The sequence below is a fragment of the Halichoeres trimaculatus genome, unplaced genomic scaffold, assembly GCF_033239565.1.
Source record: "Halichoeres trimaculatus isolate MK-OKI-2021-1 unplaced genomic scaffold, fHalTri1.1 fHalTri1_scaffold_22, whole genome shotgun sequence".
Taxonomy (NCBI): Eukaryota; Metazoa; Chordata; class Actinopteri; order Labriformes; family Labridae; genus Halichoeres; species Halichoeres trimaculatus.
In genome coordinates this window covers 24,037,269-24,106,060 of record NW_027437200.1, presented here as the reverse complement: position 1 = coordinate 24,106,060, position 68,792 = coordinate 24,037,269, and the positions used below count along the sequence as shown (strand labels likewise).

The window sequence follows — 68,792 nt, the reverse complement described above, 5'->3', positions numbered from 1 at the left end:
CTCCTAGGTTCATCTCATTTCTGTGTTTCCCCATGTTTGTTTTCTTATATGTCTGGAAAGGGATGTAACTGAAATTAAATTTCCCTTCGGGGATCGATAAAGTATTCTGATTCTGAGTCTGATTCTGATTCTGAGTCTGATTCTGACTGGGTTTAAAGTTACTTGTCCTGCTGAAGCCCCCTTCAGAGTGTTTGGGACATCTGGAAAAATGCTTGTCCGGGGAAGAAAAGGTGAGTGGTACCATGAGTCCTGTGCCATGCCAGTAGTGAAGCATCCTGACACCGTTCATGCGTGGGGTATCTTCTCATCCAAAATTCAAAATTTGGCCTAAAACTCTGCCACCATTAAGGAATGGTATTAAACATCCTCCAAGAGCAACTTCTCCAGTTGATCCAGGAGCAGTTTGGAAATGAACAATGCTTTATCCAGCATGATGGAGCGCTGTGTCACTGCCCAAAAGTCATAACCAAGTGGCATGCTGTGGTCAGTTCTCAGAGAGAAGGTGGACTAAGAGCAACCAAGAAGAATTAGACAAGAATGGGTCGCCATCATTTAAGGTGTTGCCCAGAAACTGATACCCAGCATGCCGAGACAAATTGAAACTGGTTGGACTCTTCAATATAAAGTTTACACATTTATGACATGCTTATAGTTCTTCATTTTGCCATACAAGCATCTGACAAAAGGTTTGAAAAATGTATGGCAGCAAACTTTGTGAAATCCAAAATTCACGCCTTTCTCAAAACGTTTGGCCACGCCTTTAAATTAGGGCTGTCATTTTAACGCATTAATTAGATTAATTGATTACACCACATATTAACGCGTTATAAAAAAATAACGCAGATTAATCTGGATCCCAAACCCGCGAGGCGTTCAAAGAAGCACTTATTTTCAAATGTCTGGCATTTACAAACTGTTTGTCCTACATGAAAAAAGTGGTGTTCTCATCAGATTTTCAAATTTCCTACGGTCCCTGAATGTATCACACATGAAAAAACCGGAGGGAGGGAAGCGAGACTGCCTTCCACATCGAGTTTATTTGCACGTCCTTTTTGAAAATCTGCAGAAAATCAACCGTTTGCTCAATTCTGTAAAAAAACAGATAATTCTTCACTCTTTACTGCATCAAACAAGCCCTGAATGATCGATATTTGTCCTGCATTTAAATCTAAATAATTCTTTGAAAATTTCCTTCCCTCTTCCTGGTGTCATGTTTCAGCTTGGGGCTGCTCTGCACCAATCAGCAACAGTTTGTGTGTTCAGAGCATGTTAAACTGAGAATACTTCACTTTTCTTTGATCCAAGACTTGAAAAAAGTGTTTTGTACATAGTTCCTCACAGTTTTTAGCCTTTAGCCCTGGTTCTCCTGACCTCATAGAAGTATAGAAGTTCATATTGCAGAGAAAATTGAGTCCACATCGAGTAAAAATGTGAACAGAAGCAAAAAAAAAAAGTCCTAAAAATCAAATCAGCTTATCTTAGGAGCAGGACTGTGTAGATTTTGTAAAGATAGAAACATAAAACTTTTTTCATGTGTTCCTTATGCCTCAGGGTTCCTAAAAATGCTTTGTATATATTCCCACCTTATTTTTTAATGCTTTTTTAATGTCTTTTAATGTAATTTTAATGTCCTGGAATTCAAATTCTTTATTTTGGGACCTTAAGCAGATATGACATTAAAATGCGATTAATTAGATTAATTAATTACAAATCCTGTAATTAATTACAAATCCTGTAATTAATTAGATTAATTTTTTTGATCGCCTGACAGCACTAGTTTAAATATGAATGGTTGAATTGCTTTGCAAAACAACACAAGACAAGGTCACCATAATTTCTGACAGATGTAAAAGTACGATCCACATCCTGGCATTATTCAGGATGCTCAGATCCAGAATATGAAATAAAAAGTGGGCCATCATCATTTTCAACACTGTCAGGAAACAAATTATCGTACAAACCTGCAGCTAACACCAAATTGTAGCAGACAGTCTGCTGAAAGGAAGTATAACATTAAAGTCGGTCTGCGCTCTCTGAGTGATTTCTAGTTCTTGATATTTTTGGTTGTGTGTGTGTCGTGGCTGACGCATGCTGCAGCAACAAACAACACTGAAAAGTTAACTGTCATAATGAGTGCGCATACAAGCCATGTCAGAGGAAATGTAACGCAACAGCTCTTTGCATTTGTCCGTCAGGTCACGACTGAAGGATACAAAAACAAAAACAGTTTGATCAAAGAATCAGAAACGACACATGAGCTAAATGTCTGGATGGATCCATGAAGTTCATAGTTCACACATGTTTATTTGTTCCCATGTCCAGCAGCTGTCTAAATGTGCAGTGGATGTTTCTGATACCTTAAACATCAAAAACTAATCTCCTCTTTGTTGAGCAGACTCTTTTTGGATGCTGGATCTGTGTCCGTATTTGGTAAAGCTGTGCTCAGTTCCGTGTTTTGCTGAGAGATGATGAGATAAAAAGCTGAGTATAAGCTGCTCTGCTGTTGATCAATACCCGAAAGAGGAAGGTCGAAGCACCAGAGAGGAAGAAGAAGAAGAAGAAGGTAATTCAGCAGAAAATCTGAGTCCAGCTGTTTCCTCATCTTCACTCTCTGCAGTTCATGCTCGTCTCATCAGCTCCACCATGAAGATCCTGGCCGTGTCTGCTCTCCTCTGCGCCCTGATGGCTCTGACCACATCTTCTAGTCAGTATCTCACATACAGAAAGTGTTTAACTCGTATCAGTTTGGTGCAATAAGAGTAACCCCTCGATTTGATCTTCAGTGCAACCTGTTGCTGATGACGACATACTGGACTCCTTTGAGTTCCCTTGGGTTCCGATCGGTCGCCGCTATTTTTACTACGTAACTCGACCTCTGACGTGGCCTGAAGCTGAGGTACCAGATGATCTGTGAATGCTCCAGGGTTGGGTTACATCTGTTTGTGGGGAGAAACAAGTCTTCATGTTCCACCTTTGTGATTTTTTTCTTCTGTCCATTTTCACGCCAGAGCAACTGCAGGTCTCTGGGTGGACACCTGGCGTCGGTGGAATCACTTGAAGAGTACGATTTAATGAGAAGTCTGATACGAGGCTCCAAATCGGATCCACTCGTATGGCTGGGAGGCTGTGATAGATTCAAGGTATGTGTGTGATAACCACGGAAAAATGGTTCTGACCGGGCTTGGTTAGGTTATGGCATAAAAGAGACTCGGTTAGGTTTAGGGCATTAGAGAAAGGTGGTTAGGTTCAGGCTTGATATAAGACTTGTTAACGCTAAGGTGTTAAAAAATGATTCGGTTAGGTCTAGGAATTAGAGAACGTGTGGTCAGGTTTTTTGGGGTAAAAAAAAACAGACTTGGTCAAAAAAAAAGTCTGGGTTAGGAAAAGACTTGATTAGTTTTAGGACGCGGTTGCACTGACAAACCGTACCGTGCTGATTGCGCCATAAGACGTTTAAAAAAGGCTGGTTAGGTTTAGGAATAAAAAACTTAACAGGGTTAGGTGCAAGAAAAAGACTCAGTTTTGTTTATGTATAAAAAAAAGGCTCAGTTTAATTTATGACTAAAATAGGCCTGGTTAGCTTTAGGCTCAAAAAAGTCTTGGTTAGCGTAAACAAGCAAAACAATTCTTGGCTTGTTTTAATCTTTAAAAAAAGACTGGATAAGGTTTTTCAGTAAAAAAAAAAAAAAAAAAAAAGACTTGGCTATGTTCAGGCATAAAATAATACTGGTTTAATTTAGGCATAGAAATGTATAAGTATATATATATAGGTAAGGTTACGTTTAGTTTAGGGGTATCTAGTTGAAATTACTCCTTGGTTCAGTCAGTTTTGGACCACACATTTTTAATTTTCTAGCTTTTATTTAAAGGGTTGAGATTAATCCAGCAGTCTTTTAAGTAATCTACTGTTTCCCAGGAAGGAGAGTGGGAATGGATCGATGGATCCCCTTTCAATTTCACCTACTGGTGCCCAGCGGAGCCAAACAACAAGAGGAACGAGGACTGTCTGCAAATGAACTTTGGCAGTAAGTGAGACACCACTTTCTTTTCTTAAAGCTGTATGAACCATGAAAAGGAGGTTTTGAGCTGAATATCCTTCTCCCTTGTGTTCCTGATATTTTCAGATTGTAAGTGCTGGAATGATAAGGGCTGTGGACACCGTCTGACCTCTTACTGCATCAAGGCAAGTTAAATCCTGCTCCAAACCCAGACCCTGGGGCATGAAGAGGCTGCGCTGGATCTCTGTCTTCTCTGTCCTGTCGCTTTATAAAGATAAACGTGTAAAAAACAGACGCTGGTCTGTCTCTGAGGTCTGGAGTCCATGATGAAATCTGACTGGATGTCGAATGGAAGTAACATGTTCAAACTTTATTGTTTTACTGCTCTTTTTAATCTTCTGCAAAATTAAACACATTGAAAACATCTGTGACGTCATGTGTTTATTAAAACATCCTGAGATTTTCTTTGATGTCTACAAATCAGACAGATATCAGATCTCGTGTAGTGATAAACTTAAACCTCCCAGAGTTTCTGATATTTTATCAATTTACCTTCAGTTGCATTTATGTTCTAACAGTCTGGGGAGGCCAATCATGTTGTAAGGGAAGCTAGAGGCACCCTACCATCTCTTTAAAAGGACTGTTAGCCCCACCATGTGGAGAAATGTTTGTATTACAAGTTGGTAAGACATTTATTTTTCTGTTGAATGAAGCCTTTTCTGAGGCTGGTTGTGTCAGTGTAGCAACCAGAAGAAATAAAGCTTTAATTTTTGAAAAGCTACAAAACACAGAAATCCATGAAACGTATCAGATAAAGATTTATTGAAATACAAATTTGCAAATTTACACAAGGTTCCCACAATAGTTCATAAAAGACAAAACAAAAAAACAAAACAAAAAAACATATGTACACCAGGTTTCTTCTCTCTCTTTCTTGCAGCATTTTTAAACTTTGTTCATTTTACTTTGAAGGCTATGGCACCCCCCTCTATGTAGACACCTGTGTTCATCAATGCAGTGCACTTACTTGAATGGTAGTAGATGTAACAAAAAAAGCAATTTCCCCTAACAGGTCAATAAAGTCAACCATGGTTTCAGGGTGTGAAACACGCTCTCTTGGGGGGTGCCAAAGAGGTACGGGGGAGGCTCAAGCATTAAAAAGGAGCGTCAATGGCCCAGTGGTTTAGGTCCATGAGGTTCATCCTTGTGCGAGTGGCCCGGGTTTGGATCCAGCCTGTGGCCTCCTTCCCACATGTCAACCCCAGCCAAAAAAAAAAAGTCTGAATTCAGCAGTAAGCACTTTTTTACTGTCATGTCTGGAGTTAATGTTGTCACTGAATTCATGTGACTCTTATCCATTTTTACTAAAATGTGGGGGATCTTTCTCTGAATGTTCAAAAAGAATACTCAAATGTTCTGTGGTTAAAACCCAGAGAGAAGGATTCTTTTATTATCGTTCCTTTTATTAAAACAGGGGAGGCCCCGCTGACTTCGTGTTCTCTGAAGGGAGGCTCAGTGTTTTACACAACCCCTGGCATAAATGACTCTGATTCTGATTTGGGTAACTCTATAAAAGATTTGGGGTGGTTGAAATCTTTACTGTCTACCTTAAAGCTGCTTCCCTTCACATTCTTTGTCAGCTTGTAGGTGACAATGATACCTGTGTGCAAACAGAAGAAGAAGAAGAAATTAGTATAAAACATAACAGTGAAGGGGAAACAGTACAGAGGTTTGTCAACTTGCTAACTCTGTTTTGTTCCTGTGTTTGTCCGGAGATCCTTTATGTATCCATGGTTGCATTGCTTACATATTAGATCAGCTGTTAGCAGCATGTAGCATGTCGATGCTAACCAGTGCCAGGCCTGATGTTTCCCTGTGGGCTGAGGGGGTGAGGATGGCGTGCTGGTACTGCATTGTGAGCTTACCCCTAATCCACACATAAAGCGCGAATGTAGTGCACTTCACCGTACTTAGAAACCACTCTAGTCAATCATTGCATTCACACAGCAATCCCTCCATTATTTATTAAAACTATGTCACTGGCACAGGGTCAGAAGTCATCAGCAGGTCAGATCCAAAAGAAATCCTAAGTTGGGATGAAGGTGAAAACTTCATAAATCTCTACGACACAACACATTCTTTCTATAAGGACACCAACAGAAAGGAGAAGGCATGAACTAAAGCTGCTGAAGTTTGAGGAGGGCCAGGAGAGTTGACATGCTAATTAATCACCATGAAAGTACGTTGTCATGGGTGGGATTCCTGCAGGAACACGTGGTTCTCCTGAGAAACTTTGATTCATTATTCCATAGCTCCATGATCCTGTCTTTAGTGGTCCATCTGTGGTTTCTGATGGTCCAGCCTCTGGTTCTTCTTCTGCCTCTGTCTCAGTGATGGAGGTCTTTCTTTCTTTCTGCAGTCTGACCTGTCAGAGCTGCAGCTCAGAGTCTCCTCTTCACAGTAACTGAAACTGAGACTGGGACTCTATCACCTCTCAGAAACTGGTCTTCTGGTTCTGGTTTGGCTCTGTCAGATCTCTTCCTGTCAGAGTCTCCAGTCCCAGTGTGTGAGTAGCCACGTTTACATGGACCGAAATATTCTGCTTGCATTCAGTTTATTTGCTCAAACAGAAAGAATTTCACCTTAGTAAACACCTCATTCAGAAAGAAAAGCGCCAATCTGAATGGACATTTAATCGGTTTCACGGGGGGGGAATATTCCTTTCCCCAAACCGATTGAGGTATCATGTATCCACTCAGACGGAAAGTTGTCAGGGGACATTCTCTCAGAGCATGCTCAGATGTGACGTAAGACGCAACTAGAGACGTTCCTCAACTTTAAAAATGGCGGCGAGCAGTCAGCACTGGAGGAAAGTTTGTTTTTGATCCAAACTTTGAAAGAAATGAACATAATTTCAAGACTGGACGGATGAAAAACTCGCAATATGGAGTATTGTATATTTTTTAGAGTATACTTTTTCCGTTGCTAGGCGCTACCCAAGTAGCTGCCTGTTGCAGCAGCTCTCTCGTCTTTGTCCGTTTCTTGTAATTTTTTTGTCTCTTTTTCGTCATCTTTGTATTTGGAGTGGATCATCACTTTGTATGGTTCATTGTCGGTCACGGACACCAAACTTTTTGTGGCTTCGGCGGTATTTTTTACTACTTTTCTCCTGTGTTTGTCTGGAGATCCTACATGTAACCATGGCTGCATTGTTTACATGTGAAATTAGCTGTTAGCAGCCTGTAGCATGTCAATGCTAACTAGTGTAGGGCTTGATGATTTCCCTCGAGCTGAGGAGGAGGAGGTGAGGACGACGTGCTGGTTCTCGGATGTGAGCTGGGAGGTGACGACGTGGACCTGTCCTTCCATCCATCGTTGTTGGGAACGTGGGATCTAGCCCAGGGGGATGGATGAGCTAGCTGTGCTAATCCAGCGGCATCGTGCTGTTCACGGACGTGGCTGACGGAGCTGACATCGGACGCCGCGACACATCGGAGGAGCTTCACCTGCTGTGAGCAGACAGGATCCAGGAGACAGAGACTGAACAGACTGCTGGGGAGGCTCAGTCCTGGACCCTGTGGAGGTGGAGACTGGCTGGGCTGGAGAGTGGTGGACGAGTGGTGGACGAGATGTCGTCATCTATTTTCTTATGGACCTTTTTGCACTTTCTATACACTTTCTTACTTTTGTTTTCTTAAATGCTGCGGTGACTCCTGAATTTCCCCTCGGGGATAAATAAAGTATTTTCTATTCTATTCTATTGCAACACCGTGATAAACAAACTGTCGTCCTCCAGCTTTGATAAATCTTGTGATGTTTACGTTTTTCTGCGCATGCCCCATCGACTATTCTGTTTGATTACAGCAGCGCATGTAGACCAGAGATTGGAATATTCCTTTCCATACATACTATTGTTTTCAGAAAAGTCATTTAGAAAGATTCCATTCATAAAGGCAAAAAACTCCTCTTGTAACCGTGGCTACTGTCTCTGGATGCTGGAGGAAACTCTCCTTCCTGAGCTCACCTTGACTTTCTCTGACCTCATTTCTCTGGCCTTCACAGACCTCTTTCTGGAAACATCCTGATGCTCTGTCTCTGCCTGCATGAATCACCGTCTCCTGCTCATTTTTAGAGCGTTTCACGAATTTCTGCAGAAAGACCGATGCTCACCATGTAGGTCTGCTTCCACGTTACGTTACAGTTTTGGATAAATTTACCTTTTTTCTTCATCTCTGGAAGTTCATCACTTACTTTTGTACCATTTCAAGTTATTCATTGGACTTAAATTCAAAAATAAAATAAAAAGGTGAAAGTTGAGGTGTTTTGAAGCTTTTAAACCAGAAGTGTATTATTCTTAGGAATCACTTCTACAAATCACTGCTTCCACTAAAAGCTCCAAATGGGACTTGTTTTAAAATAGGAGGGAAAATAAACTACTCACTGATGATTACCACGATGAAGCTGACAAAAGGGCACCAAATGCAGTAGTGACAATTCTGAGAAGAGCAATTTGCTGTAATGACACAACACAACAGAAAAAGTGTTTAATTATGTTTTTAAATAAAGAGGAAAATTAAGCAGCACTTTTACTAACCTGGAAGGTAGAATGTAGTCTCTCTGGTCTTGTTGATCTTCTCCTGACAGACTCTACAGGTGAAGCTGTGGCTGTTTCTTTGAGTCACAGTCAGTCTGCTGCTGACACTGAAGAGACCATCAGGATGCCTGAATGTGTCTTTATTTTCAGCAGGGAGAGGATTTCCCTCACCGTCCAGCCACATCAGCTCAGGCTCTGGATACCAGCCTTCACATCTGCACTGCAGAGCCACATCCCCTGAATTGTTTTGAGAAATTCCAATGAAGGGTTCAGACACAGCACCTGACGAGAAGAGAAGACAGAAGAAAAACAGGTTGGTTATATCAAACAAATCACAACAGGTCACTGACACCAGAAACTCCCCAGGTTATGGCTACAGCGATTACTCGACAATCGAGAACGACAACAATAAAAAATCCTCAACGTGAAATTTCAATGGTGGACAGGTTATATTGGTTTTATTTTGTTGTCATGTGGTGAATTCAAAAACTAGGGGCTTGTACTCCTAGGCAGGATTAACCAATCCAAGATCTCTCTCCACTGCAGAGGAGACTACAGGGCCATTTTCATGACAACGTGAAAAAAATCTGTGTTTTCACAGAAACGCAGAGGGACTGAAAGCGCTGTAGTGAGCCCTGTAGGTGGTGCTATAACTGTCTTGTCCAGAAGCATCTTTTGGTAGATCTCCTCTGAAGCAGAGTTGATCATCTGGTGTGTTGGTGAATGCTCAGAGCAGAAGTGGAGCAACAGATCCTCATTTTGTTAAAGACAGTCACAGATTCAGCAGATTGAGCAAAACAAGCTCAACACGGGAGATCACCACCATCCCCTAAATGGTGATGGCCTCTAATGGCCCCTACTTTACCCTGGAGGAGCAGACTGAAGTCAAACACATCAGCAAAAGCCGGGAAGGAATACCCCGGAAAGAGATGAACCTGCGTCATAGGACGGCAAACCCAGGGTTATCCCTAAAGTTACCTCGATAAGAGAAAATCAGGCTTCGTAAACAGGCAAACCAGAGACAGATAGAGTGTGATTTGGCCTTCAGAGTCTTTTAGGGTCTCTGGATTAGCTGATAATGGACCATACGGGAGTAAAAAATTATTCAGTTTCTTTGTTGACTATCAGTCTGACTTACCAACAGAGAGCTGGACTGATGCTTCCGTTTGCATTGATTCAAGGATGCACCAGTATTCTCCTTCATCAGAGATTTTCACACTCCTGATCTCAAGACTGACTTTCCCATCCACCAGGTCTTTTTCAGAAAGTCGTGTGCGGCCACTGTAAGATGGATTCTGATTATCTTTCCTCAGTTTTCCATTTTTATGGAAATAGACATACTTGGGGTCCAAACCAGGTTTGGTCCAAACCACTGTCTCAGAGCTGGCACTCATGGAAGGGTGAAGCTGACACGTTAGAATGACATCATCTCCAGCCAGCGACTTGATTGGTTGTTCTGGACAAATCAGCTTTGTCTGAGCTGCAAAGAAAACAAAACAACAGATAGTGTTTACAATTAATAAAACAATAAATACACATAATGTGAAATTCTTACAACAATTAGGTTCAAATGAGATGGACAAGCTAACTGTATGAGCCAACAGTCAGACAGATCGTGGGGTATAAAGAAAGTTGTGGGTTTCAGGAAAGTAGCTTCATCAGGATATTCTACATGGTCCATACTATCTTGCGGCAACTTCTATTGATATTCCAATACCCTCACTCCATTGTAAACAAATTCTTGCAGGCCTTGATGAATACAATCTCTTTGAAAGTTCCAGTCCTGTCTGCCCTGCCCGAGGTCACCAATGATCTTTTGTTAGCCGCAGATCGATCATGATGATTAACGTCCTGTTAGGAAGACTTGACCACTGGGTGGAGCTATCCACCGTATAGTTTTAACATTAGTGCTCGTGTGTGGGGATCAATCATTCTTTTTCATTTTCAAAAATTAAATATGGTGTGCCACAGGAGTCTTTTCACAGTGCTCTATAAAAACAGCTTATCATAAAGCTTATGGTTGTGTATAAAAACAACTGTAGTGACTGAGTTTCTCTTCTTTCTGCAAGAGATTGTCAGTTTGTGTTTAAATTTTTAAGGAATTGAGCCACGGTTTTTGGAAATGTGTTTCAGAGAAAAAAATGTGAGGAAATTTGAAGAGGAATTACCTCCAAAAGATGGCAGAAGAAGAAATATCCAGGGGAGAGAAGTGATGAGAAGAGCTGCTACAGAGGAACACTTCATCCCGAGGCTGTCACTTGAAGGGGCATCCTTGACTTCTGAAACAAGCTGAAAAAATTATAAAAGTGGTGGCTTGTAAAAAAGTAGAGAAGTGCCATCAAGCAAATGTTACAGCTCATGATCATGTGATCGCGGCATGTAAACTCACTTGTACTAGGGAGAGCTAAGCTAGCAACAATGTTTTCAGTGTGTTTATCTACTTACAAAGGTCACAGGCTCACTATAAGGTGCCTTTGAGACTTCCCACTTCCCCCGAAGAAAAGCTGAGATTTTCCATTTAACTTTACGTGTATTGTAGTAGGTACATGTTTCATGTGTGTGTGCGCGCGCATGTGTGTGTGTATCCCTCTCTCTCTGTCATAACATTTACGGGTCTAGACCTGTAAATGTTTTTGTAAAGTGTCTTGAGATAACATTTGTTATGATTTGGCGCTATACAAATGAAGATTGATTGATTGATTTTATGACTTAACTGCAAGCAGGCAAAGTACACACAAACAGCAAAATATGTCAATTCAAAGCAAAATAAATAATTTGTAATTACATAGTGATCATGAAATACTTATTTTCAGAAAGCCATTTAGTCCCTTTCATAACACTACATTTTGGTTAGAGAGAAAAGTATTTAGATAGTGATGAAATTAGGTCAAATTATTTGTCTCTCTATAAAATCAGCGAGAATTAAACTTTCTTTTCTAAATAAAATCTAATAACAAAGATATCTGATCAAACTTTTAAGTAATACTATTTGCCCCTCATATGTTTATAAAGAGTTTGCTAACTTCTGAAAATAAATTGTTCATTTTCTTAGTACATGGGAAAAAAACAGGGTTGACACATTGTGAAAGGTCACTGGCATGGCAATGGCATTTCGCAATAAATTAGAAAGAATTTTAAAAAATGTCAAAGGTCCTATTTTGCATGTAGGAGGAAATTACCAGGTAAACAGACTGGTTTTGATCCACTCTACCTGCACACAACAAAACTGTGTTTTACTAATGTTGTTGTTGGACTATTCATTAGAGATACATGAGAATCCATTTTGATCAACACGACACAAGCAGCTGAAAAAGTAGGAAACAGCAGAGAATTGAATATAATCATTTTCATGGATGTCACAAACCATCTGCAAACTTGTTTAAAAAAGGGAAACTGCATTTTTGATGAGCAAAAGTGACACAATGATGTGAAGACTGAACAAGTGGTTTAGAGAGTTGTAATAGCTGTCGTAGTATGTGTAACGTTATCAGGATGTGGTCTTAACTATACAAATGTCCTTCCTGTTATGGAAGGTTTGCTAACAATGACAGGGTTGACATTTTTGGCTAATTTCAGCGTTTAATGAGCACATGGTGGACCTTCACTTCCCAACACGATTCAGTCAGCAAGTGGACTGTGTACTGTTTAACACATATTTTTGAAATTTGTGAAAGGGTTTTATATTAAGTGATATTTCACTGTGACAGAGTGGACATGCTAAGCTTGTCAACTTCTAACTACACATTTAATATGATAAAAAATTATGAAACATAAGTGCAAATAGTTACTCTGCAACTAGCTACTGTTTCAGCCTCCATTGAAGAAAGACAAAATGCTGGTTTTGATGTCAATGAAAACATCAGCCGGTTTCTTAAAAAGGCCGTTATCCCCAAAATGATCGGGTGGACAGCAATTTTAGGGACACATGCAAAATGTTCAATACTTTTATGAATAATAGAATGTACATGATCAAAATGAATTGTTTTATAAAATAACCTCTTGTGAAATTAAAACCATGTAAAAAAAAAATGTTAGATTTAGTATCATTAAACCACTTATTATACACACTGAAGTTAGCATGCCAAAATCATGTTCATCCAAAGAAAAAAAATGGTATAAAATGAAGGAGGCACATTTTAAGAGACACATTATTGTAATAAGACCTCAGAGTTTGATTATTCTGCTACATTTTCATGAGGAATGAGTGATTCTGTGTATGTATGTACATGTATCACACGTGAAAAAAAATGGAGGGAGGGAAGCGAGAGTGATTGTGACTGCCTTCCACATCGCGTTTATTCACACGTCCTTTTTGAAAATCTGCAGAAAATCAACCGTTTGCTCAATTCTGTTAAAAACAGATAATTCTACACTCTTTACTGCATCAAACAAGCCCTGAATGATCGATATTTGTCCTGTATTTAAATCTAAAGAATTCTTTGAAAATTTCCTTCCATCTTCCTGGTGTCATGTTTCAGCTTGGGGCTGCTCTGCACCAATCAGCAACAGTTTGTGTGTTCAGAGCATGTAAAACTGAGAATACTTCACTTTTCTTTGATCCAAGACTTGAAAAAAGTGTTTTGTACATAGTTCCTCACAGTTTTTAGCCTTTAGCCCTGGTTCTCCTGACCTCATAGAAGTATAGAAGTTCATATTGCAGAGAAAATTGAGTCCACATCGAGTAAAAATGTGACAGAAGCAAAAAAACGTCCTAAAAATCAAATCAGCTTATCTTAGGAGCAGGACTGTGTAGATTTTGTAAAGATAGAACCATAAAACTTTTTTCATGTGTTCCTTATGCCTCAGGGTACCTAAACATGTGTCGTATATATTCCCACCTTATTTTTAAATTGTTTTAATGTCTTTTAATGTCTTTTAATGCCCTGGAATCCAAATTCTTTATTTTGGGACCTTAAGCAGATATGAGATTAAAATGTGATTAATTAGATTAATTAATTACAAATCCTGTAATTAATTAGATTAATTTTTTTCATCGCCTGACAGCACTACTCTAAACACTGCGTCTCCACAGACTTATAAAACCGTAACTGTTTCCATCCTCATGTGCAGAATCGATGTTTGTTTTAAACACTCTGCCTGAAATCTAAACTAAAAATTTCCGTCAACAAGAATTCTGTGGCAAATACTTATTCAACCTATTTTTATCGGTTGTGCCTAACAAGCTTGACTGACTGATTGACTGAGTATTTTCTTGGAGGGGGGACTGAGACACATGGTGGGACGTCGCTTCAAAATGAACACACACGCGTATCGATCAAAACAGCTGTTTCTTTACGCAGAAGTGAAACATACTAACCCATAAAATACCGATATTTGACATTTAGTCATGATAAGTTAGTAAGCTTTTCCAACTCCTCCCGTCTGATAACAAAACGAACCTTTCAGTTTCACTTCTGTATAAACCAACGGCCCACAATCTGACTTTTGTCCGGGGTTTGAAGGCTTAAAGGATGAAAATTCAAACGTTATCAAAGCATTTAATGACTAAGATGACCGGCTGGAACACGGAAACAAAAAAAAGTTTGAAGTTAACAAAGTGAATATACGCTTGGATTACTCAACATTAATCAGTCACGTTTTTACTTAAAAAGTCTACTCTCACCTGTTTTATGAAGCGTGAACCCCCTTTTTAAAAAGCCAAAATAAAAAGTTAAAAAACCGTCGTCCACTGAAAGTACATGACTTGCTCTCTTCTGTTTAAAACTCTTCCTGTGCAGACGGTTTAGCTCCGCCCACTCGGGAGTCGGTTAGTTTCACTTTCTGTGTTTCAAAATAAAGTGCGCTTTGTTTAAAAAAAATCCCTGATGTATGAACCAACAAAAATGGGAAGTTTTTTTAAACTAATAATTTTATTTTATTGACGAATTTGAACATATAAGTAGAAGAACTTTCCAGAGGATAACAACTATTACAATTTACACAACAAGTTAAAACAAACCAATCACACTAAGTGGAGTGGTAAACAAAATAAATAAGTGAAATTACAAACAGATTTTAAAAAAATAAATATCATTAGATTTCATGCATACCACAATCTGGAGCAAGGACAAAATCATTCAACAAGGGCAAAAAATCAAAACAAACAGAAATTTGACAAATCAGCATAAATCTTCCTCGCAATCCTGCTAGAGTTCAGCATGTCTGAACCAGTCAGAAGAGGGTTTGCTTTTTTTCCACTTTCAACGATGACCATGGTATTTACACAAGAGTAAAATTACATCACCATGTCAGAGATCACAGGGTTAAGATTGTCCGTAAAAAGAGAACACTATAAGCATCAAAGGGTGGAATATTATTCATTTTAAGCAGCAACCAACTTTTAATATTGGCCCAAAATCTTTAAGACACAAGACAAGATACAAACAGATGACCTAGGGTCTTTTCAGAGTGGCTGCAAAAACACAAGGGTCCACATCAAAATTAACCTTTTTTTGAGAAACGCTGCAGTTGGAAAAATGTGATAAATTATTTTAAAATGGGTTTCTTTCACTTTAGAAGTAAGGTCTTATGCAGGTGGAACATGTCACGTACACGGGGAAAAAATATCCCAGCATTTCAAGCGCAGAAAAAGGTTAAAGTTGTGCACATAATTAGGCTGTTGTCCCATTTTAAAGTCCCTGTACTGTGAGGAGTTTGAAAGTGATCTTGAAGAAGTCTCCTCTAGATAGTTGTCTGATCCTGATCTAAATTAGATTATCAACAACAATATGGATATTTCTAAATGCTACTTCTTAGCTTCCTGATCGGGTCGAGCAGGGCCAGACTGATTTACGGCACGTCTAAGTCTCCATGACAACACCACGCCGGCTGATGAAGTTTATCAGAGAGAAATAAGATCCAAGTTTTTCTCTGCTGAAAATGATTTCTGTGATTAATCTTGTAGTGATGGTGGACACTGGAGCCTAACTGTCAGACAGAAAAAGGGCAGAAGAGCAGAAGAAAGAGAAACAGGAGAGAGATAGAGCACGAGCTAAAGGCTAACACAGGAGCTAAAGGCTAAAACACGAGCTAAGTCTTAAATGGAAGCTAGAGGTTAGAACACAGGATCAAGTCTTAAACACAGGCTAAAGACAAAAACATGAACTAAATGCTAAAATTAGAACGTGCAGGCTAAAAACAGGCTAAATTCTTAAACAAAAGCTATAGGTTAAAACACAGGTTTAAAGGAGAAAACATGACTTCAAGGCTAAAATATGTGCTAAAAGCTAAAACTTGGGTTATAGGCTAAAACACAAGCTAAAGGCTGAACAACAGGCTAAATGCACCAGCTAATTACTAAAACCCCTGGTTAATGTGTTTGTGCTAACGTTGCCTCCAACCCACAGTCAGCAGTTATTCTGCAGTGGTCTGTTCAAACTTGAGAGTCTATCAATAAAATGAAGAGCCAGGTTACGTTAGCTCTGCTTGGTGAGGTTGGAGTTGGTAGATGAGCTCTGGTAGGACAGAACCAGGATTCACTAACGTTACATGTTACAGACACGTCTCAGAGCACCGGGCTGTGAGTTGGGGGATTTTGCAACCCGGTACAAAAGCAGAGAAGCCCATAACAGAATCTAGGTGAGAATACTGAGCAATTTACAAACCTTTAAATCTTACAATATTATAAAGATCCTCTGTTCAGACACTGTTTGTTCCTCCAGCTGTTGTTAAAACACCAAACTGAGTGAACTTTCCCAGTGTCCTTAAACGCCTCACTGAGTGACGCTCTGAGCAGCAGTACAGGAACTCCAGAGTTTATGAATGAAGCTCTCAGCAGTCTGCTCAGTCTGTGTCTGCACACACACACGACATTTTCATGTTGTTTTATAAGAACAGGGACTAAATGATGTGTGAGCGAGTCTTCCTGGGAGCTGCTCTGCTGACTTGTTGGACAGGTACGTGTTTGAGTTCCTGTTGTTTATGTTTTACTCTGCTCTGTGAGAAATGGATGAGGTTTTTCCTGAAATCACTGTGAATTACTCTCTGTGGGGGAGTAGATGTTCCCATGTTGTGGTAAACATGTGCTAACCTGTACAGGTAGTTAATCTCATCGTGTGTGGGCTGATTTGATTTGATTGGATGAATGTAGACGTTGTTTGAGCTCTCATTTTTACACTTATCTTTCTATGTATACCAAAGCCAGACAAGGTCCAAGTTGGCCCAGATTCATTTACCACAACTTAAACCATAAGTACGCCTCTTGTTGTTGAGTAAGAGGTCAGTGGTTTATAGTACATGTGCTTTACTTCCTTATTTTACGAGTTGTATTTTGACCTAAGAAGAGTTGAGTCATTACTGACACGCTGTGACTCACATCAGTTTCACACTTTCACAGTCATGTCTGAGCAGGTCAGAGTGAGGAAGAGGATGATTGTTTAAACTGAGACAGCTGTTTGTTATTACCAGGGTCAGGATAGGTTAATGAGAATATTAACATCTATCAGTGTGACACAAGAAGCATCAAAGAATGTCCACTAGTGACTTCTAAACCCTGACTCGTGTCTTTTTAATTATATATTTTAGGTACATCCTTGGTGCAAGGTCTACCAGAACCGGTCCAGGCCTTCGTTGGCGGGAATATCATCCTACCCTGCAGTTTCAGAGTCCCCGCCCACGATGATCTTCCCTCAGTGGAGTGGTCCAAGGAGGGCCTGGAGCCAAACGTTGTCTTTCTTTACCGGCACGGCTGCGAGACTTACGAGATGAAAAATCCTGACTTTGAGTTCAGGACAAGCCTCATATCGACAGAACTGAAAAACAGAAACTTCTCTTTGAGGATCTCCAACGTGCGGCTGTCGGATGCAGGGACGTACAGATGCTTGATGCTGTCTGGGAAAGACCCATGGGTCTACACGGAGGTTGAGCTGTCTGTGGGTAGGTTTATCACTATCAGAAAACCTTTTGCCTTGTTCTGTCCCAGACCTGGAGTTCCCTCTCAGTGCTGCAAAAGCTACGCTAAGATGTTCTTGTTTCAAGCCTGATCATAACAGACCCTCTCTGTCTGCATAGATCCAGCACTGAGACGGATCAGATCTTTATTCAGGCCTTCGTCAAATTCAGCAAATCCAGTCCTGTTCAATCAAGTCTGAGTTTGATTCCATTTAGGACTCTTTCAAGACTTCATTGAGAACTGAACCCAGTCAGAGCTAGTTCAACCAAAGTCCAAAGCAGTCTGGTTTGTATCCGTACAGGTTGGATCAGTAAAGCCTGATCAGGAAGTGATGATCCGTTCCACCAATCAACAGACTGCTGTGTTTAGCTCCACCTTCTGGGGTTGAATGAGTACATCTGGCACCCCAACAGAAGGAGACCAAAAAGTGGGACGGTACGGGGCGGTTATTTGGGGACCTGTCCTGGTTTTAGTCAAAAGAAACGCCACAGAAAGGGGGCTCAAGTCTAAAACCAGTCTGGTCTAGTTTATTCAAGACCAAGTTGAATCAGGGAGGATCAATCCAGTTCTATTACCAATCTTAATCTAGTCCCTAAAGCTTGAGCCTGAACAGACCCAAACCATTCAAGCTTGGGTCTAATTGAGTCCGGCTCAGCCAAGCCATCTGAGCCATGTTTTTTTTTTTTTTTCAAATTTAGTCCAGCCTCTTTTACTCAGAACCAAATCATGTACGGTTCAGCTCATCAAGGTCTCAGGTGCATCTGGTTAGATCCACAGAGTCTCGAGTAATGTCCACACGTCACCGGGTATCTGGGAAACTCATATTTCTATACCTGAAGCCCTGTTGTCCACACCAAACCACAGCTTTTCATCACCAAAAACTAAAAACAAAGTGAAGATTTAGAAAACTCTGGTTTCACGAGAAACAGAGTTTGTGGTTCCGTAATGAAAGAGGTTCATTCTGATTGGATGGTACAGGTTTCATGTGTGAAAAAACACTGCCCCCTGTGGGTTTGGTACGCTTCAAGACGCACTTATCGGCAGATCCCCCCAGTGCGCGTGGACAAAAGTATTTTTAAAAACGGATGAGGGGGGATAATTGTTATTTGTGTTGTGAAATACTCGCCTACATGTGGAGAAGGCCTTGGGTTATTTGTTATTGTCATGTTCAAACGTTTCCCGTGCGCTACGTAATTACATTTCAGCATTTTTGCTCTGGATCCAAAAAACAAAGGAGTCAGTCCAAACAGCAGTGATACTGATACTTTAGCTGGCACAGAAAGTGAAATGGTTGTTATCAGTCTTTACAGTCACACTGGATGTAACAACTCACACCTTGTTCCGTTCTCTTCCCACCAGGAGCTGTTTCAGAGCCTAAACTCTCGTTCACGTCAGCTGACGGTGGAGGCGTGACTCTTCAGTGTGAGGCAACCTGCGGGCTGCCTGAACCTGAGATCACGTTTCTGGATAATGAAGGCAATTATCTCCCCGCTGATGAGCCGAGGAGGGCTCAGGAAGACAGTGGATGCTTCACCGTGTCAAGGAGACTGACACTTCAGGAAGCTACCACAAGGTTCAGGTTCATTTAGTGTCTTTGGGGCCTAGCGTGGTCTTGATGGTCCACATTTAGCTCTAAAACATCACTTTTTCTGCAGATTTAGAGAAATACTTGTCAAATATATTTGTCATACATAATATATAAATGTTGAATGTTATTAATAATTGTTATAAATGAATGTCCTGATTCTGAATATTTAGCTACATTTCTAAACATTTAGTTTTCATTCTAAATATTTAGCTTAGACTCAATATTTATCAAATATGTAGAAATCTTTTGCAAAGATTTCTACATATTTAGCTAACATGCAAATTCACACTCCTGCCCACAAGAAATACCAAAATGAAATTTTGAAGAAACGATCCAGCCAAGCGGATTTTGAGAAAGTCGGCTAAATCAGTCATTAGAAAACAAACATACCAAATACTGAGATGGGGGTGTTGAAGATCCTGTGGCCGACATCGAAGAAGTAGAGCTTGACTTTCTCAAACATTTATTTTTGTACTACCCGGCGGGCAGGAATGTGGATTTGCATAGTAGCAAAATATTTAGAAATCTTTGCTGAAGATTTCAAAACATTTGATAAATATTTAGTCTTAGCTAAATATTTTGAATGAAACTAAATGTGTAGAAACGTAGCTAAATATTTAGAACCAGGACATTTATTTATAAAATGTATAAATAACATTCAACATTTTTATATAACAATTTGACAAATATATTTCACAAATATTTCTCTGAATCTGCAGAAAAAGTGACATTTTAGAGCCAAATTTGGAGAATTGTTGTTGTTATTTGTAGTGTATGATGGGGCCCAACATCCCTGGTGCACCCCTGGTCTATGTATCTAAAAACTATCAAAAACTATGTCTCTGAATTAAAGATGGCAGTTTCTATGATGGGTAGTATATGTTTCATCACAGGGTCACCTGCAGAGTTCATCAGCCAGAGATCAACCAAACCAGAACCACAGAGACTCTGATACCAGGTATGCCGAAGCTTTAAGACCCCACGACCTTGCACTGTTAAGTGTTCGAGTATCAAACGTAAAACTGAAATTTTTCATAGTATTAAAGTAGTTTAGCATTAAGCAAAACAAACTGCTTGTGTTTGTGTCTTGTTATTTCAGCTGACTGCTTTAGCTCCAGTTTGCCGACCACGGGCTTGGCTGTTGGAGGAACCATCTCTGTCCTGTTGAACCTGTGTGGATTAGCTGTCCTAGTATGGAACAAGTTTCGCAAGTCTGGTGAGTGACTAAGACGTTTCTGTTTCTAAAAGTGTGTTTGAAAAACAGTCTGACAGAAAACTGTTAACTAGTTAAACATGTTGTAGTTACCTGTAATCGCCTCAAGATGGCAGAACATCCCACTCTGTGGCTCAGCTTTGACTTGATTCAATGAAAAACTCCTCTTCTTTCAGAGTCATAACAGTTTGGGCATCATTTTCTTTCTTTGACTTCTTGTTCATCAAATAAAACCTCACATGTCTCATTGCTGGCACCCTAAAGTCTGAGGAATGACGTGATTATTTACGCCTCTTACCTTCTTATGTTCACAGATGTCTACAAAGTGCCGGTGAGCAGGAAGTCGTCAAATGTAGGTCCATATGAGAATCAGTTGCTCCTCAGTGTCAGTGTCGACGAGGATCCCAACGGATCTTTGGAGAAGCCTCCAGGAGAGGAAGCCGACCTCGAGTCCAAGCCTCGGGACACCTTCCAGCAACCAGAAACCAACCCAAACACCCAGCAGGTCTCATTTCCTGGCAAACCAACCGGGAGGTCTACCCTAAAGCCTGGTCCTCGTGTCCCCAGAAGCCGCCTCTACAGTGACCCTGAAGTTATGAACCCTTCAGGGGTGTCCAGTTCCTCGCCAAAGAAAAGGGTCAGCTTCGACAGTCAGTTTACGAGTTCTTCGGTCACTCAGCACGGTCCAAACACTCTCAATCTGAAGCGCAGACATTCCTCGGTGCTTCCTTATCCCACCAGTAACCGTTTCCACCCCTCACCAGAGCTGCTAGAAGAGACTCTGACGTTTCTTTGATGAGAGGAGAGCACCGAGCTGAGCTCTGAGATGTAAAAGAGACAGAAATGAGTCCCAAAAACGACATCAACAAGCCTTTGGACACATATCACAGGGTGTTCAATCTGCAGCGGAGGTAACTTGAGCATCGTTTGAGTATTCTAACAGGTGGAGGAGTTCCCTAACGAGGTCTCACTCAGCTCACCTGTCCTCAGAGCACCAGCTGCTGCTCATCAGCCTGGGGAGTCTTTAAAGGAGGCTTTTTCCCTCAGTCAGGTGTGTGACACCAAAGAGCCAACACCTTCAGGTGGTTTCTCTTGGAATGAGTGTTTTGGGAGTGTGTGGGCATATATGTGTCGAGGGAAAGAGTGTTTATTTAAGAGATTTGACAGGGTTGATCTCCAAGATTTTTCTTGAAGTGACTCCACTTTTGTTGAAGGCCTTTTACTTACAGTTTGTCTACTCTTTTACTTTCAGTGGGTGGCTTTGGAGAGTGAAACCTCCACTCCACCTTTTAGACCCCTGAGGCCTTGTTTTTGTTTTGTATTAAGGTGCAGATTTTCTGTTGTTAGTTCCCTGTCCGTGACCCCGATCCTTCACGTCACGAGACTTGTTGAAACGTAACAGCAACCTGAACCACAGTCTGTTTATTTTTCTACCTGAAGCTCACTCTGTATTTCTTAAAGCAGTAAATCTTTTTACATATATTTTGTCACATTATGGTTTGTTGAAAGAAGATTTCATGTTGCACAAAGACGTACTGTCTCCAAAGGTTTTGTTTTGTTTTGTTGTTGTGTTTTTAGGAGAGTTTTTTTGTGAACAACATATCTCAAAAAGTAATGAACGGATCTTGATGAAATGTTCAGGAAATGTTCAAAATGGGATAAAGAGGACGCGATTAAATTTTGGAGGTGATCCGGATCACCGTCTGGATCCAGGACTTTTTTAAAGGATTCTTTATCATTGTGAGATAGGGCCGTTTTCACCATGTGTGTATATAACTCCACCATAAATGGTTGGATTGCTTTGCAAAACAATACAAGACAAGGTCACCATCATTTCTGACAGATGTTAAAGTACGATCCAGATCCTGGCAATATTCTGGACACTAAGATCAGGAATATGAAATATGTTCTGGGTCGTCATCATTTTCAACACTGTCAGGAAACAAATTATCGTACACACCTGCAACTAACACCAAATTGTAGCAGGCAGTCTGCTGAAAGGGAGTATAACATTAAAGTCGGAGTTAAGTGTTGGTGACAATCACAATATGCTTGGTGGAGGTCTGCGCTCTCTGAGTGATTTTCTAAGCATAAAATAAAAAATACTCTGAGGCTGTTTCACTTAAGAGTTGAATTGTTAGCGTAGAGTTGAGTTTCACTTTATACAGAACTGTGTTTCACTCTCTAAAGAGCTCAACTCCGTTTTATAGAGTTGTATTTCACTCAAATGGCTCAAAGTGTATTTTTAAAAATGAAATAAAACCAAAACAAAACAAGTTGTTACTTTTTTTTATTATTTTGAGCTGATGTTACTTTTTGAGCTCAAACAGGCCTGTTTTATAATCCTACAATACCGGCAGAAGTTGACAAGAAGAAGAGGGATTGGTCCGTTGGTCTGGAGTCTCTCCTCGCTCACGGTACAATAAGACAGTTTGAGTATACACCCTAAAAACTATGCTCTACGGGGTTTAATTTGTGTTGTAACCGTGAGTGAGGAGGGACGCAGTGGATGTGAGACCCTGCTTTACATTGACACATTGAGATCAGGGAAAGAGCTGTCTGTGCTGCACACATCTGCTGTCTTTGCTGGTGAAAAATAAAAGTAAGTTCCTTTATCACTACGTTAAATGTTAGGTGGAAGAATCTTAGGTGCATGGTTCAAGCCATTTGAATCACCCACAGCCAGTCCACACCACGAGATGTCAACCACAAGTCAGCGCTAAGCTGCACAGATAGCTGGTCCATGCTGCAGAGCGCAGACAGCCATTCAGCGCCTTGGTACACGCATCATTTCATTGAGCCGCAGGGTCTCGCTGCATTTCCTCTTCGCTCACGGTTACAAAACACCTCTGGGCTGAAAACAAGAGCCAACTGCAGAATGAGCTGTTTGGCATCGGAAGTTAAGATTTGGTACATTTTTCATATGTTCGACCCACAAACAGCTCATGTTCCTTATGAATGTGGCTCCGTTTAAAAGAGAAACAGGCTTTACAACAGGATGAGATTTATCACTTTGAAGAACTGGTACAACAGAGAAACGACGTGCCAAACACAAAGTTTACAACTTGTTGTGCTTCGTTTTCAGACCAGCCAGCGGTCGGACCTTAGTGTAACAGGATGAGCGTATGTAGGGCAAAGAAGAACCAGACTGTTTCCATTGTGACAGGTCCAGGTTATCAATACAACACATTTTACACACAGAGGCAGATCATAATGAGGGCACAAAGTGAGCCAGTGCAGTTTGAGTGATTCAGACTGTGTGAGGGGGGAGAGGAAATGCAGACGTGTGACTTCAGCTCCGTTCAGCTGTCATTCAGCAAGAGGACAGGATGCAGCTACCACCGCTCTGCCTGCTGCTGTGTGAGCCTTTTATTTCCTTATTCTCTGCTTTGTCCTAAAGTTTGGTTCTGTTGTGTTCTTCATGTCTTCATCATCATCATGGCTCTGTAGAGTTTCCTTCACTGCTGCCACGTCTTCCTCGTTTGAGTCTTCTGGACATGTTCTGTTCGAGGTTTGTCTTCTTCACTCCGTGACCTCTCCTCCCCTCCCCCTCCCAGCAGCCTGTCTGCGGGTCAGCCCCGACAGGTCTCAGTTCTTCAAGTACGAACCCGTCTCCCTGAGCTGTGAGGACCAGCTGAACTCCACCAGCTGGAAGGTGAAGAGGACTACATCCAAGGGCGGAGAAACCAGCTGCACCTTCGGCTGGGGCTCCACCCCGACCAGCTCCACCTGCGTCATCGGTAACATCTACCCATCAGACAGCGGGGTGTACTGGTGTGAGTCTGCGAGCGGGGAGAGGAGCAACACGGTCAACATCTCCATCACAGGTACTGCATGCAACAACCAGAACCAGAACCAGAGGCCCTGGTCTTTAACGCAGAGGATAAGAGTCTCTTTATCCTCCCTTAGATCGAACCGTGATCCTGGAGAGTCCGGTCCTCCCTGTGCCCGAGGGAGGTGCTGTCACCCTGAGCTGCATATCGAAGTCGGACCTCTCCAACCGCAGATTTGATTTCTACAAAGATGGTGGATCCATCGGGAACAGCTCCACAGGAAAGATGACCCTCCAGAGAGTTTCCAAGTCGGATGAAGGACTGTACTCATGCAGGGTTCAGGGAGAAGAATCAGAGGAGAGTCGTCTCTCTGTGGAAGGTGAGACCAAAGTCTTCAGACATGTGTTGTATTAGAGGTCATTGAACGTGGCGCAGAGCCCAGTCCAGCTTCTCTTACATTTGTCAGAGCGATTGCTTTGGGAACTGGACCGTGTTTTATGCCTTCTGATTGACGTTTCTTCAAAAACAGGGCATCATGTGTTTGTCTTTCCAGCAAGAAACCAATCAGGCCTCGAGATTCAAAGCACAACAGAAGGTACAGGTCTCAGGATTCAAAACAAAGTCCGTCCATGATGAGACGGTTCCTCGTCAGCCTGATTCCTCGTGTGAAGATAAAAACAGTCAAACAGCTGACGGTGAAATGTGCTCGTTTTTCAGCCTCTCCTCCGTTCTCGTCTCCAGCTCCACCTCTTGCCTCGGGTTCGGTGTCAGTCTCCAGACTGCTGTGTCACCTGGTGGTGGGAGTTCCCTACCTGATGTCAACCGTCTTATTGGGACTCATTTGCAAAGACAGGAGAGGTGAGCGCTTCACATGTGTTTGCTGATAACATCTGACTCTAACAGTTCAGGGGTGTTAGCTCATCGGTTTCTGACTAAAGGGATGTTTCACTCTCAGTTACTCTCAATTTATCAACCAACATGTAGGTTTGATTCAACTTCCTGCCATAAGTTCAGAATCAGATTTATTACCAAGTTTTTTTTTTTCTTCATTACAAGGAATGGCCATTGTCTCTGTCTGTAGGTTTAGTAGTTAAACAATAAAAATAGCAAAGGTAAAGTTATATAACGTAATAAAAAAGCCCTAATTTTATGGTTAATAACTCTAAATTTTTGAAGTAGTTTTTCTGTTTTTCAAAAATAGTACACAAAACTGTAAATTTACAGACATGATCTGTAAATTATAACCTGAATGTTTTTCAAATTTTGTGCAAATAATGACAAACTATGTTTATTTCTCTTTTTTTAATGGAAAAAATCCTGTTCTACATTCCCTGCTTTCTATAATCACAATCAAATTGATGTAAAATGACAAATATTTTCTGTAACTAAATATGTAGCTCTTTGTATAGGATTTAAAAAAAAACCTTTTGCATTCAAGAGTGAAAAATAAAATACCTGGAAATATATACACTAGGAGAAGATGTGAAAACAGCAGATAAAAATGTGGCCTCGGTGACCTCACCAATCTTAAAACATGTGATTGTCTGAAATATCATCCAAACAGTCGAGTTCGGAGCCTGAACCAGGCTTTTTGTGTTTATTTCTGCTGTATAGATCACCTTTTTTTTGAATGCGTGTGTATGTAGCTTCTACTGCTTTTGGGACCAGCCCCTAGTGGACACTCAGGGAACTTCTGTTTTTCAGCATTTGAGCCTCAGATCCTGTTCTCACTGATGGAGTTTGCCACTTTGGCCCAAATGATGCAATTATACAACACATTTAACGCACTATTAGCTTAATGCGCTGATTTTTAAGCTCTACAAAATCTGATCGTGGGGCGTAGATGCTCTAGCGGTCTGGGTTGTGCCCTGTGAGGTTTACCTTTTAGTGGGTGGTCCAGGTTGGAATCCAGTCTGTGGCCTGTATCCTGTGTCAGCCTGTTTCCTATCCACTGTCCTATCTTTCTGGTTAAAGACACAAAAGCCTGAAAAAATAACTTAGAAAAGATATTTGTACAAAAAAAAAAAAAAAGAAAGTTGGAAAAGATAAACATTTCAACCCTTCTTGGCTCAGAGAACTCCAAGAAACAAACCTCAATCACAAAACACATCACACATGGATAACTCTGTTATTAATGGACACTGATCTGGGTTTGTCTTCCTGCAGTGGCTCGAGGAGCTGGGAGGAGAAGAGGAAGCAAAGATGTCGTCATGGAAATCGTACAGTAGCTCAGTGGCAGTTGTCATGGCCATCAGCATCCCTACAACCCCACACCCTCACTCCACAGGATGCTGTGTACCCAGTCTGAGGCCAGTATCAGAGGGTCCATCTGGAGCTTTTGATCAGTTAGAAAAGAGACTTTGACTTTTAGGACGACTGACACAGAATCACTGCCTCCTTCAGGATAATCTATCTAACATCTTTTCAGCAACATCAGCACCAACCCCAATCCCTGGAGAGTTTCCAGAAGCTGCTTCCAGATTACTGAGTAAGAGAAAGGAAGTGGGAAAAATACTTTTTTTTTCTGCAAAGGTCAATATATAAGAAAAAAAATGATATTGTTTGTCTCAGAGGGAGACAACGAGCCTTATTGGTCGACAGAGCTGTCAATCATGACATCACATTCCCACCTTTGTGGCATCAAATCGCTAATTCAAAGTGGACTTTACAGAAAATGAATACTGTTACATAAAGCAGAATAAGAAGAGCTGACTCTAACGACAGGAACACAGGAGATGAGCTGTACTGCAGCCAGCCAGCAGGGGGAGCTCTGAATGCTTCGACATCCCTGGTGTTGTCTCTGCTCTTAAACTGCCCCAGATTCAAAGTGGTGTTAAACCCAGCAGAGGCTAAAGGAAGTGGAGGTGCTCAGAGAGGTCTTGTGGTTTGGATGTTATCACGCCATCATATGAAGTGTGAAGAAATGGTTCAAACCTCGATGTAAAAACGAGAAAAAACGCTCCACACAGCGATTTGATTCCAGGGTACTTCTGAAAAAAGACAAGGTTTTTTTTTTTTAACCTCGCAAACTTATATGAACCTGTTAGTCTTTTTCTTTTACCTCAACCTACAATTTCTACAGTTTCTCCATTGGTCTGTTGGTGCAGAATCAAACTTAATAAAAATATTCACTCGTCTTTTCGTGAATCACCGTTTGTTGTTTCAGTCTTTTCAGGTAGAGGTTTGGAAATCACAGAAAAAGCTTAACACTCTGTTATCAGTGCTTCACTGAGTCAGTCTGAGTCTGTAATGTGGTGTCATGTTGTCAGAAGTGGAAACTAAAGGAGGATGTGCTGCTTTCACACCTACTCTCAGCTCAAGTCTCAAAAACCACGTGTTTGATTTCAATGGAAAAAATGTGAACAATTACTGAAAATGCTGAAAAAAGCAGTAAAAGTACTCTGGAAACATAGCAGTGTTTGTTCAGGCTCATTTATTTAAATCTGTTGACCCATTTTTACATTTCCATAAATTTATTTTAAGCAGCAAAGACGTCCACAGAAAGCTCCAGTTAACATTAAAGCTGCAAGCAGCGTTGGGCAGGTCCTAACGCTTTCTCCTGTCCCTCAAGCTGATTTCACCTCCACAGTCAGGGTTTCATCCCTTTCTGGCCCTCTTAGTGCTCTAACAGTTGATACCATGTATTATTTCCTCTGCTGAGTCACATGACCAGCTGCACAGAACTCCTAATCAGTGTTTGATATCATCACGGAACTCCTAATCAGTGTGTGACATCATCACAGAACTGCTGCAGCAGAGGAAGGATTCAAATTCACAAAAGTTTTGAAACAACTCGTCACACAGGCCAGATTATTGAGCTAATCTGTGTAAAAATGTGATGTTTTTGTAGGAAATTTTGTCAGGAATCCATTCATGTCATTTTTAAAGCAGTACGAGTTTTACTTTTTTGTCTAGACACCCAACTGCGGAAGCCTGGGCAAGGTGGAGGCTCCAAAACTATGTACTTTAATGGAGGGAGCTGAGAGGGCTTCTGTGCGTTCATTGACTTTGACGAAATCCAGGTCCAAAACGTCAAAGTCCTGCACATCTTTTGTAGAGCAGGGTCTAGTCTATCGTGTGAGCAAATTTCAAGCCGATACCACTTATGGTTTTGGAGGAGATCATTTTTGCAGAAAGGGTAAAAATGTTGAAAAATCTTATTTTGAACGGCAAATAGCTGGCTTCCTGTGCAAGATGATGCCCCCTACCTCCTACTGACCACTAGAGCAGTTTTAGTGTGTTTAAGTGCCTATGTAGCGCTATAGAGCATATCATGGGATATTGGGGGTCATGGTTGGTATCATATCGGAATGTTTGGCTCTCATAATGTGTGTGCCAATTTTGGTGAGTTCTAGAGCATGTTCAGGGGGTCTAATACGGGATTTAGTGGAGGAGAGAACAACGAGAAAGAAACAGACAAAAAACAATAGTGCCCTCGCCCGCTCTTGCTAGAAGGTGCCCTCTTCCTGGGGGAGAGGACCCTAGGCAAGACCCTAGGCACTGATACCATTCATTAGGCTGAAAAATACCACCCAACAACCCATTATTTCAAATACACACAATGTGAATATATATTAAAAGGGAGTAAAAAATACATATATTCATCTTTATGTCAAAGTAAACGTATACATTATTATGTCACTAAAAACTCTATAAGGCTTGAGATATGACATGAGAACAATCGTTGCAAAGGTCACCAACAAGCATTCAAGAAAGCATTAAAAACATAAGTGCAAGCACAGGAAGAGGAAATCAACAAGTAAACATTAATGTTGCAGAGCTTAGTTGTGAAAACAGTCAAAGGTCATTAATCTGAATAATATAGAGATAGAGAAGTCTCTGAATCTGTGGACAGGCAGCAGACCAGACACCCTGAGTTGTTTGAATGGTTTGAAGTGGAATAAACAGAACATGTTACAAAATCACATTTTATCTTTAAAAACTTTCAGTGAAAAATATGAGACCAAATAGAAAAATCTGATACGTTCACAGTAGGGATGTCCCAATTAGAAGTTTGGCTCCTGATTCTGATATTTATTAGTGTTGCCTATCTCCCAATACTCAGACCTTCTATGATATTTGTCCCTGAAGAGTTACCGTAGGATGCTGGGAAACAGCTGTAAATTATTTAAGCTTAGTGGTGTTAGCAGCTGGTGTTCCCCATTAACATATCATATGTTATCAACATCCAAGTATTAGCCCGGTCACACAGATTATTTTTGATGATTTTCTCTTTAAAGAGTCAGAGATCATGTCAGGAACTGTTTGAATGTTTTTCTCCAGCCCAGATGGTTGAAGAGTTGGGGTAAGGAGAATGTTCACCTTGGGTTCCAGCGCAGTGATTGAGCTCAGGGTGTTAACGAAAGTTCATGAAATCAAAAAAAGTCAATGAAATAAATTTTAAAAATGCATAAAATAAAATCTGGTTTAAAACAAATAAAACGGCGCACATCTTATCATAAGTTGGCGGTTGCATTACACCCCAAGTGACTACTAAAACAATCACTGACTGATCAAACTTTGTACAGATTGGCTCAGATTTAAAGGTAGCGATCAGGATCCGGACATCTCGAATTCACAGTTCCTAAACGGTTCTATTACAGCACCACTGGTAAGATCAAAAATTAGAATTTAATGAAGTGAATTTAAAAAACATGTAATCTGAGATCTCTCCCATTGAACAAGCTGAGCACCAGTCGAAAAAAAAAATATTGACCCAGTTACACAAGGTAGTTTATCAAATTAAATTACATAAAAGTGTAAAAACATGATATAATATCTGTTGTAGGTATTTGGTAAAGCACACCTCGTCAGCTGGATTTCATGAGCTGCAGTGATAAAACAAACCTCTGGTACTGACTCTGAAAATAGTTGTGAACATCATTTTGTTGATGGTTTTAGCTGCACGATGACAGGTCCCTGAGTTGGTGCATTCAAACTTTTCACAGAGTGCTTTTCCCTGTTTCTCCGTCTGGGTCGTTTGGTCATCTCTCTGTCGGGTGATAAAGAAAGAAGACTTTACAAGGGAAGTCCTTAAGTTCATAAGATTTAACCTGGATGTCGGTTTTTTTCTCAAGCTCAAAAACACAGTGGAAACACAAGACGAAGAATTAGAGCTGAGGAAATAGTCTTCAGTGAAGACACCCACCTTTTCCCACTAAATCGAAACCAAAATGCTGCTTACCACCTTCTGCCTCCTCATTGGCTGGATCCTTATCAGGGGCTGGGGCGTAGTCAGGCTGGGGTGCTGGTCCTGCAGCTGGGTCTGTGACGTCAACGCCAGGCAAAGACAGAAAGACAGGATCAAGATCAGACAGAGCTGCTAGAAGACTGTCTATGGTTTATATCAGGCTTCAAATCAGATAAATGGAGTTAAACTCTATTCTATTCTATTCTATTCTATTCTTCTTTTCACCCCACCTCTCTCTCTAGTCTGTCTTTATCTTTCTTGGTCTGACTTTGTGAAGCCACAGAGAGGCTCTCACTGAACAAGAGGACAAAGAACAATTATTTTAAAAATGCTCTCATGCTTTTTTAACAAGCGGTGACAAAATCCATATTTATGACCTTTGCAAAGAGTGTATTTATGGTGTCAGTGCAACAATGACCACCAGGTGGAGCCATTGCGGAACGCACCATTTCTGTTCAGCTCAGGGTTTTTTTTTCTTGTAAGTATTTTTTTTGGCAATACACTGATAACAGGTCACAGTGAGGGGATACTGCTTAATATTAAAATACTTAAGATGAATAATATGAGATACATTAAATAAAATACGGGCAGAAACCTCGGACAGAACCAGACTCGTGTTAGACAGACATCTGAGGAGACTGTGTTGGGGTAGGTCTGAACTTTAGAGAGTTAAATCCTGTTTGGCGACAGTTTCTGTGCATGTGTTGTTTTTTAGTTTTTAACTGAGATGAAGAGCATGACTCTGTGTGACAGCAGTTACTGTTTGCAAGTTCAGAGAAACCTGTTTTGTAACTGGTTGACTGCAAAATGTGACGCTCATAATTAAAACCACTGAATCATAAACTGAGCCTTCAACTTTAAATCTGAAAAAAAGGAGAGAATAATGTTGAACTTACTGGTACATCTTTTCCATAGGTAGAAACCAACACCACCAATAACACTGATAATAAAAACAGCCACGACCCCGAGACCAATCTGAAAAAAATCAGAGAAAACTGATCAGTGTTTGTTCTTCAGTGTCACCTCCAAAGATAACCTCCCTCCATGTTTCCCACTGACCCTCCCACCATCACACTGTGCTCTGTGGTAAGCAGGAGTCTGCCCTGTTTGTTCCACCTGTTCACAGAGTGACCAGGTGTTTCTTGGTGAGTTTGGAGGGTACCTGTTCCTGAGCTGAGAGAATAAAAAGAAGCCTGTCTGAATCAGCACTGATCAGCTGTCAGGCTCTAACAGCTCCATCAGCCCTGTGTGATGACTGTCAGAAAACACCCAGGAACCAGGTTTTGGAGGGACAGCCTCTGGGGTCCATGGGGTCTGGTCTGTTATCTTAAAGCCAGTAATAACTGGGTTTCCCTCCACACACACTGCTCAGCTCCCACTGGCTGTAAACACACAGAACAGACAGAGGACTAGCTTCTTCTCCTTACCCAGAGGCCCTGGTTGTTCCTTGGGGTTGGGGGGGGTTCTGTGGTGGTGGTCTGTAAGAGAAAAAAACTTCTTAATGTTCTTGATGAAACTCTAATTTACAGGATGAACACTTGATATGCAGCTGATGAATCATGGACATGCAGGAGCTGGAATATTTTCTCACCTCGCCTTCTCTTGAACTTTCTTCTTCTTTGGTGACTGTTGAAAATTGTGTCACATAGTCAGTGTGTGACTGTGTAAAAAGAGCTACTCTGCTCATATTTTACAGTATTAGTTTAGACGTACTCACCAAGAAAAACAATGAAGCGTTTTTCATTGTTTTCTTTGTCATGAAAAATGCACTTGTAGTTTCCAAAATCCTCTTCAGTTATATCTGTGAGCTTCAGTGAAATGTTTCCCTCGGGAATTTCTTCCTCAAAGAACGACGCTCTATGGTCAACAATATCAGATTTTCCATTTGAAAAGGTGGCCACTCTTTTGGTGTTATCAAATATCCATTCTACAGTTATCGTGGATTTCTTCAACGTGGTATTCAGGTGAACTGGTAGAATGGTGGTCCCGTTGACAGCCGCTGAAACTTTAATAAGTCGTTCTGGAGGGGAAAAAAAAAACTTTACATCAGGTTTCACTTTACAGCATCACTCAACCATCACAGCAGTTCAAGAGGTTTTTGATTTAAAATCATTTACACAGCACATTAGCCAAAAAGTTTCCACAGACCACAAACTTTATACAGAAACACTGATACATATCACTGTAAATTTACAAAGAATTATCAGCAGTAAAATCCTGTTACAGTAAAAAAAATGACAGCACTACTACTTTACTGTTATTTTACAGCAAAATAATTTTTGTTGTGATGGTGTTTTATAACTATGAGTGAGGAGGGAACACAGTGGGTTAGAGACCCTGCTGAAATTTAGGATGAGACACTGCAAAGGCTGTGTTCTGAATGGCATAGACCCGCTGTCTGTGCTTCATATGAATCATTTGTTCAATTTTATATAAATAGGAAACAAAAAAATAAAAATGGTTTATTTTCTGTTTGAAATAAACCCAAATAATAAGAATCTGTGTTTTTCAATCTTCTCTTTCTTAATGTAGATATAAATAAAGAGAAATTGAACAAAGGGCCACGGGCAGATTTAGATTTTCTTCTCTAATTTCTCCGATCATTGCAACCTGGAAATTGTAGCTCCTCTGTGTTGCTAGTAGTGTTTTCACAATACCAAAATTATGATTCGATACGATACTTGCCTAAAAAATTTCGATATTGATACTTAATCGATACCATGACAAACTTAAAATATAAGAAAATGAATAAAATAAACAGCTTGAGGAGAGGGCTGCCTCAAGCGAGTTTTTTGACATCTGTTTGTGTCTGTGGGGCTAAGGGGGATTTATAAATTGTGCTAATATTTCAGAAAACACACACACAAAGTTTTATAGGTTACATGCAGAATCAATTCCTGGAGTGACCTGAACTCATTTATTATTCTCAAGAATAATTCAACTAAATAGAAAACCAGAAAATATTAATTGTTGTACAGAAATGAGAATGTAAAATAACCCTGCCAGACTTTAACAGCCATCTAATGTTTTCATGCTCAGCACACTGTAGTTTAGTTCACACTGTGTTGATCAACAAACACTGAAAAGTACCCTTTTAACATGAATACTCTAAAAAAAAAAGTGTACCCGTGTTATTTAAGCTCTTTCACAGATCCAACACTTTAGTGTCTCCTATAGGCTTTTATCATTGTTAAAGTTAGAAAACTACTTGTCACTGATCTAAAGTGTGTCAACACCACAGCTCTGATTCAGGGCTGAGCCTGCTCCACGCAGCTCATGTGTTTATGACGCTGACTATTCATCGTACAAATTGTAGTAAACTAGTTTTCTTGTCACAAAGTAATTGACACTCGTTTGACTTTTGTGTTTGGGCATGTCGTTTGAATCTGTCACTCTTGCTCTTTAAGGAGGTGAGGATGCTGAACTGTGAGGCGCTTCATCATGTTTGTAGTGTTTCCTCCGTGTGTGTCTGTAGTAAGCTTTACAGACGGGCTTTGAAACGTGTATTAGCTTATGAAGCCGCCCCGACTGCCGGCTTCGTAAGCAGAGTAATGACAAATTTCGCTCCGTGCACCGGCCTTTTCGACAAGCTGCGGCGGTTCACAGGAGCGCTGGAAACTTGAACCTATGTCTGTAACTCTGTCTGTACTTTTGCATCCAGCTTAAGAAATCAAACTGTGAGTTTGTCAGCGTGAGATCGGATAATTAAGATGCACGTTAACAACTTCGTCGGACTGAAAACGGCTGAACATCGACACGTGAAGCTAATACAGACTCACTGTCTTATCTAACAACAACACACACACTTTGGAAAGAGAGCAAGTCTCCGCCCACTCCTCAGAGAGGAGAGAGGACCCAGCTCGGTGGCTGCAGACTCACAGGGTGCCTGAGTCATAATGTCTCTGATTCTGACGAAAATTTGCCATGGAGTATCGATACTCAAAACACGTGGTATTGTTTAGTTTTTGAAAACAAGGGGTATCGATACTTTCAAAGTATCGGTATATCGTGCAACCCTAGTTGCTAGAGAAATGAATAACACAAGTAGAGTGACTATTTTAAAAAAAACGTATTAACCCGAATATTCAACAAGGTTTTTCTATTTTTAGGTTGAAAAGTGTGTGTGTGTGTGTGTGTGTGTGTGTGTGTGTGTGTGTGTGTGTGTGTGTGTGTGTGTGTATGTGCGTGTGTGTGTGTGTGTTTGGGGGGGGGTCCATTGACACATTCTGATAGTCGTCTAGGGTCACTACACGACCTCAACAGCAGAGGGCGCCTCCTTTTTATAAAGCCAGTGACCTCACAGTGGCTGCAGTCATACGTCAATCACCGCAGAGACGCAGTGACATGAGATAAGACATAAAGAGTGTTGAAGAAAGAGAGTTGATTGTCCAGAGCGAAGTGGACCAAAAGTTGGGCAAGTTATCAGACAAGTGAGGCAGAGTGATGATGCTAATGTTAAGATAACGATGGTCACTGCAGCAGAGACGTTAAATAACCGTCAGGCAGACAAAAGATATGGGATTACAGAGTGTGACGTCGAAGATGGTGCTTCCTTAAAGACCGTCTAGAAAATGTGAACCGTAAAAGAAAAGCTGATCATGGTCCTCAAAGAGACCGTTACCAAAAGACTGATAGGAGGGTGTGTGAATTTATTGAGAAACGTAACTAAGGCATACACATTACCAGAGCTGTAACTGATTTCAGTGATTTGATTTAGAGCCCAAATGAATCAGCCTTTGTTATTTCAATGATTTTTTCAGAGTTTCAATAAAAAATATACCAGCAAAATTTGATTATCATTTTTTTCTGAAGAGTGGTCTTGAAAAGAGAGGGGTCGTCTTATGAATGGGGTTGTCCCATATTCGGGTCAGTTCAGGAAAATGAATTACAATCTGTTCCAACTGAACTTACTTACACGGTGAAGATACACAGGCTATCTACAAAGTCTCTTTACCATTTAAAACTTTGATGTTAATATTGATGAGTTATCTTGACCAGATTGGTCCAATATGGCAAGAAATCCAGAACCGTCTTGATGTGTTTCCTGCAACTACAGGTTTCCACACAGAGGTGGGTTAAATGAGTTTAAAAACTCGATATCTGCTCCTCATTTTGTAACAGTCTCTACATACTGGATCTGTTCTTTAGCTTTTCTGACCCTGAGCTGACTGGATTTCTCTCTGACTCCACTAACTTCCTCTGACTTTACTCACCAGGCACTGTGAGATCACACTCGTCCAAACTGGAACCAGAATCTGTTTTCACTTCACAGAAGTACCGTCCTGAGTCCTCAGTCCTGAGTGAGGACACATGGAGTCTGATCCGTCCCTTTTTGAGGAGGTCTCTGTCCCACTGGACTCGTCCTAAAAAATGTTCATCCTTTAGAGGAACCTCAGCTCCATCTCTGAGCTCTAACAGGGTCGGGTTTTTCCCCTCAGTGATCATGTCACAGAAAACAGAGAGTCCTCTCAGAGAGGGGTCAGGTTTAGGTGTGAAGGTCCAGTCCAGGGTGATGGTCTGGTTCTTCTCTGCCTGATAGTATCTGTGAGCCACGTGGATCTTTAACTCTGTAGAGGAGACAGAGAGAGGAGCAGAGCTCTAACACTGACGTCTCTGTAGGAAACAAAGAGTCTGAAGAGGGAACTCACCACAGACACAGCAGGTCAGGGTGGAGAGCAGCAGGAGGAGCAGGAGCATCTTTTTCCTGAGAGAGCACACACACACACACACACACACACACACACACACACACACACACACACACACCAATCAACAACAACAATCATTACAAACCAATCAGCTGCAGTTTGAAGCTGAACACACTCAGCCTTTAAGATCTGTGTGAAGCTGTAGTGAGGACTTTCTGTCACTAGAGGGCGCCATGTGATCATCCAACAAATATACTACCCTCTTCGTTTTGGAAGCACTTATTTGTTTTTTAGTCGGTGTAAATCCTTCAGTGTCTGTAATGTTAATCATTCTGAGAGCAGGTTATAAATGTAGCCTTGTTATAAATCAGTAAACAAATAGAGATGAGTCACCTGAGGCAGGAGTCTGTTCACAGAGTAAAGAGTCTAACCCAATTGAAGTTCAGTTTATGAGAGATCACATGGTTCTCAGACAGTGGGCGTGTTTAACTCTCTGTATCCTCACCAGTATTCACTTCTCTCTAACACACAAACATGGACACTGCATGTAAATAAAAAGAGACAGTGAAGTCAGGTATTCAGAGATTACATAGGAGGATTAAGGCCATTTTTAAGAAAATAATTTTGGGCAGGTCAAAATTAAAGTCAAAATGACGAGGAAAAAAAGTTTAAAAAAAAAAAAAAATTTAAAAGGCTGCCCTGATGTTAACCAGTAGTCAGTAGTAGTTTCTTTGACTCTTTCGTGATTCACCCCCAGCTTGGCCGTCAGCCAAAATCTTTCGTCAGATTTACGTCTTCTACACCTTAACTCAGACTATCCAAACTGGAGTCACATTAAATGCAGACCTGCTCTGCTGTTTTTACAGTTCACCACTATCTAAACTTATCACAGCTCCTGAAAAAAAAAAACATGTCGACAGAGATCTGAACTGACTGATTCATTCATGAAACTACTGAATAAATTAAACCAACAGAGGATCATTAGTGTTCATAAGACATTAGAGAGTATTAACCTACCTTTAAGATAACAGCACAGACCAGGAAAATCAGAAGTTTGGAAGCTATCTCTCTCTGTCGATACTGAGTTCTTCTAGGAAACACGCAGCCTTTGCCCCACCCTCAGGGACTTTCTTTCACTTTCTGTTTTACCTGGTGGCCAGGAGGTGTGTTCACTCTTGGAGGTAAATGTGCTGATTAGAACCAAATAAGTTTCTTCGGCTTGTCCTCATAGGAGAACTCGGTTTAGTTTTAGAAACCTTATAAAGGTCCCACCTGGAACCCTTCCAGATGGTTCTCCCTTGAACCCAGCATACACCCAGAACCCTGTGAACCATCCATCTTTCTAACTGTGAGTGAGGGAACACTGTGGATATCATTACTCTATTTAAAAAAATGGCCTGAGTCATTTTTTGATGCAAATGAGTTTTTGGCTTAAACAACTCTTGATCATGCTGGTCATCTCTGGTAAAATGGTTTAAAGCTTTAGCTAAAGGTTCATGCTCTGTATTCCCTATAGGACAAAGGCCTAAGCCAAGAGGGGGACTAAGGCCATTTTATTTCTAGCCCAAGTCAAAATTTGGATTATTTAGGATAAAATGTGTGACTTGGGCAATTTCACAAGCTTTCATGAAGGCAGCTACTTCAAGAAGAAACAGAATCTTTAGCACAGAAGAAGCTGTAAACATGGTTCTTGAATCAGTTTCTACTGGTGAGTGATTGGTTCACTATCATAAAGGCTCAGGTATAATGTCAGTAATTTAATAAAAAATTTTAACAAGTTATAGTTTAACAACAAATTAAGCTACTTTTAGCTAGCTACCTATCCCTGGCTAGCCCACTTATTTCTGTAACCAAACATAAATGAGCAATAGGCAATAATACCCCTCAAAGTTCTAAGTTTAAAGAACTGTTTTTGCTTTTTGGTAGGAGACGTGTGAGTGTGCCCACTCAGTGTTTGATTGACCTGACCATTGTTATGTTTATGATGGAGTTATTGACGTTTTGAGTTTGCTTTATGGAATTAAAGGACAGTTAATGGTCAGGTTTCAAAAAGTTGTCAAAACCGGTTGTTGGAAATTGGATAAGTTTAATTAAAAAAAAAAACAGCAAAGAAGACCTGGAGAAGTGAGGAAAGGGACTGCTTCCTGACCAGTTTGATTTACCCAACATTGGTTTGATTTAACTCAGGGTTATTTCAGTTTTGGAGTTTGCATTATGGAATCAAAGGGCAGTTTAAGCCAGGTCTAAAGTTGCCTAAGTGACACCAAAGATGTTAGAAAAAATGGCCTAAGGCACTTTATTCTTTAATGTAACATGATTGACACACAGTGTTCTATGCATGTCAAAACTCACCCACTGTGAAGGCCTTTTTGATTGAAATTATTCATGAATATTGTATGCTCTGTATTTGGTAACGTTTTCTGTGTTTTCCCAAAAACTTGAAAAAATGTCATAGGCCATTATTTTAATAGGGTAACGATGTGCAGCGTTGACCCAAGATGTTTGCGCTCCACATGGCACGGACTGTTTGTGCTTTTCATGGCATTGACCAGGTGTCTGTGCTCCTTGTAGCATCAATCAGCTGTCTATGCTCTACACTGTATGGACTGGCTGTCTGTGTCAACAAAAAAAAAAAAAATCCTTACCACTTAATTTCAAAATTGGCCAAAATAGTATGATAGTCCAGTCTAAAATCATTAATATGTTAATCATTGGGCACGCTGCAAAAATTAATGAGTACAAGACCCTGTGCCATGGAACACAGACAACCAGTCAGTGCGGTGGTGCACAGACAACCTTTGTCCTCTGAGAAATAACAAATTTCAATGTACAGCAGGGTGTCATATCTACTGCCTTCCCTCCTCACTCATGGTTACTAAAGTTATAAAATTAGAGCATTTTTGTTGTGAAGGTGTTTCGTAACCATGAGTGAGGAGGGGATGCTGTGGATGTGAGGCCCAGCTGTACTTTAGACTGTTATTTAATTTAATTCTTCGGATCTGCTTCATTTTTTTTTCCTTCTTCTTTTTTTCCCCTTGTCTGCATTATCTTTTCTGCTGAGCACTGTGTCATATGACAGCGTTGAAAAGACCAATGCATTTTTTTTTCTAGCAGTCAGAGAGATGTGAATATGATTAACTGCTATAGGGACCATCACCAGCCCTCCCTGTAGGCTACTCCATCATTCTAAACTTTATTTAACCCCTGATGTGAGCTGAAGGGGAGGGCCGTGCCACACCACAGTGTGGAAGAAGGGGAAATAATGACAGTCAGGACGAGACAAGACAAACAGAAGGGAGGACAAACATCTACTATTGTTGATTTAAGATAGCAGTTCAAGTGCTGGGTTAATTTAAGTCAATACAGGAAGTAAAGGTTGTACGAAACCAGGGACACCAGAAATGTGGGGTCTTGATAGTGTGGGGAGTGTGGGCCTACGTGGATAGGAGATGAAGTGGCATGCATCACAGGATGTGTGAAGATGTGTAATAGTACCCGACTCAGCATGCTCTGACGGGATCTATCATAACTCTTAGTTAGCCTCGACAGAAGCTTGAGTATCTGCACGCGTGTGAGGTGGTCACCGAATATCCAAGTAAGTAAAACACAGCCACGGGCGCCCCCCGGGCCACCAGGGCACCCGGGACCCCCCCACACAGTCCCCAAACTGCCAGGCCCAGGGACAACCCCAGGACTCAAGGGGGCACAGACCTGCCTCCCTGCTGATACCAAAGACAGCACCCAGAGCCCAGAGCACCCGCCCACCCCGACCACCAATCCGCCCGGCCCCAAGCCACCCCCACGCCCGGCACTCAGCCACCCCTACGCCCCCCGCGGCAGGCCGGAGGTCCCAAGCCACCCAAGAGCCAGCCCCCCCAGGACCAGACCTCTCCCCAGAGGGGAGGCCACAAACCACAGCCAGGCCAAGTGGGGCAAGATGTGGGCATGTAGCAGTGGGACGGAGGTCACGGCCTGCCCCCCAGAAAATCTGTGGCCTTGGAGACCGCTGCCCAAGTAACAGGATAGCCTTCGGCAACCTACACAGGACAGCACCCCACAGAGAGCCCGCCATGCCGAGGCCCCCAGCGAGTAACAGACCGAAGGATCACGCACCGCAGCCCACCAAGGGGTACAGGAGCCGGCCGGGCCTACCTGCTATATTTACTTGTTATATTTAAGTCAGCATAACTAACTTTTTTGAGGCAATGCGTTTCCATATTTTTTGAGTAAGGTCAACTTATTGTGTTTTACAGTGATATGCATCATTTGTTAACATTGCTTAATATTTTAATCAGTAACAAATAGGCTTCAGGTTTATTTGATTAAAACCAGTCAGCAGAATGATTTTCCATAATAATTTTAACTAATTAGGATGTTGAGTTAAATTAACTGAAGTTTTACTATTTTATTACTTAGTTTTTTTAAGGTAACCGGTTTACAAATATTTTTCAAGTAAAGTTGCAAACACGGGTTTACAGTGTGATTTGATTAAGTTAAAGTGGGGTACGTGTGGATAAGGTACAGAGCTTTAAGTTGTTGGGAGTCCATATGTCAGACTACCTTTCCTGGTCACCCAACAACATAGAGATGATAAAAAATAAGGGTCAACAGAGAATGCATTTTCTATGGGTGTCCAGGAAGCTGATGGTGGCATTGCACAGGGCCATTATTGAGAGTATCATCGGTGTATGCACGCAGCAGCTCAGCCCAAAGGACTCTTCAGAGAATTATAAAGTCTGCCAAGAAAAGTACAAGCTGACCTCTACCTTTACTGAGGGGAGAAGTGGCCACTTCCTGCTACATCACCTACTCAGGAAGCATCATCTCATCCTGGTCACATCTGTTTGAACTGTTGCCTTCAGGCAAATACTAAAGAGCAGCCGAAACATAAATCCACACTCAGAGACAGTGTTTACCCCACAGCAATCAACACACTCTACACATAAACTGTGAGGGGTACACTGAAGTTGGAGGTATGCTCTATGAACAGTCTATGATGTACATCAAACCAAACTGTTACCACTTCACCAGACAACTTTTGATCATACATTTTTGAAATCTCTGTCGCTGTAGCAGGAAGATGTTTGGGGTTTTTGAGTTTCTCTCTTCCGTTTCAGCTGAAGTGGCGGATGCTGTATTTCTGTTTTCTCTGCAGTGACTCACAGGCTGTGAGTTAGTCTCCTGGCACACAGAGTCGACCACAGTCCTTCTCTCGAAGTTTCAGGTGGATCACATGACAGTTTTTCTCATAGTCAACACAAACCAGAGGCTTTTAGGAGGTAGTGTTCATGTTTCAGATACATACAGCAGAACATCATCAGCAAACTAAAACTTCAAGTGGGGACTTTTTTTGTGGCACAGAGAGTTTTACAAAGTGGCTGATTGACTTCTACCTGACCATCACATTTGACCATTTGACTTGACCACCTGTTTTTTTTTTTAATTCTGTGTGACTTTTTGATTTCCTGTGTGGGTGTGTTTTTCTGTCAGGATGTGGTCATTCTGAAAACTAACTTAACTGAGAATATAATTCCCACCATGGAGATCACATCACTCTGTCTGATGCTCGGTACGTCGTTTAATATTTGTTATAATTTGTTTTATCAAATTTAATGACAAGATAAACTTCCTGAACTCTGAAGCACATAGCCAGCCTTTTTTCTTCTTAGAATTAAGTTTTTCAAATTTGAGCTTTCTTTGATGTTTCACCACCTTATCTTTGTCTTGAGGGAGTGAAAATAACAGAGACACAGTCTCGTTCAAACTCTGAGCAGTCAATTTCGTTTTAAAGCAACTTGTACAAACACAGACTCATCACCATCTTGATCATGTTGATTGTTCTCTTGGATCAAGCACTCGCTCTCATTTTATCTCTTGCCACAACTCTTTGTTCTCAAACAGATGCGTAGTGTAATATCAGGGTATTAAATGCAAAGCACTGAGATTTGATCTCTTGGTTACATTAGTCTGTCCCATGATGTACATGTCGGGATGAAACAACTTTGACCAAGGAAACAGAGTTTTACTTACTGTGAAAAAACACAATTAGCAGGACTTATTTGAAGTCACGATTCTTTGATTCTCCAAATCCAAGCAAAATTAGCTGGAAACCATTCAAGCCAGTGTAGAGTGTGAAATGTAAGTTACCTCCAATGAAATACCTAAGCATGTTAAACAGTGCCACACACTACACTGTAACAAATTACCTTGAATTTACGGGGTAATTTTAACAGTAAAATCCTGTTGTGTTTAAATACAGCACTGGAAAAAAAATCACTGTGAAATAACCGTAAAGTGCTGTCAAACCTGCTTCCAGTATTTCACTGTTATTTTGTTATTTTACAGCAAAGTAGTTTTTGTTGTGATGGTGTTTAATAACCCTGAGTGAGGAGGAAACAGTGGATAAGGGACCCTGGTGGACATTGAGATGCTGGATGAGAGGCATGGGCCGTCTGTGCTCCATGGCACGGACTATTTACCCGAGGTTTGTTTTTCCTTTTTTCAGTAAGTTGGCCAGTTTTAAAATGGAGAAAAAGATGAACTCAGTTGTTTTTTGTTTGAGGTAGTACTTTCACTGGAGCACAGACAGCCTGTGCCCTCCATGCAACATGTCAATGTACAGTGGGGTCTCTAATCCACTGTGTTTCCTCCCCATACAGTTTTACACAGTAAAAATAAATGACAGTGCATGCACCGTAAAAGAACAGGAAATTACTGGCCATGTCTGCTGCCAGTATTTTACAGTGAATTTAGCACATTAAACGATCCAATACTGAAAATACTGAATGATTAATATTGTAAAGCAGAAGGGGTCACGGCCTCGAGAGGGTCTGTGGACGTACTGTATTCCCCGCTCTGCCTCTCCATCAGTTAGGGGGTCCTTGGTCTGTAAAACATTGAAGACCCCTGGTCTAAAGTGTTTCACTTAAAGAGTCAGAGACCCAAGTCAAAGTTTCAATGTGGACACATCTTGATGATGATGATGATTTTCTGCAGCCACTCTGAGGGTCACCCCCGACAGATCTCAGTTCTTTAAGTATGAAAGCCTCACCATGACATGTGAGCTGCCAACCACCTCCAGCAGCTGGACGGTGAAGAGAAACACCTCGGACAGGAACTCTCAGCCCTGTGAGGCTGGCTGGGGGATCCCGGGAAAATCTTCCTGCTTCACTCAGCACCTCCTAGATACCCACACTGGAGTGTACTGGTGTGAGTCTGACAAAGGGGAATGCAGCAACACTGTCAACATCACAGTGACAGGTAACCCCTGATACTCATGGAGACTGAATATACCTGCAGGCTTAGAAAGACTGCCCCCCTTACATCAGGTCTGTTTCTGTATTTCAGCTGGTGATGTGATTCTGGAGAGTCCAGCTCTTCCTGTGACCGAGGGAGAGAACGTCACACTTCTCTGCTCCTACAAAGCAAGACAACAAAAAAGCTCAGCTAGTTTCTTCAAAGACAATGTCTTCATTGGCACTGATCTGACGGGGCACATGGTCCTACCAGCTGTGTCCCTGTCTGATGAAGGTTTCTACAGCTGTGAACATTACAGCAAAATGAGGTCCCCACAGAGCTGGCTGGCAGTGAGAGGTGAACTGAACCATCTCAACCTCTCATTTAGTGTTTGTAACATTTGAATCCTGCCAATCTATTCAGACCTGAGCTCTTTGAAATATCACATGACAACATGTGAAGACACAGCCTGGATCACCTTCATCCAAACTGGTTGTTTTCTTCTCCACAGCTCAGGCACCACAGGCCACACCTCCTCCAACTACACCTCCTCCTCTCACTCCCCTCTTCCCTTTGCCAAAACTGGTGTGCATCATCCTGCTCTTCATCCTCTACACCTTCATACTCTTTCTGTGTATACACGTCTACCGTCAGAGGGCTCGAGGTAAGACCTGTTTCAGTGACTGTGAAGGTCCTTCTCCTGACGTCTGTTCAGTCTGTTTAACTGAGGCTGTGTGTTCTCAATGCTTGTTTAACATCACCTGAAATCAGAAATGGAAAAACTTTTAGAAAGCGTGATCGATGGTGAGAACAGAGCGCAGTCTGTGGTGGTGATTTCCCACAATCAGCGTCATGAAGCTCAGAGAAACGAGCTGCAGAGAAACATGCTGCAGCTTGTGGTTATGGTCAACAGTACGCTAACACCAGCAGGAAACAGGAAGTTAGTCTGAAGTTGTTCAAAGAAGAAAAACTCCCCCTGTTTTTCTGTTTTTCCTGCAGCTCAAGCTAACGCCAAAGACGGTGCTTCTGTTCGCCTCCAAACAGAATGAAGAAGAGCCTCCCCTGATCAAACTGAAGAGAGGACAGTTTTATTTCTTCTTCTATATTACTGTCATGCATTATAATACAAAGAGTTGGATGTTTTATCTAACCAAAGAAAAGATGAATGTTTAACCTCCAATAAGCTTGATATCTATTTCATCACTTGCAACTGTCATTATGACCGCTCTTATCTGTGCTGCTGAGCAAAACAAAGAAATAAAAAAGAAATAAAAGGAGAGTTTGGTATAAATCTTATTCATGAATAAATCAGAAACCCTGCTTTAGGATTTTCTTTATACCATTTGTTGTAAACATTTCTTTCCTCGTATCAGTGAATCCACAAAAGCTAAAGACAAACCAGACAAACTCTGTCTGAATGAACTCTTTCCTTTAAGGAATGAAGTAAGGAATCTTGTTCTCAGATAAATCTGATCATTTTCCATCCTTCAGTTTTCTTTATAAGGGTTAAAAGAAGTAAACACACCAGGAAAAACAATCAATAGGAAGGACATCGAGCACAACATGAACTCCTGAATTTAAGGGTTTGTTCGATGGTACTGATGAATGTTTTTCAGGAGACAATTCCTGAAAGAAATATAGTAAAGACTTTTAAAACCTCACTTTACAACTGACAGTTGGAGAACCAAAAACTCTGTTTCCCGGCATCTACACAAAACCACGAAATCAGAGTTTCCCAAACTCTTCACTTTGGCTAAAGTTTTTGGGAAACATGTTCTTTGAGTGGTGTAAAACTGTGGTTTGGTGTTGGTGACAGGACTAAAGGTATAAATTCATATATGTTTTACCAGATACCTGGCCACATGTGGACACGGCCTATAATATGGAAGGGAACCTTAGGCTGGCGTTGAGGTTTTGAGAGTGTGCTCAGCTGATTGTTATTATTGCAGCAGAAAACCAATGGTCCATTGAGGATGAACATACAATTTTGGGTCACAGGTAAAATGAAATCCCTCTTTGCATCTGCAGACCAGATTATTCAGGACCTGGTCTTCAGACATCATGGAAATGGTGCTATCCTCTTTACTTAAGCTTAAGTGAGGAGTACAGCCACAGACTTTTAGGAGTTTCACGCTGAACTGAACTTGATTTTTTTTATTTTTTTATTTGAGGACTTTAGACAGTTGAAACTTTGAGCAGGTTAAAAACAATTTACAGGTAAATAAAGTTTCAAAACCAGTTAATGCTTTTCAAATTTAATAAAATAATATGAATTCAGTTTCTAGCTGCACAAATCTCAGCCCATTCAAGCACTGAATACAAATCAATGAAATGAATAATATAAAAATCTCTGTTCTTATTGTTTTGACTGTTTTATTGATTGGGTAAAAAAAAAACCTCAGATAAACAGGACTTCGTATAGTCTGATCCTGTCAGAGCCAATGTTCCATGTTCACATTTTAAAGGTGTGTTCAGCAACAGAAGCTTCAAAGAGACTTGACTGATATGATATCTGATCAATCGACCTTTACACCTGAATAGGTGAGTAAATAATACATGCAAAGAAATTAAAGAAAAATACATTATTTTATTGTTGTTCTTTTTATAGCTTTGGATGAATGAACCCCAGATTAACAGGATTTCATAAAGTCTGATCCTGTCAGAGCCAACGTTCCACATTCACATTTTAAAGGTGTGTTCAGCAACAGAAGCTTCAAAACAACTTGATTGATGTGATTTTTGATCAATCGACTTTTACACCTGTACAGGTGAGTAAATAATTACTGTCTTTGATTTTTGAACTTTAATCTTGTGATCAGATCCGAGTGGCTTGTTGGTTAAATATTTACATGAATTAGATTTTGCACCAGATAAACGTGTCATATAACTATTTCTTGTGCAACCTGGTCATTTCAAGTCACTATGGCAAGCTCCAAAGGTCATCATTTGTACTCACAAATGCTGTTCTTCATTTTTGTAAATGAGTCCAGATGAGCTACCTTCTCTGGTGGTTTGCCCTGACCCCTAATGACATAAACAAGGAAGTGAACAACAATAGTGATACATTTTATTCATATAGTGCTTTTCAAAAACTCAAAAACACTTTATAATTTTTATAATCAAAACAAGCAGGAAACACAAGACAAACAAAACAAATGATTGTCCCCCCAGGTTCAGTGCTTGGTCCTATGAGGTGGAGACAGGAAGTTGGCGTGTGAGGAACTTATGGTTTCTAAAGCCCCATTTTCACCAAGCAGTTCAGTCCATTTCGTCCACATTCTGTGGCGTTCCCACTGACTAATCCCGGGACAGATCCCCAAATAACCAAGACCGTCTCACTTTTTGGAACCCTTCTGTTGGGGTGCCGGACTAAACCAATCTGACCCTTCTTTTTGCATACACTTTGGGCATGTCTCCTGAACACTGTGAGTGCTCTGTCTTAATGTGTGAGTGTGTAGCCCTCTGAAAACTTTTGCCTGTTCCAAACTTCCTCCTTCTTATAAGAGTGTCTGTGGCATTCCTCCCTGTGCTTGTTTTCAGTCCAGTAATTTATCAAACTTTGTTTTAAACCTCTGTGTTTGTAATCGAGGTCTGAACGTGTGTTTAACCAGGCCTCCTCTGCAGATTTATATTGTTACATCTGTGGATCCTCTGGGTGGCGCTATCAGGCTCTGGTAGCCTGGGGCTCTGTTAGCAGCCAGATTAACCATAAAAGGCATTTGGAGACAGAGATGAGACTGACATTTCCCTAACCCCAGCCTTGGTGTTTCAGCTGATTTGTATTCACTGGTATATCAAACCGTGACCGAGGGACCTGTTTTTCAGCATGGAGGTTCAGAGCTCAACTTCCTGTTGACAAACATTCCTTTCCAGTCACGTAGAACCTTTTTGTTAAGCAAACCTCTTCTATTATTTTCATCAGTCAAAGCTATAGATTTGTTTTGTTTTTTTACACAACCCAAACTGTCACTGAACAGTATCTTTTTCTTGATATAATGATCAAGTTTTTTTGCAAACATTGTCTAAAGTACCTTTGACAATTGTGATAATAAAGACACTGGTCAGTAATTAGTAAAGCCGTGCTCATCACCAAAAACCATGTTTTCTGAAAAGAGGGTAACAAACGGTTGCACTAAAATCTGACACATTGCTGTGTCAGCTATTCCCAACCATGGTTACACTGTCAGACTGCAAAGAAACTCTTCTTCAGAGTTTATGCAACAACTACCCAGCTCAGCAGTTAAACCAGTTACTCTTCAAACAAGAGCCCAAGCAGATCCATGCCAATCATTCATTGAGGAAGTGACGGATGTAGGCAGAGCAGAATAAGGAAGTAATGCTACGACTCATGACTCAATTCTGTCTCTAAGAATAGATCTCAGGGGTGTAAGAGTGTCAGCAATGCATGAAGATTAATATCTAATGAGCTGCACCTGAACAATAAATGACTCCACAGCATGTGGTCAGTGGCTTTCTCTTCCCAACACCCCTCCTCCCCTTTTCCCAAATCCCACTCTGTGCCTGATTTCTTTTTTACTGCATATAAAACAAAATTACAGCCTGGTCAGAACAAAAGTTCCGAGCAACTTGTTATTGATATTTTCATATCTGCCTGTGACCAAAAGTGGATATGAGTCAGTATTTTTGGCATTTCCAACCATTCACACACGTTTGGATATATCCATGTTGATATTCAATATATACGTTTGAGTAGTTCTTCAGTTGTTGGATATACACTCACCGTCAACTTTATCAGGCAGACCTGTCCAACTGCTCGTTAATGCAACTTTCTAATCAGTCAATCACATGGCAGCAACTCAGTGCATTTCGGCACGTAGACATGGTCGAGACGATGTGCTGCAGTTCAAACGAGCATCAGAATGGGGAAGAAAGGTGATTTAAGGGACTTTGAACGTGGCATGGTTGTTGGTCTGGGCATTTAAGAAACTGCTGATCTACTGGGATTTGAACCCACAACCATCTCTAGGGTTTACAGAGAATGGTCCCAAACAGAGAAAATATCCAGTGAGCAGCAGTTCTGTGGGACAAAATGCCTTGTTGATGCCAGAGGTCAGAGGAGAATGGACAGACTGGTTGGAGCTGATAGAAAGGCAACAGTAACTCAGAGATTTCTGGATTTCTGCTCCACATTCAGATGGTAGGGTCAGAATTTGGCCTCAACAACATGAAAGCATGGATCCATCCTGCCTTGTATCAACGGTTCAGGCTGCTACTGCTGGTGTAATGGTGTGGGGGATATTTTCTTGGCTTACTTTGGGCCCCTTAGTACCAACTGAGCATGGTTTAAAGTCCACAGCCTTCCTGAGTATTGTTGCTGACCATGTCCATCCCTTTATGAGCACAGTGTACCCATCTTCTGATGGCTACTTCCAGCAGGATAACGCTCCATGTCATAAAGCTGGAATCATCTCAGACTGCTTTCTTCAACATGACAATGAGTTCCCTGTACTCAAATGTCCTCCACAGTCCCCAGATCTCAATCCAATAGAGCACCTTTGGGATGTGGTGGAACGGGAGATTCTCATCATGGATGTTCAGACGACAAATCTGCAGCAACTGTGTGATGCTGTCATGTCAATATGGAGCAAACTCTCTGAGGAATGTTTCCAGGACCTTGTTGAATCTATGCCACCAAGGATTAAGGCAGGTCTGAAGGCAAAAGGGGTCCAACCCGGTACTAGCAAGGTCTACCTAATGAAGTGGCCGGTGAGTGTATAACAAAGTTGGCTTCAGACCACCAAAGAACTGAATACATGACTATGAATAAATTAATTTTTAATTCATTTCATGTATTTTTCGACACTTATAATGGCTTTCAACAATAAGAATCATGGAGACAGAATCAGAGAAACAACCTGTTTTGCTGTTCTGTTTCCGTTTCTCTTTCAGACAAAATATGTATTTAATCCAATTCTTCCTCATTTGGCACAGGGTTATTTTTAGTATCTTGTTACAAAAAAAGAACACAAGCAACAGCTTCTGATTGAACCACTCAAAGCTGTGAGAGGGTGGAGCTTTGTCTCTAGAAATAACACAAACAGATGAAACTCTGTAAGCTCTGTTATTGGACAGTGGGAAGTGTTTGAGGGTGAGAGTGCATCCAGCAGCTGGTGGTGAGTTTCACAGATTTATTACTGTGGTGCAGATGTTATCTCAGTGTAAAGGTTTAAATCTGTGTTTTTCTCATCTTCTGCATATGAGTCATCAACCATGTATAAGAAACATGTTGTTTACCTGTGGTTCTGTTTGGCTGCACTCCAGGTGTGATGGTGACATCATACAGCTAAATAATCCTGCAACACACAATCACATGACTCCCAGACAGCCATGTTTTTACATATTTAACCAGATGTTCATGCAAATTGAAATGATACTGAAAAGCTAAAAATGGCTCTGAAATATGTGATAAATGAAATAGTATTTGGTCAAAGTGCAATAACAAACCATGTCATTTTTTGTTTGTTTAAATGTATTTTAGGTATGTTTTTTTATGTATTTACAGACGAGAACAGGTGCCCAAAACTAATTTACCTGAATTTAGAGTTTGAAAAAAGGAGTTCAAGGAAGCAAAAACATATCAGCCCATACACCTTCTTTATTAGTCAGCAATGAATGAGTATCCAATGACCTTTAGATGATATATTAACAGATGAATGACATTTATATTTATGGATGCTTAAAATACATCTGTATTTTTCTGAGGAAAAAAAAGAATTTATGTTACACTACTGAAAACTACTGGAGTTAGACTTAATTCAACTGTATGTTCATCTATGGAGCAGTAGATTGTTGGGTTATTGGATGGATTTTGTCTACACATTGTTTTCTACATATTATTTGCAAACCAGTCTACACATGTGAGGATCATGTTGAATCTGTAGTCAGACCCTGACACTTATATATTATTATATTATTTTATATTGAATATACTTATCCTCTATAAACACGTGTCAGCACATAGAGCTGTAATGGTTTAACTCCCCCTGCTGGTGGGATCTACCCACGGCAGGCTGCAGCAGGGCAGGTCATTCAACTTGTTTTTAATTTTTTTTTTCTCTGTCGCACTTTGAGATCCTGTGATGGAAAGTGCTTGACAAATAGTAATAATAATAATAATAATAAAATCAAAAATTGATTTTATTATTATTATTATTACTATTACTATTATTATCATTATAGGGTTTATTTGTCTTCATGTGATAGTTGTTAAGAGCTCCCAGAGCTCCCCCTGGTGGCAGAATGAAAGTTTTCATCAGGCTCATTTTTCAGCTGTTTGCTCTGATACATGAGGACTGACCTTTGACCTTTGACCTCGGACCTCTGAGCTGCTGTGTGTGTCCTCAGGGAGCAGATGGTGTCCTCCAGGTTCCTGCTGCTGCTGCTGGCTCTGAGCTGCTGTGTCTGTGGTTAGTTTCCACCTTCACTTTATGTCCACAGAGAGAAAAGAGGAGATCCACTTTGAGACTGTTTCTCTGCTCCTCTCTCTGTCTCCTCTACAGGGTTAGAGCTCCACGTGGCTCACAGCTCCTATCAGGCAGAGGAGGAGCAGAGCCTCACCCTGGACTGGACCTTCACACCTAAACCTGATGGATCCATTCATGGCGTCACCGTCATGTGTGACCTGCGAAGAAATGGCACAAACCTCCCTCTGTTTTATCTGGAGAGAGGAGCTGAGGTTCCTCTGGAGGAGGAGGAGTTTTCAGGACGAGTCCAGTGTGACAGAGACCTCCTCAGAGAGGGACAGGTCAGACTCCATGTGTCCTCACTCAGGACTGAGGACTCAGGCTGGTACACGTGTGAAGTGCAAACCAAACATGGAGTCAGTCTGGACCAGTGTGTCCTCACAGTGACTGGTGAGTACAGTCAGCAGAGGGGGTCTCCAAAGTCCCAGACCACCAAACAGTCCTCAGCTGTGTTTCTTGTCCTTTCCAGCAGCTGTTGATGAGCCTGAGACCCAGAGACCTCCAGAGAGACCAGAACCAGGAGCTCAGAGTCGGGGAAGACCTGGTCTCTGTGCTGGACTGTCAGCATCAGCAGCTGTGTTTCTGGCTCTCTGTGTCCTCAGACTGTGGGACAGGAAGTGTGGTCCTAAAGAGAGGAAACAGTCTGCAGTCCATTCTGAACAAACAGAGACGCCAGAGTCTGAGCTGCAGGTTAGAGTCTGCAGGGAGGAGGACCAGCCCCCATGAACCAGGAGCTCAGAGTCCAGGAGGGATGGGTCTACGTTGGACTGTCAGCATCAGCATCAGCATCAGCAGCTCTGTTCTGTGTTTCTGGATCTTTCTCTGGAAACAGTTCAAGTCCAGAGTCCGGGGGTGGTCTAAAGACTGGGACGGCTCAGCAGGTGATCAGAGCCCACCTGAGTCCAGGTGTGTCAGTGGACCTCTGTGTATGAATTTAAAGTTATAGCTTTAATTAATAATGTTTATGATCAGACAGGTCTCAGTTTTTAACCTTTAACTTTTCGTTGCACTGACTTGTTAAACTGTATTTATCTGTATGTACTGTCTGTATCATTGTTTCCTGTGTTTATATATTTGCTCTTTAATCTGGTGAATCTGAAGAATGATCATATCTGTAGTTTTATTTTGAAAATCACTTTAACCTCTTAATTTGATGTTATCATTTATCCGTGTTGTTCTTCCCTGAGTCAGCGCTCAGAGTCCAGTGTTTGTTTGCCACTAACATCGAGTCTTTTAAGCTGCTATTTCCGTTGGACATTTTTGAGTATTTATGTAACATAATGTTTTTGTTTGGTGAAGTTTCACACCAGTTTGTGTTTCATGTCCTGTTGAAGAAACTAACAGGCATAAAATGTCATTGTTTCTTTTGTCCACTGGATGTCACAGTTGTGCCGTGTATTTGTGTCTGGTTTTCTTTGTCTGTTGAATTGATGTTTGTGTTTGTCCTGTCAGTCCCTCAGAGTGCTGAGGGCACAGAGACACAGAAGAGGTTTTAAAGACAGTTCACGTTTCTTGCTGTTCAGTTCCAGTAATCAGCCAGCAGATGTCAGCATTGACTCTTTGAAGAAGCCCCAAACTGCTGAGACAGAGACTTCTCACATGTAGGACATACTTTAAAAAGACCTGTAGGGGGAGCTCTCTGACTAACACTGGATCAAAGTCTTTCAGTCGTCTGGTTCTCACTGCATTCATAACAAACAGCTTGATGTTGAAGCTTGTTAACTGTCCTAGACTCAGACTCTGAGGGTCATTTTTCAACAAGAACAACATCTTTATACCTGACAGATCTACAGCCAATCACAGAGAGACTTTTCATAAGTTGGTCTACACCAAGGAGGATGTTTGGGGAGATACAGAGCCAGACAAATACCTCAAAATATTTACACTTATCTAAAAACTTATTGCCTTATTACCTTATTGCCTGCCTTGTAGCTGCTCATACCGTCACTAGCAGCAGGTCTACCACTGCCTACAACCTGCTGCTTTTGCCCACCCACATTTCTTTATTTTCTTCTCTTGCTCTTTCTGTGTGCCGCTCTTAGGTCTCATAACAGCCTCTTTGGGATGACTATAATTTTTTTTTATCCATATTCTGATCTAGATTCTGATCTAGATTCTGATCTAGATTCTGGGAGACTGAGTGACAGAGATGAGAGTGACATTCCTTTGATCTGACTCATCTGATCTGTTGTCACAAGTTTATCAAACCATGACTAAGAGACCTTTTTACAGACGTGGAGCTTCAGTTTTGGGTCAGAGGGAAAATCTTGGAAGGCTGTCAGTAAAAAGTGTCCTGACACAGGCTGAAAGAAAATAAGTTGTAGATTAAAGTTTAAGAGGCTAGAAGAGATGTTTGTCATCACCGTAAGGATTAAAGTCATATGACTTTTGTATGACATGAACCAAGGGAAGTATGTGAGGAACAGAACAGAACAGAAGGGGACCTACAATTGAGCCCTGGGGGACGCCTTTTTAATTAGAAATGCCGTAAAACCAACAGTGTTAACCAGGAAGTGTCTCAAGCTAATTAGAAAAAACATGTTAAAAAACAAGCCCATATGATGTAGAACTATACATCCAAGAGCTTTAATAACACGGTTTCTTGAAATAAAACCATGTCTGACTGTAAGGTACAAACTCAGTGTCCTTTGTGTTTCAAGAAGAAAACTTTATATATAATTTGGCCTTTCCAGTAGAAATACACTAATTAATTGAGCTATTTACTGTTTTTTCTTTGTTTTGTTTAGAATTCAGTTTAGAGTTTAGATTTTTACTACTTTTAAATCAATTAATTTTGATTTAATTATGGTTACATTTTTGTTAGTATTCCAGTAGTTTATCATTCCTTTAGTTTGGGTGTTTCGTTTATCATTTGTTTAAGTTGGGCACGGCGGCACTATGGGTTATATAAGTGGGCTCACAGTAGGGACCAGCATGCACCTGGGTGGGCAAATAGTTTTTTTACCTGAGAGACACAGGGATTTTTCCTTTGTTCTGTGTTTGCTTGATTTTTGGTTAAATAAACTATGTTTTTGTAAAAATTAGACATTCGTTCGGACCTTACGTTTTTCCAATCCGTTTACACCACAACCCACGGTGCAAGAGTGGCTTTTTGAGCCTTGTATGTTTCAAGTTTGTTTGAAACTTTTCGTTGCCCTTTTTTTTTGTGGACAAACGGCCACTGCACTAAAGTTAAATGTTAAACTACCTGCACTCTGTAGCATTAATGTTACAGCTCCACTAGGACCTGTTCCCTCCTGGTGTTTAACCAGAAAAACCCACCGTCTTCTTCCTGGAGCAAAGTCCCAGGAAGAGAGCAACTGTTTTTTCTTTTAAGGAAGTTTAATCGAGGATGTTGTGTTTCCCTGTGTGCTGGCACGAGACACAATGATAGTGATAAAAAAAAAACATTGTTGTCTTCTGCTGTTTCCTTTAATGACTCAATACCAGGGTCATGTGACCCAGACAACAGTCTCAGTCTCAGTCTCAGGTGAACAGTTTCAGGGCTTTATTGGCGCCATTCATTAACACAGTGGTTGGGTGATTTCATGTTGGGAAAGCCCAGGTTTTCCCACGTCTTTGTAGGGGAGTATAAACAGTATTTGTAATTTTGGTTTGGCGCAGAGTTAAACAAAACCAAGAATGTTTATTTGACAAAGAATATTGTCTGAAACTATTGATTCTAGATTAAAAGCTCTGTCTGTGGACAAAAGAGTATCTCCAAAAAGTTGGTCAGTTTGTTAATGTTTAATGAATATCATCTGCCAAAAAAAACTTGGCTGATTCAACACTCGCCCACTCAAACAGCACATCTGTGAAACCTGAAACCAGCCGTGGGGTGAGACACAGTCGAGCTGTGAACTTTACCTGTGACCTGAATAAATACTGTGAAATAGATCCTCTTCACGTGATCTTTGGGAGTTTTTTAGCTAAAGGACTGGGTATGTCATTACAGTAAGCTACAGTAAGTTTCATAAACTGTAGAGAAAAAAAACTTATAGAGAATTTGAGAGGTTGGTGGATGTACCGTCCTCAATTCTGTGATTGCAATATCTCAAGAACGCTCGAACAAAACATTGTCAAATTTGGCAAAACCATTCATTCCCTGCCTTTTAGAAGCTGATTTTATTTTGGTAGTCAGAGGTCGAAGTTTGAGGTCACAGTGACCTTTGACTTCCCTGTTCCCATACGCCCAATTCCCAAAAGAACGCTCCTGAGACGAGGAGTTTTCAACCTGATCTGAACCAAATTTAGATTAATATTAAGGCCTTTGTGTCACCTACAAAAGCAGAAACAGTGGGAATAAGCGTGTTAAGTTTAACGTTTTAAGGTCCAATGCCTGAAACCGCCACAAGGGAACATACGATTTGTAGCACAGTGAAGAAACAGCCATTTTCAACAGCAGGTATTCACAATGAATGACATATTTAGAGTTAAGAGAAAGCAGGAGGATATCGCTTCAGTAATGCCACAGGGGGCGCCAAAAGCAACACAATCTAGAAGTTCCTCACAGCAGCTTTGATTAATCTGGTTCACCTTTGTTTAAGTCCCTGAAAACATAAACAGAAAATGCTTAAAATGGAAAATCTTCAGTTAGACTTATTTGTTAGTGCTGTCTTATCAAATGACAGTCACTGGTACAAAGTTGAGTATTTACTGTAGATTTCTTTTCAATCGCTTTATCTTTATTAACACTCAAGAAATCATAGCAATTCACATGTTCAGAGATATCAACTCAGAAACATAAGGAACAAGACGACAGAAAACTGATTGATAAGACAGTAAAATCACCAAAGAGTGGATCATCACTGGTAGACTTCCAGCCAAGAACTTGTGCTGTATGTCTTCCCACAACATCAGTAAAATGTATTTTATACATTGCATCTAAAGATCCCAGCTTTGTGAAATGATCAGACATAGAAGTCTGGAAGTTTTAAACCAAGTTTCTGAAGTGCCCAGAATGTCAAAGCGCCCTGACAGGAAGTGGAAACGTTGGCGTACCCATGCTGCTGCCTGGTTTTGAGGGCAACGTACTGTTGCTCAAAATTCTGAAACACTGATGTGTCAGCCGTGGTTGACACATCAGGCTGCAAAAAACTTCTTTGATTTTACGCCACAACTTTACAGCTCAGCTCAACTGTGGTGTTGTAATCCCAGTTTAACCAGTTCCTCATCAAACAAGAACTCACCCAGTTCCGTGCCAATCATTCACTGAGGGAATTCTCTGATGTAAGCAGAGCAGAATAGGAAAGTATTGCTACGACTTGTGACACACTTCTGTCGCTAAAAATAGAACTCACGAGTGTGAGAGTGTCAGTGAAGTATGTAGATTAATATTCAATGAACTGCAAATGAACAATTAATGACTTCACAGCACGTGGTCAGTGAATACGTCATCTGTAGCCCCGATACTATCCTGACCTGGGAACTATATAACAGAAAGATCAACTACTCTTCACAGTTTCTTTAATATCACATGAAACTTTCTGCGTATGAAATGGAAAAGGAACACCTGTCACGGTACGGTTTTGCCAAAACACGTCTTAGTTTCTGTCAGAGTCTTGTTGTCCAAAGCGAGCTCTGTGGACTTTGTTTTGTGCTGATGTGTCCAGTTACACGTTTCCAGGTAGTTTAAGTGTTGAGTAGAACGTCGGCACAGCGTCCACATCTATGGGGGAAAAACAGACACAAACTGTCAGAAATACTTAACAACAGATAAATTATCACACGTTAGTTCGACGCCTGTCTCAAAATAACATTTCACAAACTGTTTCAACAAACTGACCAAGACCAAACTCCAAAAACAGACTCTTGGGGACTTTCTCAAGAAGTTTCAGACATTTTGTGGGAGAAACTGATCAGATTTATGGCTCGTGATAAATTTAGATGAATAACTGTAAACTAATTGTTTGAAATAACTGAAAGTCTTTTCATTATTTTCAGTAATATTAAAAGACAAAGTACTATAATCGTTATCTTAATTTAAGGTGTGGCTAAACCAAAATTTACGTTTAATTTATTTTTATACCAAGTGTTTTGTTTTGTTTTGTTTTTTCTAAGAACATATATTTAAAGTATTTTTAAAATGTATTGAACCCAACTTTTTGACGTGGTTCAGAGTTATTTTTATCTCGGTATCCATGTGTTCAATGTTTTCACTCTTGCGTCAGTAAAGAAATAATAATTAAAGTGGGTTAGTTTAGATTGCATCTGATGACTCAGACTTCCCAGAGCAGCAAAGACAGCAGCCATTTGTTGTGTTGACTGTTACCTAGCAACAGCTTCTGATTGTCAGCCAGCTGAACCAATCAGAGCGGTGAGAAGGCGGGACTTCCTCTCTGTGACATAACAGAAGCACCGGAGCCTCACAGTCATTAGATAATGGAAAGTGTTTGAGGGTGAACTCAGCAGCAGCTGGTGGTGAGTTTCACAGATTTATTACTGTGGTACAGATGTAAGCTCAGTGTGACGTGTTCAATCTGTGTTTTTCTCACCTTTTACTTACAAGACATGAACCATGTGTGAGAAACTTGTTGTTTACCTGTGGTTCTGTTCAGCTGCACTCCAGGCGTGATGGTGACATCAGTGTAGGGGACATCCCGGCTGAACTTTCCTGCAACACACACATTCACATGACTCTCAGACAGCCACATTTTTACATATTAAACCAAATGTTCATGCAAATAGAAACGATACTGAAAAGCTGAAAATAGCACAAAAATCATACAAGCATTGAAATAATGAAGCTTCAGTTCTGTTTCCACAAAGAAGGGGAAAACCATATCTATCAGCTGTCATATTTCTCTATTTAGTTCATGAGAAGTTATTCTGAAATAAAGATTAGTAAAAAATAAATCTTTAAAAAGTCAAAACTAACTTCTTAACTCTCAGAATTGTATAATTTCTGATTTTTGTGATATTTAAATTGTAATCAGTGAACTTTATAGCAGAAACCATAATTTCCTGATCATTTATGTTTTTTTGTTGTTGTGTCTGTAGATTTTATATATTTTTTTATTTATTTATTTATTTATTTTAGCAAAATGCTAACAAGGTTCAAAGTTTTCAAAAACGTTTTTTTTCCTGTTAAAAACACCAAACCAGATGTTACTGATAAGACACAGATGCTTTAGGGCTAAAAAAAAAAAGTGACTATCAATATTAATGCCCCAAGATATGTAGAAATCAATGAAACTGAAACCCAAAAGAGGAAAAATAACTTGTTTCAAGACATTTGCAATTTAAAAAAGGTGCAAAAGTTTGTTTTAAAAAAGGCTCTTTTGGTTTTAACTTAAAAAAAGAAAATCTTACATCAGCCAAGTAAAAAATATGAAGAATTTCAATTCAATATGTGAATATATATATATATATATATATATATATATATATATATATATATATATATATATATATATATGTATATATATATGTATATGTATATATATATATATATATATATATATATATATATATATATATATATATATATATGTATATATATATATATACATATATATGTATATATATATGTATATATATATATATATATATATATATATATATATATATATATATATATATATATATATATATATATATATATATATATTTAAAAAGACCATTCTGTGGGGTCTTCAAAAACCTTACCTGTTACACCTTGACCCAGTTTGAAAGCTTGTTTCACTCTCAAAGCCAAACTTGTCATTCAAACATGCTTGACGTGTGTCCGCCCATCCTGAGCTGCTCTACTGACAATGTATACGACTCCACAGACCTTAAAGTATGTTTTGTTAGCCTTATCTACGTCAGTGAAACACTCCCTTTCTTACTCCATTCAGAACCAACTGACATGAAACCCTTTTGCTTTGTTTAAGGCGCCACCACCAAAAAAGCAAAAGGATTTCACAGCTTTATAAAATGTAGCATACAGTAAACACACCCTGACCTTTATATTTTCTCCAGAGGAAGATCAGCATCGCAGACATCAAGAAGATGAGCACAAGGCACACGACCACAGGAAGTTGAGTGTTTGCAGCGGGAGAGCTAGGCCGCCCAGGATGTCCTGATTCTAACAACAAGACACACAAAAAAACACACGCTGGCCTTAAACAACAAGGGTGACTCACCTTGTGGCTGGTTTGGTCTTTTTCTGAACACATCCTGCTCAAATGTCAGAGTCACAGATTTGATGCCAATATTTACAACAAACAACCTCTTCATGATAAGACTGTGAACATCTTTTGATGAAGGGTTGCACATTTTACAATTCAAGGTTTCTTCGCAAAAAGATAAAAGAGCGTTAGGTTGACGTTTGTTTTCTGGAGTCAGAAGGATAGGTTGTACCAGACATAAGGATCTCAGGGTCATACCTCGAACACTCAGCCAGCTGTTTGGTGATCGTCCCACTCCAGAGATGTTGCACTTGTAGAACCCTTCATTAGATCCAGAAACTCTCTGGATGGTCATGTTTCCTGTGGAGCTGCTCCCAATGAGGAGGCCATTTTTGTAGAAGTCAGCGCTGTGATTTACGGGGAAACCCGGGATGAAATCAAGAGTAGAGGAACTGGAGTTTGTAGGTATCTTGCTTGAACACTGCAGAGTCAGATCGTCTCCTTCCTTCACAGGAAGAGCCGGACTCTGCAGAATCACAGAACCACCTGAAGAAGAGATCGATTAGTCATGAGATCATTCTGTGTTGATAAATCATCTTTGTGTCTTTCAGCTGTCTTTGTACTCACTGGTCACAGTGATGTTGACAGCTCCGCTGCGCTGTCCTGCTGCAGACTCACACCAGTACACTCCACTGTCAATCCAGGAAGCATCAAAGGAGGTTTCGCCTTCAATTATTTTTTCCCCTGAGGTGAAACAGTCGTCCTCCATCGTCACACTTCTGTTCCTCATGATCGTCCACCCAGAAGAGTTTCCCTGCTGCTCACAACTCAGAGACACATGCTCATACTCAAAGAACTGGGATCTGTCAGGGACAACTCTCAGAGCCACTGCAAAAACAAAAAGAAATGCATGTTAGCATCAATCTCAAAGACCATGTAGTTTCCCAATACCTTTATAGAACAAGGCCTACTAGTGTTTACTAAAAGTAGTCTGGGAAGTGGAGCCTTCAGTTATCCAGCCCTTCTCCTTTGGAACCAGTCAGGGTTCTGGATGTAGACACTTTCTACCTAAGACGTTGATCTTCGATGTTCCTTTTATTAGCAAAGCTGGTTGTAAAGACTTGACTTGAGCTTGGACCAGTCCTTAGTTTTGCTGCTATAGGCTGCGTTTGCCAAAGAACTTGAAATAACTCTTCTGTGTTTTGTTGGAGGATGGAAATCCTTGCTGGGACCATCCATCACGTCACTTTTGTTATTTTCATTTGTCTCCTGTAGGGGACAACGGCTGACTACCACTGAGTCTTGATCTGTTTGCGGTTTCTCCTCTGAGCAGAAAGGAAGTTTATCTTTCCTACCAGTGCTTATGGCGTGCAAGGTTCAGGATCCACGTTGGGTCTGTAAATAATCCATCGATTTTAAGCCTAACTTGATTTATTCATTGTGACATGGTGCAGCAGGAATAGGATCTTCATGCTGTAGAACAAGCTGATGTGCCGTCCTTGGTCTTGATCGTCACCTTTGAGACATTTTGTTCTTGTTTCACTACGGATGTGATTTTGAACGACTGGTGCAGCGGTTCAAGCTGCTCTAAGTTGTGTTTCTTTGCCACCTGTTTAAAAACTCTTGAGGTGTTAGCCTCTGAGCTTTATCTGTTTATGTGTAGGTGGAGCTGTGAAGTTATCTGAGCTGCTGTAAAGGCCAAACCAAAGACCCAACGCTGATAGCATCAAGATTACGAGACGTCGTCCACAATCATTTATCAGCTGAATTAAAAATGTAATAATCATTCTCGACTGGAGGATCATCAGTTGCTTTTGTGTCGTGTGCATGAACAAAATGAATAGTACTTAAAATAATTAGCGTTGTTGGTAATGATAGACAGACATGCATATCAAGTCTGTAACCAGACCTCGACTCGTATTTTCAGCTTGTTCGGACAAACGCCTGCAGTTACAGCTTTAAAAGTGACATAAAAACATAAATGTGAAGAACTTACCCATGGCAGCGCACAGAGCTGTTAAAGCCATGATGCCCGGACTGACTGACTGATTCTCAGGCTGAGGGGATGTTTATGCAACACCTCTCTGTTTGTCTTTTTGTATGTCACACAGGCCACAGCTTCCTGCTTTGATGTCAAGATGTATTTTAGTCAAAGCTAAGGTATTTGTCAATTTGTGTCTGTGAAGACGATGGGAATGGAGCATTGATTTCAGTTTGCCTCTATTTCTTTTTTATATTCTTTAATTTCATTTCATATGTTGAAATAGGGACATTTTTATGGAGGATAATCTGAGAATTTACAAACAATAAGTCTTGGACACAGGCTTAGATTTCAGGTTTTGTGGCGTACCAAGTTGCATACAGTTTCATGTTGACAGCAAGCTGTTGCAAATTAAAGTAATAAGCTCATTAATGTTTTTAAAATTCCTTCATTTTTAAAAATGTGAAATTGTGTTTAATTTTTTTACCTCTATCTGTCAGTTATTCACCTCTTTCTGTTGTTATGAGCTCTGCTCTGACATGTCAGAGACAACTCTGGGTAACTCTGGATGTTAGCATGGATGCTACACCGATATATTCATTAATGTGCACTGTCCCTTTAAGTAAATATGGTTAAATATGTTGATGTTCACATCAAATGTTGAATCAGATTTGTTGAAATCATAAAAAGTAGTTGACTTGATACTGATACAACCTTCAGTACTTTCTGTGTATGTTTAACAGTCACTTCACATGCTTCACCACAGCCTGTTTATGACTTTCTGTGGGCTTTGCACAAAGATGGTGTAGATTAAAAAAGAAAAGAAAAAAAGAAAAATGCGATGTAGAAATAAAGCTGTATCAAAGTAAACTGGTACGTCACCATGAGTTAAGATTTTTCTGATTCTAGACCAGTCTTTGGTAAACATAATGAGTCATGGTATAATTTGCCGACTCACAGCTTACTTAACACGGTTATGTGATAAGTGAAACAGCATTGGGTTAGAGTGCAATACCAAAGAACTGTCTGTCATTTTTGTTTGATTAAATTTATTTTGATCACATTTAAAAATATACATATATTTCAAAAATGAAACAAAAGTAATGATGACAGACTTGTTCATGTTTCCAACACTTGTTGATCAGAATTTACAGTTTGTAAAAGGAGTTTAAGAAACAACCAATGTGTTTAACCACACACCATTTTTATTAGTCAGCAATGAATAATTTTCCAGTGACCTTTACATAATATATATCTACAGATGAATGATGTTGAATTCTTTTAATATATGTTAAGGTTATGTTTTATTTTATTTTCTGAGAAAATTATGAATTCATGTTGCATTCATGTAAACAAAACTACTTTAATTAGACTTATTTCAATAAATAAATATAAATAATAATGCTTTTACCTCTCCAAATATAATAAATAGTTGCTGTTTGACTCACTTAATGTCCCCAAAGAGTTGATTAAAATTCAATATTTGTTTTTGTACCGGAAGTTTAATGAATACAAAAAATATGTCGAAATTTATCGCCTGAAATTATGAGATCAATTGGGAAAATTCGAGGAGCTTCCATGTGTTATTTCTGTTGCTATGGAAATCACAGCCCGGCCCTTTTCCATGATTGGTTGAATGCGGAAATGACACGCCATGGCCCCGCCCCCTTCTATGATTGGCTGAATGGTTAGAGTGAATACATGGAGAGTGAAGCGAACATGTCAGAGCAAGACTCGACAGCGGACGGAGCTGAGAAACGACCAAACAGAACTCAAAGTAACTGGACCGGACCGTAGAGGACCGTTACTGAGCGACTCCATCCGGGTATTTATATGAATAACTTCGGGGGCTTCGTTTCCGGTCAGACCTCCACTCTTTGGACTTTTACCGCTCTTCTCACTGTGTTTGCCTGGACGCTTGTTGAAGGTACGTTGGTGTAATTAGTTCGTATATTCAGTTGTAATGAGTTATGAACTGGTTTTCAGGCGTAAATCAATACTTCGACTTTTAATGTTTTCAACAAGAAGCTAACAAAAGTTAACGGTATTGAAACGTGAGCCAGAAACGCCAGGAGGAAAGCGGACTAGTTTTTAAGAGGTACCGTTAGGTTCTGATGTGAATGTTTGAGTTATCGATCTCTGAAATGCCCAGTGATCTCATTTCTTGTAAGTATGAGTCTGATTTCCGCTTCATATGAAAAAATTTGGCACTAGAACAAATCCCTGATTGAGTTAAATAATGATTCAGAGGTTTGCAATCGATGACTAAATAACGAGTCACTGAATGAAACTCTCTGTTCATTCCCAAAACGGCAAGAAGTCCAACCCTGAGCTACAGATGTTATCAGTCCATCCACCTGTCGTTCAGTTTGATTAATGACACGTTACCAAAGACTGTTAATCGTCGATCGACGGTTGGAAAAACAAAGCGAATTTCCTTGGTTACCAACAACAAGCCTGTATCCCAGGTGGTGTTCTCCATGAGCCGTTAACAAAAGACTTAACAAAAATGAATTTATTTTGTTTTAAACTCAATGTTTACAAATATTTCTTTGAAAAAATCTGAGTTCAGCTCAGTTTTGTCATTTTATTTCTCTGTGAAATGCCATTGTTTACAGTTCAATACAGGAGCCACTTGATCAAATTGAATTATTAATGACATGACACAACAAAAGCAGTCTCTGTTTCCCACTTTAAAATGATGCCGGATACCTGCTTAAATCCATCATCTCTTATATTTTTTCAAATTTGTTTTTTAGCTGGGTAGGAAAAAGTTGAGATGAATAAATCCTGAAAACGGGCTCACATGTGATGGGCGTTTTTCGAGAAAATATGGCTCCTGATACAGTCTGTAGACATCATTGTCATCAAAGAATTGCAATTTAATTCAAATCGGCACACCAAAAAACGTAAAAGAATCAAACCAGGAGAAAAGCATATCGTCCCAGCCCTAATCTCTTCAGATAACTGCAAAAAAAACACAAATACTCTCATAAAGTAAAGAAAAACCAACAGTTGATTGTGATTTGAGAGATTTTTTAACTTCTGTACTATTTAAAGAGCTGAACATCTCAAGGTATATGACAAGCTTTTTTCTTCACAGTGTCAACAGGCAAAAGTTGTGTTATTTGTTTTTTGAACAGTTAAACAAGTATTTCATACTATAGGATGGTTACATACAGTAAACGTAGGTTGAAGCTAAATACACCCTCTGTTAAATATTAAATGTGCACATTTAAGCCTCTTTGTTAAGCGTTAGTCATTGGACCATAAGGTTAGCATTTCTGAAACCTTCAAAATCAAATGTGGGTAATTCTGTAATCTTGATGTGAAAACAGTTTGAGGCCTCATTTCTTCAGCGTGTTAAACTCTCCTCTCTTCTATAACCAGGTCAGACTCGTGTCATTGGTCCTCTGACCGTTAAAGCCGCCCCAGGTGAGAACGTCACTCTGCCGTGTCACGTGGAGCCTGAATATGACGTCCAAGGTCTCACCATCGAGTGGTCCAAGCCAGACCTGAAGAAAGATCCAACGGACCCCCGCAGTGGGGTCAAATATGTCCTCCTGTACAGGTTCAAGCGGGAGGTTCCTCAAGTAAAAATCCGGTCATACGTGGGCCGGACCAGTCTGTCCCCAGATTCCCTGAAACGTGGAGACGTTTCCCTGCAGATCCTGAATCTGACACTGGAGGATCAGGGGAGATACAGATGTTATATTCCTCTGCTGAAGAGCCGAGTGAGGGAGGTCGTCATCCAGCTGGAAGTCGGTGAGTCCGTTTGGATGTTCTTCTTTGAGTTTTTGGATTATTTGCACCCTCAACAAAAGCTCCTTCCAGATGACTTCCTGTAAAATAAATGTCCTGTTTTAAACTTCTAAATCTTGTGTTTTCTAGATCCAAACCTCAGGACAACAGAGCCACCGATGGACACAAGAACCAGCAACACCCCAGAGACAACTGATGAAAACTTAGTGAGACGTAAGAACTCTCAAACTCTCAGATGGAGAAAAATCAAGAGCATTTTGCTCTGTTTCTGCTTTTGTTTTTGTTCCAGTGGCTTTAACTTCTGCTCTGTGTCCCCATCAGGTGGTCGCTCCCATCATGGCGTCTGGATCTCCTTTACTCTTGTATTATTTCTGAGTGTTGGAGTTTTATATTTATGTAGATACAATCAGCAAGGACAAAAAGTAAGTCAGGAAAAACCAAACTTTGCTTCTTTTTGTTATAAGATAAACTGATGTAGCATTCATAATGAACTCTTCTCTTCTTTCTTTCCTCTCTCCAGAGCTGCAAGAATCTTGTCCCTGAAGACAAAAGCCTAACCGTGTAGTGATGATGCTCAAACACATGCTTACAGTTGATGTTGAGAGCCCCATTGTGGATATTCATCATATGGTCAGAGGGTCAGACCAGGAGAAAGAGCCCCCCCTACTGGAGTCAGGTTTCTGAAAGTAAGTCTGGTTTAATGTGAACTTTGAGTTCTCGATGCTGTTGGTGCACTTTGCATTTCCCGTCAAATGTGGGTTGGACTTTGACTTGCAAACAAGACCCTGGGGAGGCGGTCACTCAGTCTTTTGGGACATTGGGACTTGGCTTGGGAACCGGAGGGTCACCGGCTCAAGTTCCAGTCTGGACCAAGTGACGTGGCGTCCTCCTCACTCTGACATCTCTCCATTTGTGCATGTTCATAAAGCCTTGTTTGTGCATGTGAAGGTGTAACAGTGTGGCATTATCTCGGTGAAAATTTGAATTTCCCCTATAGGGAAAAATAAAGTTGATCTGTCCGCCTAATTTCCATGTATTTGCTTGTATTTGCATTGTAGGAGCAGTGACTAACACTGTGGGGGTTTTGTCTTTTTTCATCCGCTGAAGTTCCAGTCATTTACTATAAACTTACATTGCAGATTTAAAGAAGACAAAAAAAACCATAGAGCAGGAAGATTTTCCCCAAAAGAAAAGAAGAAGTTAAAGCCCTTGAAGTTTTGAGCGGTTCCCCCTAAAAACAAAGACAGCACTTAGTATGACACGCTGTTAACCACCAGACAGTCATGGGACAGTCATAAAAATAATATCAGGATTGTTTTGCCTTTCAGAACAACAACTTGTGACAAACATGTGAGTCATGTTAGGCAAAGGGCAAAAACAAAAAACAATGTCAGATGGCAAAAACCCACATTAATCTGAATGCAAACAGAGGGAGTCTAAGCCTGAAGCAGTAAAATTAGGAATAGTCCAAGCCTGGGACACTTCTGACTTTAAGCTTTATCAGAAAGGAAAGGTCCAAGTCATCTCTTTAAAGATTAAAGGGTGTTTCTTTCTCCAACACTGACTGGTAAATGGTTCCAAAGGAGAGAGTCCAAGCCTATAGCGGCATATTAAAGACCAAGTCCAAGCCTGAGTCACCCCTAACTAAAAACAGGAAAGGTCCAAGTCAACTCCCAAAGATAAGCTGGTGACTTGTAGATAGTGCCAAAGGGCAAACGCTAGTGTCCAAGCCAATAGCAGTGTCCAAAACTGAAGGCTTCACCTCCCATATTACTTTTCAAGATGTAATCAAGACTCTTACATCAAAACAAGTGCTGACAAAGAGTTTTGGTGTCATCACAGTCTTATAGGCAATGATTAGAATGGTCAGGCCTGCCTTCCACATTGCTTTTGCAGACTCAAAAGCAGGCCTGCATTTTTCCAAAACAAAAGTTTAAAAGGCTAATAGGGAAAATCGGTTTTATCACCATCAAGCTAACATGTTCTACTCTCTGTGTTCTCCATCAACAGCTCATCTAAGGATCTTTGACGTGGATGAATCAAACCCTGGAAGAATCTAAAGAAAGATGGCTTCAGCGTCAACAGATCTTCCTCCTGGACAAGTTTATTTTGGACCTGGAAAAAGAACCGGGTCAAACTTTGAACCCTCCTGGAGGCTCTCAGCGCTCTATAAGCAGCAGGATTGCTTCTTCTGAGAAGACTTTTATTTATTTATTCTTTCTTCATGGCAGCACTACTTTCTTTCTTTCTTACCTCACACCTCGAGGTCCTCGTGAAAAGTCATCAACCAAAAATGATTTCTCTCACCTGACCTCAGAATGGCACATGATGGATAGATTTTTTTCTGGAGTCAAACTTTATTTATTGTTTGGCTGTAGTTCAGCCTCTTCCTCACAGAAGGACTTTTTATTGGTGCCATACTTGGTGTTGAAGCAACTCCCCAGAATCCAGAAAGTTCATTATCCAAGTGTTCGCTGACTCTGGAGGACTACAGATCAGGGTAGATGGACATGCTCATGAAGCTTCCAGTCGAAATATTTACTCATGATGCACGTCACTTTGGACAAAAGCGTCGGCTGAATGAAACTGTAGAATTGTAGAAAACTTGACGTCAAGATGGTGAAACCTTCTGGTTATGTTAAAGCAATCAGTGGAAGAAGAACTCGGTGGGATTCACTCTGATAGTGATTCACTTCAAGTTCCTGAACCAAGTTTTGACTGACATGTGGAAGATGCCAAGTCCCAAAACCAAAGTTAACATTTACAGAGTGCAGCTAATGCTAAGATTTTGTTTACTAACTGCTGAATTTCAAATGTCATTGATTTGAAAGTTTTTTTCTCGAAATATTTGACAGAAATGTGAAAGTATGGTTAATTTCCAATTTTAGGTCTGCTGGTTTACAGACCGTCTGAAAAAACTTAGTTGTTTACATGGAAATTGTTGTAAAGCTAGCTTACCTGACCAGCTAGTATTGTTGTGTTTTTGCACTTAAAGTAAGGAAAAATACTGAACCAACCAAATGTTAAACATTTGATTCATTTAATATGAAAATAAGCTGCTGAGGAGCCACTCTGAAACGAGGTTATTAAGAATTCATTGCACTGAGCTCTTAGGTTTGAAACTTAAAGAGGTTTCAAAGTTCTGGAGCAACTTTCATGATTTACAGCTCAAAAGCTCTTTACTGTCTCTAAAACACAAATTACAACTACTGTCTCTTTAAGACCCTCTGCGTTCCGGAACCCACCTTCACCGATTCCGGGCTAAAAAGCTTTTCTTTTTAGGATGACGGATTTGCCCTCATAAGGTGGTAACTAGGTTTGTTATGATAACAGTTACTATGAGATAACATCGCTGAAGTCCTGTTTGAACATGCTGCTCAGAGCAGCCCCTAGTCTCATTGTTGGGGTTTACACAGACTCACGTTTACCTCACTGTCTGGAACTTTCCAAACGTTTGGAGCTTACCTCAAACGTTTTACCTCAGAGTACGTATGTAAGATATGAGCCTAAAACCAGCTCTTCTTATGTTTCTGAAAACCATGAGACATCTAGTCAGCCTACTCCCAAACAAGAAGGTATAAAGGTTGAGGCGTATGATTTTATGTTTTATTCTAATGAAATAGAACAAGAGGAGAATTTCTGGTGAGGATTTGAGACTTTTTGAGAACAACATAGGCTTTAGCTGTCAGCCCTTCGTGACCCAGCTTTGCTTTTACTTTATACTAAAGAAACTCATCAGTTCTGACTTGAGTGCTTCTTGTTGCCGAACCTTCAACTGAAAACATGTGTTTGAGCAATCTGGACTAAGATTAATGTGTGTTTGAATAACATATAGTTTGCTGTTTTGAATATCTGTGTAACTTATTTTACATATAACTTTATATGTGTGTAAAGTAACTTTGCAGGAAATGATTATGATTTGTATACATATATATAATTTGGGGTGAAATGTTATTTCACTTTTATTGAAGACGATTTCATTTTCAAATTTGTGAAACATCTTACCAATATTGTTCTTTTATATTTTTTTGTATTTTTAGGAGCAATTGTAAAAATTTTGAAACAGGATGTGCTGAAATTTTGTTTTAAGGATATTAAAATGTGTTTCAATTCTTTGAAAATTTTTTACGTGCAAACTATTTATTTTCTGTTTCACAATGAAACTTAAGCTCCAATACCGGCAAGGATTCTGAAAGAAGTTGATGAATAAAGTTGTTTTTAGGATGACTGAAAAACTGTGTATTGTGTTTTTGTTGTTGTTGTTTTTAGGTGGAAGCAATTCAGCTCTTTTTGGCTGAACTAGCTTCATGAAGCTGAATGACTG

The 68,792-nt window shown here is 40.4% G+C and overlaps 7 protein-coding genes across 11 annotated transcripts; 5 read left to right on the top strand and 2 right to left on the bottom strand.

The window, feature by feature from the left end:
- Positions 1-2,519: 2,519 nt before the first annotated feature.
- LOC141784213 (type-2 ice-structuring protein-like) lies at positions 2,520-4,408 on the top strand. Its single transcript, XM_074661964.1, has 5 exons — positions 2,520-2,704; positions 2,784-2,896; positions 3,009-3,140; positions 3,917-4,025; positions 4,125-4,408. Exons 1-5 carry the CDS (start codon positions 2,644-2,646, stop codon positions 4,190-4,192), a joined length of 483 nt encoding a protein of 160 aa, XP_074518065.1. The 5' UTR covers positions 2,520-2,643; the 3' UTR covers positions 4,193-4,408.
- Positions 4,409-4,856: 448 nt separating this feature from the next.
- LOC141784205 (butyrophilin subfamily 1 member A1-like) lies at positions 4,857-21,189 on the bottom strand. 3 transcript variants are annotated; one of them, XM_074661949.1, is made up of 6 exons: positions 20,582-21,189; positions 10,761-10,881; positions 9,731-10,072; positions 8,593-8,874; positions 8,440-8,511; positions 4,857-5,658 (listed from the first exon to the last, which is right to left on the bottom strand). In XM_074661949.1, exons 2-6 carry the CDS (start codon positions 10,834-10,836, stop codon positions 5,519-5,521), a joined length of 912 nt encoding a protein of 303 aa, XP_074518050.1. In that variant the 5' UTR covers positions 10,837-10,881; positions 20,582-21,189; the 3' UTR covers positions 4,857-5,518. The 3 variants fall into 3 exon arrangements, with proteins under 3 accessions (XP_074518050.1, XP_074518051.1, XP_074518049.1); XM_074661950.1 differs by lacking the exon at positions 20,582-21,189 and adding an exon at positions 20,377-20,455; XM_074661948.1 differs by lacking the exon at positions 20,582-21,189 and adding an exon at positions 14,216-14,353.
- LOC141811231 (butyrophilin subfamily 3 member A2-like) lies at positions 16,439-21,079 on the top strand. The gene is made up of 6 exons (XM_074699213.1): positions 16,439-16,487; positions 17,116-17,466; positions 18,842-19,055; positions 19,964-20,028; positions 20,170-20,286; positions 20,598-21,079. Exons 1-6 carry the CDS (start codon positions 16,439-16,441, stop codon positions 21,077-21,079), a joined length of 1,278 nt encoding a protein of 425 aa, XP_074555314.1.
- A 2,414-nt stretch (positions 21,190-23,603) lies between the features above and the next one.
- Positions 23,604-27,033, top strand: LOC141784207 (Fc receptor-like protein 5). 3 transcript variants are annotated; one of them, XM_074661953.1, is made up of 5 exons: positions 23,604-23,643; positions 23,844-24,110; positions 24,193-24,435; positions 24,774-24,914; positions 26,223-27,033. In XM_074661953.1, exons 1-5 carry the CDS (start codon positions 23,613-23,615, stop codon positions 26,282-26,284), a joined length of 744 nt encoding a protein of 247 aa, XP_074518054.1. In that variant the 5' UTR covers positions 23,604-23,612; the 3' UTR covers positions 26,285-27,033. The 3 variants fall into 3 exon arrangements, with proteins under 3 accessions (XP_074518054.1, XP_074518055.1, XP_074518053.1); XM_074661954.1 differs by having other exon boundaries at positions 23,612-23,643; positions 23,841-24,110; positions 24,798-24,914; XM_074661952.1 differs by having other exon boundaries at positions 23,612-23,643; positions 23,841-24,110.
- Positions 27,034-41,340: 14,307 nt separating this feature from the next.
- LOC141784208 (sialoadhesin-like) lies at positions 41,341-44,285 on the top strand. Its single transcript, XM_074661955.1, has 5 exons — positions 41,341-41,463; positions 42,891-43,154; positions 43,242-43,487; positions 43,642-43,794; positions 44,130-44,285. The coding sequence occupies exons 1-5, from the start codon at positions 41,433-41,435 to the stop codon at positions 44,177-44,179; spliced, it is 744 nt and encodes a 247-aa protein (XP_074518056.1). The 5' UTR covers positions 41,341-41,432; the 3' UTR covers positions 44,180-44,285.
- Positions 44,286-56,226: 11,941 nt separating this feature from the next.
- LOC141811230 (low affinity immunoglobulin gamma Fc region receptor II-like) lies at positions 56,227-61,066 on the bottom strand. Its single transcript, XM_074699211.1, has 6 exons — positions 60,722-61,066; positions 59,353-59,613; positions 58,984-59,271; positions 58,560-58,682; positions 57,156-57,227; positions 56,227-56,282 (listed from the first exon to the last, which is right to left on the bottom strand). Exons 1-6 carry the CDS (start codon positions 60,750-60,752, stop codon positions 56,227-56,229), a joined length of 831 nt encoding a protein of 276 aa, XP_074555312.1. The 5' UTR covers positions 60,753-61,066.
- A 1,109-nt stretch (positions 61,067-62,175) lies between these two features.
- On the top strand, positions 62,176-68,505 carry LOC141784210 (myelin-oligodendrocyte glycoprotein-like). Its single transcript, XM_074661956.1, has 6 exons — positions 62,176-62,633; positions 64,097-64,471; positions 64,598-64,681; positions 64,790-64,890; positions 64,989-65,154; positions 66,479-68,505. The coding sequence occupies exons 1-5, from the start codon at positions 62,540-62,542 to the stop codon at positions 65,031-65,033; spliced, it is 699 nt and encodes a 232-aa protein (XP_074518057.1). The 5' UTR covers positions 62,176-62,539; the 3' UTR covers positions 65,034-65,154; positions 66,479-68,505.
- Positions 68,506-68,792: the final 287 nt, after the last annotated feature.

Coding starts and splice junctions, on each gene's coding strand:
- LOC141784213 (XM_074661964.1), top strand. CDS start 2,644: ATGAAGATCCTGGCCGTGTCTGCTCTCCTCTGCGCCCTGATGGCTCTG. Junction 2,897..3,008: donor TGACGTGGCCTGAAGCTGAG/GTACCAGATGAT, acceptor TTTTCACGCCAG/AGCAACTGCAGGTCTCTGGG. Junction 3,141..3,916: donor GAGGCTGTGATAGATTCAAG/GTATGTGTGTGA, acceptor ACTGTTTCCCAG/GAAGGAGAGTGGGAATGGAT.
- LOC141784205 (XM_074661949.1), bottom strand. CDS start 10,836: ATGAAGTGTTCCTCTGTAGCAGCTCTTCTCATCACTTCTCTCCCCTGG. Junction 8,512..8,592: donor GACTACATTCTACCTTCCAG/GTTAGTAAAAGT, acceptor GTGTCATTACAG/CAAATTGCTCTTCTCAGAAT. Junction 5,659..8,439: donor CTTCATCGTGGTAATCATCA/GTGAGTAGTTTA, acceptor GTTTGCACACAG/GTATCATTGTCACCTACAAG.
- LOC141811231 (XM_074699213.1), top strand. CDS start 16,439: ATGTGTGAGCGAGTCTTCCTGGGAGCTGCTCTGCTGACTTGTTGGACA. Junction 16,488..17,115: donor TCTGCTGACTTGTTGGACAG/GTACGTGTTTGA, acceptor TATATATTTTAG/GTACATCCTTGGTGCAAGGT. Junction 19,056..19,963: donor CTTCAGGAAGCTACCACAAG/GTTCAGGTTCAT, acceptor GTTTCATCACAG/GGTCACCTGCAGAGTTCATC.
- LOC141784207 (XM_074661952.1), top strand. CDS start 23,613: ATGCAGCTACCACCGCTCTGCCTGCTGCTGT. Junction 24,436..24,773: donor GAGTCGTCTCTCTGTGGAAG/GTGAGACCAAAG, acceptor CTCGTTTTTCAG/CCTCTCCTCCGTTCTCGTCT. Junction 24,915..26,222: donor CATTTGCAAAGACAGGAGAG/GTGAGCGCTTCA, acceptor GTCTTCCTGCAG/TGGCTCGAGGAGCTGGGAGG.
- LOC141784208 (XM_074661955.1), top strand. CDS start 41,433: ATGGAGATCACATCACTCTGTCTGATGCTCG. Junction 41,464..42,890: donor ATCACTCTGTCTGATGCTCG/GTACGTCGTTTA, acceptor GATTTTCTGCAG/CCACTCTGAGGGTCACCCCC. Junction 43,795..44,129: donor CTACCGTCAGAGGGCTCGAG/GTAAGACCTGTT, acceptor TTTTTCCTGCAG/CTCAAGCTAACGCCAAAGAC.
- LOC141811230 (XM_074699211.1), bottom strand. CDS start 60,752: ATGGCTTTAACAGCTCTGTGCGCTGCCATGG. Junction 59,614..60,721: donor AGCTCTGTGCGCTGCCATGG/GTAAGTTCTTCA, acceptor TTGTTTTTGCAG/TGGCTCTGAGAGTTGTCCCT. Junction 57,228..58,559: donor CCTCTGGAGAAAATATAAAG/GTCAGGGTGTGT, acceptor TGTGTGTTGCAG/GAAAGTTCAGCCGGGATGTC.
- LOC141784210 (XM_074661956.1), top strand. CDS start 62,540: ATGAATAACTTCGGGGGCTTCGTTTCCGGTCAGACCTCCACTCTTTGG. Junction 64,472..64,597: donor CGTCATCCAGCTGGAAGTCG/GTGAGTCCGTTT, acceptor TGTGTTTTCTAG/ATCCAAACCTCAGGACAACA. Junction 64,891..64,988: donor ACAATCAGCAAGGACAAAAA/GTAAGTCAGGAA, acceptor TCCTCTCTCCAG/AGCTGCAAGAATCTTGTCCC.